Source organism: Lolium perenne, chromosome 4, assembly GCF_019359855.2.
Source record: "Lolium perenne isolate Kyuss_39 chromosome 4, Kyuss_2.0, whole genome shotgun sequence".
Taxonomy (NCBI): domain Eukaryota; kingdom Viridiplantae; phylum Streptophyta; class Magnoliopsida; order Poales; family Poaceae; genus Lolium; species Lolium perenne.
In genome coordinates this window covers 188,109,382-188,181,470 of record NC_067247.2, presented here as the reverse complement: position 1 = coordinate 188,181,470, position 72,089 = coordinate 188,109,382, and the positions used below count along the sequence as shown (strand labels likewise).

Here is a 72,089-nt window from a genome sequence, read left to right as displayed (position 1 = left end):
AGTGGGTTTTACTTATGTGATCTCCGGAGACTCCTTGTCCCACGTGTGTAAAGGTGACAGTGTGTGCACCGTGTGGGTCTCTTAGGCTATATTTCACAGAATACTTATTCACTGTTATGAATGGCATAGTGAAGTGCTTATTTATATCTCTTTATGATTGCAATGTGTTTTGTATCACAATTTATCTGTGTGTGATGCGTGTAGTTGACACGTCCGTTGGGAACCCCAAGAGGAAGGTGTGATGCGCACAGCGGCAAGTTTCCCTCAGTAAGAAACCAAGGTTTAATCGAACCAGTAGGAGTCAAGAAGCACGTTGAAGGTTGATGGCGGCGGGATGTAGTGCGGCGCAACACCAGAGATTCCGGCGCCAACGTGGAACCTGCACAACACAACCAAAGTACTTTGCCCCAACGAAACAGTGAGGTTGTTAATCTCACCGGCTTGCTGTAACAAAAGATTAACCGTATTGTGTGGAAGATGATTGTTTGCAGAAAACAGTAGAACAGTATTGCAGTAGATTGTATTTCAGTATAGAGAATTGGACCGGGGTCCACAGTTCACTAGAGGTGTCTCTCCCATAAGATAAACAGCATGTTGGGTGAACAAATTACAGTTGGGCAATTGACAAATAAAGAGGGCATGACCATGCACATACATATTATGATGAGTATAGTGAGATTTAATTGGGCATTACGACAAAGTACATAGACCGCCATCCAGCATGCATCTATGCCTAAAAAGTCCACCTTCAGGTTATCATCCGAACCCCCTCCAGTATTAAGTTGCTAACAACAGACAATTGCATTAAGTATTGCGCGTAATGTAATCAGTGACTACATCCTCGAACATAGCACCAATGTTTTATCCCTAGTGGCAACAGCACATCCATAACCTTAGAGGTTCTTGTCACCCCTCCAGATTCACGGAGACATGAACCCACTATCGAGCATAAATGCTCCCTCTTGGAGTTACTAGCATCAACTTGGCCAGAGCATCTACTAATAACGGAGAGCATGCAAGATCATAAACAACACATAGACATAACTTTGATAATCAACATAACAAGTATTCTCTATTCATCGGATCCCAACAAACGCAACATATAGACTTACAGATAGATGATCTTGATCATGTTAGGCAGCTCACAAGATCCGACAATGAAGCACAATGGGGAGAAGACAACCATCTAGCTACTGCTATGGACCCATAGTCCAGGGGTAGACTACTCACACATCACTCCGGAGGCGACCATGGCGGCGTAGAGTCCTCAGGAGATGATTCCCCTCTCCGGCAGGGTGCCGGAGGCGATCTCTGGATCCCCGAGATGGGATCGGCGGCGGCGGCGTCTCTGGAAGGTTTTCCGTATCGTGGCTCTCGTGCGGGGGTTTCGCAATGGAGGCTTTAAGTAGGCGGAAGGGCAGGTCAAGAGGCGGCACGAGGGCCCCACACCACAGGGCCGCGCGGCCAAGGGGGGCCGCGCCGCCCTAGGGTGTGGCCACCTCGTGGCCCCACTTCATCTCCTCTTCGGACTTCTGGAAGCTTCGTGGCAAAATAGGACCCTGGGCGTTGATTTCGTCCAATTCCGAGAATATTTCGTTACTAGGATTTCTGAAACCAAAAACAAGCAGAAAACAAGAATCGGCACTTCGGCATCTTGTTAATAGGTTAGTTCCAGAAAATGCACAAATATGACATAAAGTGTGCATAAAACATGTAGATAACATCAATAATGTGGCATGGAACATAAGAAATTATCGATACGTCGGAGACGTATCAGCATCCCCAAGCTTAGTTCTGCTCGTCCCGAGCAGGTAAAACGATAACACGGATAATTTCTGAGTGACATCCCATCATAACCTTGATCATACTATTTGTAAAGCATATGTAGTGAATGCAGCGATCAAAACAATGTATATGACATGAGTAAACAAGTGAATCATAAAGCAAAGACTTTTCATGAATAGCACTTCAAGACAAGCATCAATAAGTCTTGCATAAGAGTTAACTCATAAAGCAATAATTCATAGTAAAAGCATTGAAGCAACACAAAGGAAGATTAAGTTTCAGCGGTTGCTTTCAACTTGTAACATGTATATCTCATGGATATTGTCAACATAGAGTAATATAATAAGTGCAATAAGCAAATATGTAGGAATCAATGCACAGTTCACACAAGTGTTTGCTTCTTGAGGTGGAGAGAAATAGGTGAACTGACTCAACATTGAAAGTAAAAGAATTGTCCTCCATAGAGGAAAAGCATCGATTGCTATATTTGTGCTAGAGCTTTGATTTTGAAAACATGAAACAATTTTGTCAACGGTAGTAATAAAGCATATGTATCATGTAAATTACATCTTACAAGTTGCAAGCCTCATGCATAGTGTACTAATAGTGCCCGCACCTTGTCCTAATTAGCTTAGACTACCGGATCATCACAATGCACATGTTTTAACCAAGTGTCACAAAGGGGTACCTCTATGCCGCCTGTACAAAGGTCTAAGGAGAAAGCTCGCATTGGATTTCTCGCTATTGATTATTCTCAACTTAGACATCCATACCGGGACAACATAGACAACAGATAATGGACTCCTCTTTTATGCATAAGCATGTAACAACAATTAATAATTTTCTCATATGAGATTGAGGATATATTTCCAAAACTGAAACTTCCACCATGGATCATGGCTTTAGTTAGCGGCCCAATGTTCTTCTCTAACAATATGCATGCTTAACCATAAGGTGGTAGATCGCTCTTACTTCAGACAAGACGAACATGCATAGCAACTCACATGAAATTCAACAAAGAGTAGTTGATGGCGTCCCCAGTGAACATGGTTATCGCACAACAAGCAACTTAATAAGAGATAAAGTGCATAATTACATATTCAATACCACAATAGTTTTTAAGCTATTTGTCCCATGAGCTATATATTGCAAAGGTGAATGATGGAATTTTAAAGGTAGCACTCAAGCAATTTACTTTGGAATGGCGGGAAATACCATGTAGTAGGTAGGTATGGTGGACACAAATGGCATAGTGGTTGGCTCAAGTATTTTGGATGCATGAGAAGTATTCCCTCTCGATACAAGATTTAGGCTAGCAAGGCTTATTTGAAACAAACACAAGGATGAACCGGTGCAGCAAAACTCACATAAAAGACATATTGTAAACATTATAAGACTCTACACCGTCTTCCTTGTTGTTCAAACTCAATACTAGAAATTATCTAGACCTTAGAGAAACCAAATATGCAAACCAAATTTTAGCATGCTCTATGTATTTCTTCATTAATGGGTGCAAAGCATATGATGCAAGAGCTTAAACATGAGCACAACAATTGCCAAGTATCACATTACCCAAGACATTAATAGCAATTACTACATGTATCATTTTCCAATTCCAACCATATAACAATTTAACGAAGAAGAAACTTCGCCATGAATACTATGAGTAGAAACTAAGGACATACTTGTCCATATGCTACAGCGGAGCGTGTCTCTCTCCCATAAAGTGAATGCTAGGATCCATTTTATTCAAACAAAACAAAAAACAAAAACAAACCGATGCTCCAAGCAAAGCACATAAGATGTGATGAAATAAAAATATAGTTTCAGGGGAGGAACCTGATAATGTTGTCGATGAAGAAGGGGATGCCTTGGGCATCCCCAAGCTTAGACGCTTGAGTCTTCTTAATATATGCAGGGGTGAACCACCGGGGCATCCCCAAGCTTAGAGCTTTCACTCTCCTTGATCATGTTGCATCATACTCCTCTCTTGATCCTTGAAAACTTCCTCCACACCAAACTTAGAACAACTCATTAGAGGGTTAGCGACAATAAAAATTAACATGTTCAGAGGTGACACAATCATTCTTAACACTTCTGGACATTGCATAAAGCTACTGGACATTAATGGATCAAAAAAATTCATCCAACATAGCAAAAGAGGCAATGCGAAATAAAAGGCAGAATCTGTCAAAACAGAATAGTTCGTATTGACGAATTTTATCGAGGCACCAGACTTGCTCAAATGAAAATGCTCAAATTGAATGAAAGTTGCGTACATATCTGAGGATCACTCACGTAAATTGGCATAATTTTCTGAGTTACCTACAGAGAAAACAGCCCAGATTCGTGACAGCAAAGAAATCTGTTTCTGCGCAGTAATCCAAATCTAGTATGAACTTTTCTATCAACGACTTTACTTGGCACAATAAAACACTAAACTAAGATAAGGAGAGATTGCTACAGTAGTAAACAACTTCCAAGACACAAAATAAAAACAAAGTACTGTAGCAAAATAACACATGGGTTATCTCCCAAGAAGTTCTTTCTTTATAGCCATTAAGATGGGCTCAGCAGTTTTAATGATGCACTCGCAAGAAATAGTATTTGGAGCAAAAGAGAGCATCAAGAGGCAAATTCAAAACACATTTAAGTCTAAAATGCTTCCTATGCATAGGAATCTTGTAAATAAACAAGTTCATGAAGAGCAAAGTACCAAGCATAGGAAGATAAAACAAGTGTAGCTTCAAAAAATTTAGCACATAGAGAGGTGTTTTAGTAACATGAAAATTTCTACAACCATATTTTCCTCTCTCATAATAATTTTCAGTAGCATCATGAGCAAACTCAACAATGTAACTATCACGTAAAGCATTCTTATCATGAGTCTCATGCATAAAATTATTACTCTCCACGTAAGCATAATCAATTTTATTAGTTGTAGTGGGAGCAAATTCAACAAAGTGGCTATCATCATATATAGGAGGCATATTGTAATCATAAAAGAAAATTTTCTCCTCAATGCTTGGGGGACTAAAAAGATCATGCTCATCAGAGCCAGCTTCCCCAAGCTTAGAATTTTCCATAGCATTAGCAACAATGGTGTTCAAAGCATCCATAGTAATAACATTCCCATTAGCATGCATATAAAGTTCCATGGGTTTTTTAATTCTCTCTTCAAACACATCATGTCCTAATGTAAGGGTATTTTACCCTTATCCATTATTTTGGTGACAATGACACCGTGCTAGTGTATTTGGACTAATACATGGCTACAAGATGATTCTCAGGTATTAGCCAAAGAGGTATAAAGGTGTATCAATGGAAGAAGAAGGCAATGGAGACCCCCCAATTCGACGAAAGAATCAACAGGATTTTCCTGTGTCTGGCCGGTCACTGGCCCGGTCGGACCGGCCCTGGCACCGGCTAGCCCGGTCAGGACCGGCTCCGGCGCTTGTGCCATCCGGGCAGGATCCAGTAAAGGGGGCAAGCCCTCCGGTCGCGGTCTCCAGCCCGGTTAGGACCGGCCCGTCCGGTCACCAGCCCGGTTGGACCGGGCTACCGACCGGCTGCCCCGGCGCCAACCGGATTTGGCGCTTGTGCCATCCGGGCGCATTCCAGTATGCCCAGAAGCCCCTCCGGTCAAGCTCCGGTCCATGCTCCGGTTGAAACCGGCCGGCCGATCGAGAGTCTTGGTCGACCGGCTTTGTGCGCGGCGGTCCGGCGCCAAACCCGGTCAACCGGATTCCTCGAAGAAAATCTGATGTGGCAAGTTGACCAACGGCCATTTTTCGAAGAACACTATAAATAGGCCTTCTCCTACCTCTGAACAGTTAGGCAACATACTACAAGCTGTTCTTGAGCTCTCTCTCTCTCTTACTCCATTGCTAGAAACACCAAAAGCCTCAGATCTCCCTCCTCCTCCACCCAAACTCAAATCCCTCCGGGGAATCATTAGAGGAGGACCCGATCTACCGTTCTACCAAGCCAAATCTCATTCCCCCTTGTATTCATTGAGAAGCTTGCTTCCTAGGGTTCCTTGGAAACCCTAGGTGGGCAAGAGGAGTCCGGAAGCATCCGGGCTGTGGATTTGCTCCGGGCAAGATTGTGAAGGTTTGGAGGCTACCTCAAAGTCTACCACAAGTGAGTGAGCTATTCCTTCGTGGGATAGGCTCCGGAGAATAGGGTGAGCCTTCGTGGCGCGGGGAATCCTTCGTGGGACCTCCACTCCTCCAAACGTGACGTACCTTGTTGCAAAGCAAGGGAACACGGGAATACATCCTCGTCTCCGCGTGCTATCGGTTATCTCTAACCGAACTCCTTACTTGTGATTTAATCGCTGTGAGAGCCTTCGTGCTCGAGTTAGTTGTATCCTCATATAGGTTGCTTCACCTAGTTTGCATTAGGCTCATCTTTATATTCCGCAAAGCCTAATATTGCAAAGAAAGAATTAAAATTTGTAGAAACCTATTCACCCCCCCCTCTAGGTTTACCATCTCTATACTTTCAATTGGTATCAGAGCCTGGACTCTTATTAAGGGCTTCACCGCCTTAAGAGTGAGATGGATAAACTCTTCGAGGGTCTAGATGACGACTCTAACCTTTCGGTTAAAGAGATGAAATCTAGATTCTTGGCATATGATGCCGAGAAGAAGAAAAAGGAGGATGAGCTACAAAACCAAATGACAGAAATGACTGCCATGCTTAAGAACCTAACTGCGGGTGGAACTTCTAGTGGGGCTTCGGCCTCTAAGGAAACCTACCATGATGTCAACCATGACTATCCCAGAAACACTTCACCCATGCCTCATATAAACCATAGTGGGACCGTTCCCCATTACGATGGAACTCACTTTCCACATTGGAAATCTTCTATGGAATCTCATATTCGCAGCTGCAGTGTGGAGCTATGGGAGCTCATTGTTCATGGACATCGGGAGCCACAAGATCCTACTCGGTTGACCTCCACCGAGTTCTACAACCGTCAACTCAATGCATCCGCACGTGACAAGATTAGAAATGGCATCAACCGCAAGCTTCTTGATCAAGTCGATGACATTGTCTCCGCTAAAGAGTTGTGGGATCGGATCGTAGTACTCCAAGAGGGAACCGATTTGATCCAATCAGCTCTTTATGAGACCGCAAAGCAAGAGGCCCACCAGTTCATGATTCGAGATGGAGAATCCGTATCCGATGCCTATGCTAGGCTTGGTGCTCTGAAAGTAAGGGTCAAGGGACTTGGTGCTGAGAAGTACAATGACGGCTTCGAGATGAACGAAGCCTTCATAAAATCTAAGGTTATTGCTATGATTGCCGTCAAACAAGAAGACACCAACCTTGCACTCAACTTGCAAATCATGACCAAGAGTGCCGATCTCAACTCCGATGATCTAGTCTCCTATGTGGCCGCCAATGAAAGCATGGCCAAAGCCGGAAAGAGGCTCAAGGCAATGAACCGTGTTGAAGAAGCCTCACACAACCATGAAGCGTCACACAACCTTGCTCTCAAAGCTAGAGCCGACCATGAAAGCAAAGAAGACTATGAAATTGAAGAAGATGAAGAGATGACTTCAACTAGTGACATTGCTACCGACTTTGCTTTCTTTGCCAAGAAGTACAAGGCAAAGTTCCCAATGCTCCTCAATGACAAGAAGAAGAAGAGAACTTGCTACAATTGTGATGAAGATAACCACTTTGCAAATGAGTGCCCTTATGAGAAAAGGGTAGACAAGCCAAAGTTCATCAAAGGGGTCAAGCCAAGATTGAAGCCGAACCCAATCAACGATCGGTACAAGAAGAACAAGGGAAAAGCTTTTGTTGGGGCCGAGTACTTGTCCGATGAAGAAGAGGAAGATGAGGAGAAGGAGGCCGGAGTGGCCGGTTTAGCTTACTCTAAGCCCGGGTCACTCTTCACATATGACTACTCCAAAGATTACTCCACGGAGAATGATGTTGGCTCTTCCTTCATGGCAAGAACAACTCAAGATGATGACTCCGATGACTCTCCCTCCTCTCCAATCATTGGCTCTTGTCTTATGGCAAGGGAAACCAAGGTAATGGAACCTCCACCTTCCCTATCTAGTGTTCTTGATGATGAAAACGAAGATCAAGAAGAATTAATTATGCTTAAGGAACTCTATGATGTTAGATGCACCCTTCGTGGTGAAGCTCTTGTCAAGTTTGATTTCTTGATGGACTCACTCAAAGAAAAGGATGAGTCCATTGAGGAATTAGAATATCAATTGAATGAGAAGGAACGGAGATTCAATCTCCTAAGACAAGAGCTAAAAACCGAAAGGTGCATATCTCAAGGCCTTAAGCAACAAATTGAAACTTATGAACTCGATAAAGTTAAGGATCTAGAAACTATTGATAGGGCTCAATTATTGACCCAAGAGCTCAATGCCTCAAAGGAGGAACTTGAAGTTGCTCATGCTTCTCTCACTAGGGATCTTGACCACCTTGAAAGAGCTAACAAGCTTGTCAAGGATGAGCTCAAGAAACTTGGAGAGAACCATGATCTACTTCAAGAATCCTACAAAAGGGCTCTTGGATCAATGAAGGATCCCATTGATGTTGAAAAGCTTGCTTGTTCCTCCATTTCCTTTACTAGTGAGCATGCTAAACTTGTTGAGGAACATATTCGTTTACAAGAGGAACTTTCTTTGCATGTTGAGACCAATGCATATCTTGAGTCCTTGGTGACCAAATATGGTCTTGACTATCATCCTAATGAATCTTCTTGTGAGCAAGCATCTATTCTTGAGGAAAATGTTAGGCTAACAAAGGAACTTGCAAAGTTCACCACCGCCAAGAACAAGATGGGATTGGATGACCTCTTGAGTAAGCAAAGGTCAAACAATCAAAAGTATGGACTTGGATATACTCCCAAGTCCCACAAGAAGAACAACTACAAGAAGGAGAAACCCGCTCAAGATAAGAACAAGAAGGTCACTAACAATGGCAAAGCCGCAAAGGGCAAAGCCACTAGTGGTGACCGCACGGGGCCAAACGATCACTATGCATTATTTGTTGATTATTATGGTGATGTCTATGCTAACTATGTTGGCCCTCCTAATGGCTATGCTTATAGAGAGTACTCAATTTGGGTACCAAAAGATATTGTTGCCATTGCAAAGGAACCCATTAATCGATGGGTTCCTAAATCCTCTACTTGATTTTGTAGGGGTATTCCTCCGGTGGTCCAAAATGGGTGTTTGATAGTGGATGCACCAATCATATGACCGGAGGAAAAGGTGTGCTTGATCAATTCATTGAAGATATCAACAAGAAGTCAAGCATTACCTTTGGTGACAACTCAAAGGGAAAGGTACTTGGGTATGGCAAGGTAGCAATCTCTAAGGACTTGTGCCTTGAGACGGTTATGCTTGTTGAACACCTTGGTTATAACTTACTTTCTATATATCATCTTGCCGATGCCGGTTACAATTCATATTTCACTAAATATTATGTGCAAGTCTTTAGGAGTGACAATCTCAAATTGGTCCTTGTTGGATATGTGGAGAACAACCTTTACGTGGTTGACCTCTCGAAAGAGAGCCCCTCCTTCCCCACATGTCTAATGGCGGCCAAGCATGACGAAGGATGGTTGTGGCATCGCCGCCTTGGTCATGTTAACATGAGGAATCTTAAACAACTCCTAAAGGGTGAGCATATTGTGGGACTAACCGGCGTTTCTTTTGAGAAAGATCGTGTTTGTAGTGCATGTGTAGCCGGAAAGCAACTCAAGAAGAAGCATCCTGATGCGTGTGGTTGGCACGTCCGTTGGGAACCCCAAGAGGAAGGTGTGATGCGCACAGCGGCAAGTTTCCCTCAGTAAGAAACCAAGGTTTAATCGGACCAGTAGGAGTCAAGAAACACGTTGAAGGTTGATGGCGGCGGGATGTAGTGCGGCGCAACACCAGGGATTCTGGCGCCAACGTGGAACCTGCACAACACAACCAAAGTACTTTGCCCCAACGAAACAGTGAGGTTGTCAATCTCACCGGCTTGCTGTAACAAAGAGTTAACCGTATTGTGTGGAAGATGATTGTTTGCAGAAAACAGTAGAACAAGTATTGCAGTAGATTGTATTTCAGTAAAGAGAATTGGACCGGGGTCCACAGTTCACTAGAGGTGTCTCTCCCATAAGACGAACAGCATGTTGGGTGAACAAATTACAGTTGGGCAATTGACAAATAAAGAGAGCATGACCATGCACATACATATCATGATGAGTATAGTGAGATTTAATTGGGCATTACGACAAAGTACATAGACCGTCATCCAACTGCATCTATGCCTAAAAAGTCCACCTTCAGGTTATCATCCGAACCCTCCGTATTAAGTTGCTAACAACAGACAATTGCATTAAGTATTGCGCGTAATGTAACTAGTGACTACATCCTTGAACATAGCACTAATGTTTTATCCCTAGTGGCAACAGCACATCCATAACCTTAGAGGTTCTTGTCACCCCTCCAGATTCACGGAGACATGAACCCACTATCGAGCATAAATACTCCCTCTTGGAGTTACTAGCATCAACTTGGCCAGAGCATCTACTAATAACGGAGAGCATGCAAGATCATAAACAACACATAGATATAACTTTGATAATCAACATAACAAGTATTCTCTATTCATCGGATCCCAACAAACGCAGCATATAGAATTACAGATAGATGATCTTGATCATGTTAGGCAGCTCACAAGATCCGACAATGATAGCACAATGGGGAGAAGACAACCATCTAGCTACTGCTATGGACCCATAGTCCAGGGGTAGACTACTCACACATCACACCGGAGGCGACCATGGCGGCGTAGAGTCCTCCGGGGAGATGATTCCCCTCTCCGGCAGGTGCTTGAGGCGATCTCCTGGATCCCCCGAGATGGGATCGGCGGCGGCGGCGTCTCTGGAAGGTTTTCCGTATCGTGGCTCTCGGTCCTGGGGGTTTCGTCACGGAGACTTTTTATAGGCGGAAGGGCAGGTCAAGAGGCGGCACGGGGGCCCCACACTACAGGCCGGCGCGGCCAAGGGGGGGGCCGCGCCGCCCTAGGGTGTGGCCCCCTCGTCGCCCCTCTTCGTCTCTCCTTCGGACTTCTGGAAGCTTCGTGGAAAAATAGGCCCCTGGGCTTTGATTTCGTCCAATTCCGAGAATATTTCCTTACTAGGATTTCTGAAACCAAAAACAGCAGAAAAACAGAATCGGCACTTCGGCATCTTGTTAATAGGTTAGTTCCGAGAAAATGCACGAATATGACATAAAGTGTGCATAAAACATGTAGATAACATCAATAATGTGGCATGGAACATAAGAAATTATCGATACGTCGGAGACGTATCAGCATCCCCAAGCTTAGTTCTGCTCGTCCCGAGCAGGTAAAACGATAACACGTATAATTTAGAGTGACATGCCATCATAATCTTGATCATACTATTTGTAAAGCATATGTAGTGAATGCAGCGATCAAAACAATGTATATGACATGAGTAAACAAGTGAATCATATAGCAAAGACTTTTCATGAATAGCACTTCAAGACAAGCATCAATAAGTCTTGCATAAGAGTTAACTCATAAAGCAATAATTCAAAGTAGAGATATTGAAGCAACACAAAAGAAGATTAAGTTTCAGCGGTTGCTTTCAACTTGTAACATGTATATCTCATGGATATTGTCAACATAGAGTAATATAATAAGTGCAATAAGCAAGTATGTAGGAATCAATGCACAGTTCACACAAGTGTTTGCTTCTTGAGGTGGAGAGAGATAGGTGAACTGACTCAACATTGAAAGTAAAAGAATGGTCCTCCATAGAGGAAAAGCATCGATTGCTATATTTGTGCTAGAGCTTTGATTTTGAAAACATGAAACAATTTTGTCAACGGTAGTAATAAAGCATATGCATCATGTAAATTATATCTTATAAGTTGCAAGCCTCATGCATAGTGTACTAATAGTGCCCGCACCTTGTCCTAATTAGCTTGGACTACCGGATCATCACAATGCATTGTTTTTACCAAGTGTCACAAAGGGGTACCTCTATGCACTTTGTACAAAGGTCTAAGGAGAAAGCTCGCATTGGATTTCTCGCTATTGATTATTCTTCAACTTAGACATCCATACCGGGACAACATAGACAACAGATAATGGACTCCTCTTTTATGCATAAGCATATACCAACAATTAATAATTTTCTCATTTGAGATTTGAGGATTGTTGTCCAAAACTGAAACTTCCACCATGGAGCATGGCTTTAGTTAGCGGCCCAATGTTCTTCTCTAACATATGCATGCTTAACCATATGGTGGTAGATCTCTCTTACTTCAGACAAGACGGACATGCATAGCAACTCACATGAAATTCAACAATGAATAGTTGATGGCGTCCCCGGTGAACATGGTTATCGCACAACAAGCAACTTAATAAGAGATAAAGTGCATAATTACATATTCAATACCACAATAGTTTTTAAGCTATTTGTCCCATGAGCTATATATTGCAAAGGTGAATGATGGAATTTTAAAGGTAGCACTCAAGCAATTTACTTTGGAATGGCGGAAAATACCATGTAGTATAGGTAGGTATGGTGGACACAAATGGCATAGTGGTTGGCTCAAGTATTTTGGATGCATGAGAAGTATTCCCTCTCGATACAAGGTTTAGGCTAGCAAGGCTTATTTGAAACAAACACAAGGATGAACCGTGCAGCAAAACTCACATAAAAGACATATTGAAAACATTATAAGACTCTACACCGTCTTCCTTGTTGTTCAAACTCAATACTAGAAATTATCTAGACCTTAGAGAAACCAAATATGCAAACCAAATTTTAGCATGCTCTATGTATTTCTTCATTAATGGGTGCAAAGCATATGATGCAAGAGCTTAAACATGAGCACAACAATTGCCAAGTATCACATTACCCAAGACATTTATAGCAATTACTACATGTATCATTTTCCAATTCCAACCATATAACAATTTAACGAAGGAGAAACTTCGCCATGAATACTATGAGTAGAAACCAAGGACATACTTGTCCATATGCTACAGCGGAGCGTGTCTCTCTCCCATAAAGTGAATGCTAGGATCCATTTTATTCAAACAAAACAAAAAACAAAAACAAACCGACGCTCCAAGAAAAAGCACATAAGATGTGATGGAATAAAAATATAGTTTCAGGGGAGGAACCTGATAATGTTGTCGATGAAGAAGGGGATGCCTTGGGCATCCCCAAGCTTAGACGCTTGAGTCTTCTTGATATATGCAGGGGTGAACCACCGGGTGCATCCCCAAGCTTAGAGCTTTCACTCTCCTTGATCATGTTGCATCATACTCCTCTCTTGATCCTTGAAAACTTCCTCCACACCAAACTCGAAACAACTCATTAGAGGGTTAGTGCACAATATAAATTGACATATTCAGAGGTGACACAATCATTCTTAACACTTCTGGACATTCTATAATGCTACTGGACATTAGTGGATCAAAGAAATTCATCCAACATAGCGAAAGAGGCAATGCGAAATAAAAGGCAGAATCTGTCAAAACAGAACAGTTCGTATTGACGAATTTTAAAATGGCACCAGACTTGCTCAAATGAAAATGCTCAAATTGAATGAAAGTTGCGTACATATCTGAGGATCATGCACGTAAATTGGCTTAATTTTCTGAGCTACCTACAGGGAGGTGGACCCAGATTCGTGACAGCAAAGAAATCTGGAACTGTGCAGTAATCCAAATCTAGTACTTACTTTTCTATCAACGGCTTAACTTGGCACAACAAAACACAAAACTAAGATAAGGAGAGGTTGCTACAGTAGTAAACAACTTCCAAGACACAAAATAAAAACAAAGTACTGTAGGTAAAAACATGGGTTATCTCCCAAGAAGTTCTTTCTTTATAGCCATTAAGATGGGCTCAGCAGTTTTGATGATGCACTCGCAAGAAATAGTATTTGAAGCAAAAGAGAGCTTCAAGAGGCAAATTCAAAACACATTTAAGTCTAACATGCTTCCTATGAAGAGGAATCTTGTAAATAAACAAGTTCAAGAAGCATAATGCAGCAAGCGTAGAAAGATAAAACGAGTGTAGCTTCAAAAATTTCAGCACATAGAGAGGTGTTTTAGTAACATGAAAATTTCTACAACCATATTTTCCTCTCTCATAATAACTTTCAGTAGCATCATGAGCAAACTCAACAATATAACTATCACATAAAGCATTCTTATCATGAGTCTCATGCATAAAATTATTGCTACTCCCATAAGCATAATCAATTTTATTAGTTGTAGTGGGAGCAAATTCAACAAAGTGGCTATCATCATATATAGGAGGCATATTGTAATCATAAAAGAAAATTTTCTCCTCAATGCTTGGGGGACTAAAAAGATCATGCTCATCAGAGCCAGCTTCCCCAAGCTTAGAATTTTCCATAGCATTAGCAACAATGGTGTTCAAAGCATCCATAGTAATAACATTCCCATTAGCATGCATATAAAATTCCATGGGTTTTTTAATTCTCTCTTCAAACACATCATGTCCAAATTCAAGATAAAGTTCATAAAGATCTCTCATATTTTTGTTGTTTTCCATTATGCTTAACTAGTGAAATAAAAACATGCATGATATTAAGTAAAGTAAAACAAGTAACTAATTTTTTTGTGTTTTTGATATAGCAAACAAGATAGCAAATAAAGTAAAACTAGCAACTAATTTTTTTGTATTTTGATTTAGTGCAGCAAACAAAGTAGTAAATAAAACTAAGCAAGACAAAAACAAAGTAAAGAGATTGAGAAGTGGAGACTCCCCTTGCAGCGTGTCTTGATCTCCCCGGCAACGGCGCCAGAAATTTGCTTGATGCGTGTGGTTGGCACGTCCGTTGGGAACCCCAAGAGGAAGGTGTGATGCGCACAGCGGCAAGTTTCCCTCAGTAAGAAACCAAGGTTTAATCGGACCAGTAGGAGTCAAGAAACACGTTGAAGGTTGATGGCGGCGGGATGTAGTGCGGCGCAACACCAGGGATTCTGGCGCCAACGTGGAACCTGCACAACACAACCAAAGTACTTTGCCCCAACGAAACAGTGAGGTTGTCAATCTCACCGGCTTGCTGTAACAAAGAGTTAACCGTATTGTGTGGAAGATGATTGTTTGCAGAAAACAGGAGAACAAGTATTGCAGTAGATTGTATTTCAGTAAAGAGAATTGGACCGGGGTCCACAGTTCACTAGAGGTGTCTCTCCCATAAGACGAACAGCATGTTGGGTGAACAAATTACAGTTGGGCAATTGACAAATAAAGAGAGCATGACCATGCACATACATATCATGATGAGTATAGTGAGATTTAATTGGGCATTACGACAAAGTACATAGACCGTCATCCAACTGCATCTATGCCTAAAAAGTCCACCTTCAGGTTATCATCCGAACCCCCTCCAGTATTAAGTTGCTAACAACAGACAATTGCATTAAGTATTGCGCGTAATGTAACTAGTGACTACATCCTTGAACATAGCACTAATGTTTTATCCCTAGTGGCAACATCACATCCATAACCTTAGAGGTTCTTGTCACCCCTCCAGTTCACTGAGACATGAACCCACTATCGAGCATAAATACTCCCTCTTGGAGTTACTAGCATCAACTTGGCCAGAGCATCTACTAATAACGGAGAGCATGCAAGATCATAAACAACACATAGATATAACTTTGATAATCAACATAACAAGTATTCTCTATTCATTGGATCCCAACAAACGCAACATATAGAATTACAGATAGATGATCTTGATCATGTTAGGCAGCTCACAAGATCCGACAATGATAGCACAATGGGGAGAAGACAACCATCTAGCTACTGCTATGGACCCATAGTCCAGGGGTAGACTACTCACACATCACACCGGAGGCGACCATGGCGGCGTAGAGTCCTCCGGGAGATGATTCCCCTCTCCGGCAGGGTGCCGGAGGCGATCTCCTGGATCCCCCGAGATGGGATCGGCGGCGGCGGCGTCTCTGGAAGGTTTTCCGTATCGTGGCTCTCGGTACTGGGGGTTTCGTCACGGAGACTTTTTATAGGCGGAAGGGCAGGTCAAGAGGCGGCACGGGGGCCCCACACTACAGGCCGGCGCGGCCAAGGGGGCCGCGCCGCCCAGGGTGTGGCCCCTCGTCGCCCCTCTTCGTCTCTCCTTCGGACTTGGAAGCTTCGTGGAAAAATAGGCCCTGGGCTTTGATTTCGTCCAATTCCGAGAATATTTCCTTACTAGGATTTCTGAAACCAAAAACAGCAATGACAGCAACTGGCACTTCGGCATCTTGTTAATAGGTTAGTTCCAGAAAATGCACGAATATGACATAAAGTGTGCATAAAACATGTAGATAACATCAATAATGTGGCATGGAACATAAGAAATTATCGATACGTCGGAGACGTATCACATCCCATCAAGAGTATTGTTACCACATCTAGGCCTTTGGAGCTCCTTCATTTGGACCTCTTTGGGCCATCACATTATGATACTCTTGGTGGGAGCAAGTATGGACTTGTCATTGTTGATGATTACTCAAGATACTCTTGGGTCTTTCTCCTTAAGTCTAAGGACGAGACCCATAGAGAGTTCATCACCTTCGCCAAGAAAGCTCAACGTATGTATGAATCTGAGATCAAGGCAATTAGGACCGACAATGGCACCGAGTTCAAGAACTACACTATGCAAGAGTTTGTTGATGATGAGGGCATCAAGCATGAGTTTTCGGCGCCATACACTCCTCAACAAAACGGTGTTGTTGAAAGGAAGAACCGGACTATCATTGAGATGGCAAGAACCATGTTGAGTGAATTCAACTCACCCCACAACTTTTGGGGAGAAGCCATCTCTACGGCCGTCCACTACTCCAACCGGCTCTTCCTCCGTCCCCTCCACAACAAAACCCCATACGAGCTCCTTACCGGTAACAAGTCTAATGTCATGTATATTCGTGTCTTTGGATGCAAATGCCTTGTTAAGAACAACAAAGGAAAGCTCGGTAAATTTGAAACTAGAACCATAGAGGGTATATTTGTTGGATATGCGGAGAACTCTCACGCCTATAGATACTACAACCGGTCCTCCGGGACTATTGAAGTATCTTGTGACGTGGTGTTCTTGGAGGATAATGGCTCCCAAGTGGAGCAAGTTGTTCCATGTGTTGCAGGTAATGATAATGATCCATCTAGTGCCATCAAGCATATGGGCATTGGACACATCCGGCCCATGGAGGTTCATAATGATGATCAAGATGATGGAGTAGATGTTTCAAGCACGCCACAAGTGGAGCCTAGATCAACTCAAGCCGAACCATCAAGTGCAACTCAAGAACCATCCTCTACTCAAGATGAGTCTCAATCCGAAGAACAAGAAGAAGACCCTCATTCCATGGAGCAAGATCATGATGATGATCAAGAAACATCCTCAACTCATGATCAAGCTCAAGTGGTCCCTCATGATCAAGTACTAGCAAGAGATGAATTCATTGATCATGAAGGAACCGTTCGGAAGATCAAGGCCGCTACAAGGGCAAGTGACATGAAAGTGGATCAAGTTCTTGGTAGCATCTCAAGAGGAGTGGTAACTCGTAGACACCATGCATTACTTATCACTTATTGTCAACATCATGCTTTTGTGTCTAGTTTTGAACCACTTAAGGTACATGAAGCCTTGGTCGATCCGGATTGGGTAATTGCCATGCAAGAAGAATTGGAATGTTTCACTCGTAATGAAGTATGGTCTCTAGTTGAGAGACCCAAGGATCATCGCATCAATGTCATTGGGACCAAATGGGTATTCAAGAACAAGCAAGATGAGAATGGCATTGTTATACGAAACAAAGCAAGGTTAGTGGCGCAAGGGTTTGCCCAAATAGAAGGTATGGATTTTGAGGATACCTTTGCGCCGGTAGCCCGTCTTGAAGCTATTCGTCTTTTGCTTGCATTTGCATCTTTCCACAATTTCAAATTATATCAAATGGATGTGAAAAGTGCATTTTTGAATGGTCCCCTAAAAGAAACCGCATATGTGGCTCAACTCCCGGGTTTCGAAGACCCATGCCGACCCAACCACGTGTATTTACTCCATAAGGCACTCTACGGTCTCAAGCAAGCTCCACGTGCTTGGTATGAGTTCCTTAGGGATTTCTTACTACATGATGGGTTTTGCATGGGTACGGTCGATTCCACCCTTTTCACCAAGCGGGTTAAAGGGGGTGGCCTCTTTATATGTCAAATATATGTTGATGATATTATCTTTGGTGGAACTAACCCCAATCATAACAAAGCTTTTGAGCTATTGATGACTAGGAAATTTGAGATGTCCATGATGGGAGAGTTGAAGTTCTTTCTAGGCTTCCAAGTGAGGCAACTTGCAAAAAGGCACCTTCATCTCTCAAGAAAAGTATGTGAAGGACATGCTCAAGAAATTCAACATGACCAATGCGAGTCCAATGAAGACACCCATGCCCGTAAAGGGGCAACTTGGTTCATGTGACGGTGAGAAGGATGTGGACATAAAGGTATACCGCTCCATGATAGGATCCTTGCTCTACCTTTGTGCCTCTAGGCCGGATATCATGCTAAGTGTAGGGATGTGTGCTCGTTTTCAATCCGCTCCCAAGGAGAGCCATTTAGTGGCGGTCAAACGGATACTAAGATACCTTGTTCTCACTCCTACTCTCGGGCTATGGTATCCAAAGGGGTCAACCTTGAACTCATTGGCTATTCGGATTCGATTGGGCCGGTGATAAGGTTGATCGGAAGTCTACCTCCGGGGCTTGCCAATTTATTGGCCGGTCATTGGTGAGTTGGTCATCCAAGAAACAAAACTCCACCGCCCTATCCACCGCCGGCCGAATACATATCCGCGGCATCTTGTTGCACTCAATTGTTATGGATGAAGCAAACCTTGAAAGACTATGGTGTGTCTCTTGGTACGGTGCCTCTTCTTTGTGACAATGAAAGTGCAATAAAGATCGCCAACAACCCGGTTCAACATTGTCGCACCAAACATATTGACATTCGCCATCACTTCCTACGTGATCATGTTGCCAATAAGGATATTGATCTCACTCATGTGGGAACAACCTACCAATTGGCGGATATTTTCACTAAGCCTTTGGATGAAGCCCGCTTTGTTAACTTGAGAGGAGAACTTGGTATTCTTGATCCTAAAAACTTGGATTGATTAACTTCTTGCACTATATTCTCGCATTTATCTTGCTATCTAGCTTAGAGGCATAGCACATATGGGGATAGTCATCTTACCATGTCTTGGTATGATGCATACCTATGTGTGCAACATAAATAGACCCAATGTCATTATATGGACCCAAGCATGTCTCTTCGCGGTTACATGACATTTGCGCTTTCACATAGGGGGAGTAATCCCCCGCCCCTCATTGAGCCTTCATTACAACTTGATTTGACTATATAAGGCCAAATGATCTTATTGCAAAAACTATTTCAAAATGCTCTTATGATTCTTGATATACTTCGAATCATGCCCATTGTAGCTATTTGTATCTTGTTTGCATTTTCACTCCAATGGGTATGCCTAGAGAACTTTGTGTTTTCCAACCCCATGTCTATGCTCATCTCATCATCGTCTATCTATCTATATGTACATGTCATCATCTGAGCATTCATACACATTTACACAAAGAATAGGGGCAAAAAGAGGCAAACTAGACAAAACTGGGCAAAAAATGCCCTGGCAGTCTCACAGCCCGGTTGGACCGCCTTTGCGCCGGCCAGCCTGGCCCGGCTCCGGTCGACCGGGCGCCCGACCGGCCGCGCGGCCTGATATGTGTTTGAGGGGGATACCCCTTGGGGTCATCTTCCTCATTCTTCCCCAACTCCCACACCTCCATGGCCGGCGCCCTCAGCACCTCCACCATGATCTAGGCACTTCCCACCACAAGAACCTCCCCAAACTCCACCACACCATAGATCGGGCCCCTTGGAACATCTCCACCGAAGGATTTGGTCCCTCTCCAACTAGTTTGGGAATTTTTGGAGTTCTTGGTTTTCAAGCCCTACCTCGTGTTCTTCTTGCTCCCTTGATCAAGGAGGACAATGTCTTCGGGTAATGTACTCTCCTTTCCTCCCTAATCTCTAGTCCTCCTCACACATTGCAAGTTCTTGCCAAAATTTGAGGAAATCTTAGGGTTAGGGTTAGGGTTTGCAAGTCCTCATGCCTTTAGAGTGTCTCTCAACACAAAGCACTTACTCCACTCTATTGCTATAGCATGTACTCAAGTTTTTCGAGTTTTTGCATGAATTTGTGGTAGAAAATCTGGGCAAACATCACAAATCATCACCACCCGGTTCACAGCCCGGTCAACCGGCCATTCAACCGGCCGGTCCGGCGCGCGGCCCGGTCAACCGGATTTTCGACCGGCTCGCCCGGTCTGCAGTCCGGTCGGACCGGCCTGTGCGCCGGCCTGCCCAGTTTTTCGCACAATCTCATCAATACACTTGGATATATGCTATGCTTTCTGGTTTCTCCCTCATTGATGACATGTACACTTACCTCTTTGCTATCCTCGCTCTATTTTGCTGATTCACAGGTGATGAATGGAGTGATGAGGACCGTGGCACTGTTGCCAAGCGAGGGAGGCACTCAGGGGCTCCACCACAGCGCTCTACTGGTCGTGCTCCTCAGACTACTGGTGGCGGCTCATCTGGAGGCCGCACCAAGCACACTGCCCAGAAGAGGAAAGATAAGCACGCTGTACAAGGAGATGATGAGGAATTGCCAGACTTCAATGTTGGCGATGTCCATATTGGTGCATGGAAAAGGCTTCGAGAAACCAATCACTATCGCTTTGAGGCTCCCACTTACACCGGGGGAGACAGGTTCTTCTGGACCCAGAGTCAGCAGAGGATGTGGAATGAGTACTATGACTCCCGAGAGCACATGAAGAATGGCTGCATTGTTATGCCCAAGGCTGTCAAGGATGTTATTGAGATGCATGCAGCCACCACACATCGGTTTGTGGTTGAGACTTTGAGGAGCATGGGGCTGTATGAGCTTGTATGTCTGACGCCTTCTGATGGATGCTATTGCCCACTCTTGGTAAGGCAATTCCACTGCACTGTGTACTTCCATGATGATCCAGCCCGTACCATGACATGGATGACAGGCAAAGAGAAGTACTCCTGCAACTATCTTGACTTGTGTGAAGCCCTTGGGTTTGGTGGAGGTCGTGCTCACGGTTTCAAGCTTTACTCTCAGCAGAAGTTCAACAAAGGAGACATTGCTTTCTGCTATCCTCGGGAGCCCACCGCTCGTCCTCCCACCATATCTGGCATGTTCTACTCCTATCTCCTGCTTGCCAAGTTATTCAGAGAGTCTCTCATCAGCAAGTCAGGCGATACAAGTGAATGCCGAGGATATCACTTGAACTTGATGTACTACTGCAACCCTGAGCACCGGCGACGCATTGATGGATGTGATCTCATCTACTCTGAGCTGAGGAGATGTGTTCGCGACAGGATGACCCCGAACTATGCTCAATACATCCAGCTCCTCATCAACAAGGTTGTGCCTGCTCCTCTCAATACGCAAGGTGAACGGGTCAAGATGGAAGCATTCAAGGTTCCTGTCCAAGGTGATAGACCGGATGTCCCCGACATGACACCTCCTGAGCGCCGGTCCAAGGAACGCCATGACCCTACTAGCTCCAACTTCACTCGGCGCCCGCAGCATGGTATCTCTAGGTTCTTCTCCTCCATGTGGCAGATGTGCAAGAATACTAATGATGTTGCACATCAAAGCCTTGCTATGACCCAAGAGATGAGAAGGCGCCAGAATGAGTACATGGCCACTCGGAATATCACTTTTCCTCCTCCTGGCCCTGAGTTGGAGCCTGTTCATGCACCTAACTGGGAGATGCCTCCTCTCACTGATCAGATGTTCCAGAACTTTGATCCTACATGGTACGGCTTTGGCGGTCCTCCTCCTCCTCCTCACTGCTCGTGTCCCTACTGATGATGATGATGAAGAAGATGAAGGTGCTACTGATACGCGTGATGATGGCGAGAGCTCATACTCCGCTGGGCATGAGATCTTCTGATGGGTGCGCTAGCATCTCTCCTCTTTTTCTTCGCCTTTTTGGTGTTCCGATGCCAAAGGGGGAGAAGAGAGTAGAGTCTAGGATTCACGGGGTGTTTCTTTGATTGCCACAAGCCATGGGAGTTGCTTTATTTGGATTTTATATGGCTTGTGCTTGTTTACTTTGAGTATTTCAAGAACCATTTGCTATTTCCAATAATTCGTGTATGGATGTGTATGGACGACTATTATGTGTGCTACTCTATGTTAGGATGATTATGTGTGCTATGCTTATATATCTTGATATGCACATCTCCATACCATGCTTGTTTCCTAAAGATATTGGGGGAGCTTCTCATATTTCACAAATGGTGCACTTTGCATTCAAACGCAAATTCTCCAAGTGCACACATTATGGGGGAGCTTTCGTAGTATCTTATATGGAATCAAGGTTTAGAGCTTATCATAATATCTATTTGTGACTCTAGCTCGGTTTGTCATCGTATACCAAAAAGGGGGAGATTGTAAGGGTATTTTACCCTTATCCATTATTTTGGTGACAATGACACCGTGCTAGTGTATTTGGACTAATACATGGCTACAAGATGATTCTCAGGTATTAGCCAAAGAGGTATAAAGGTGTATCAATGGAAGAAGAAGGCAATGGAGACCCCCCCAATTCGACGAAAGAATCAACAGGATTTTCTGTGTCACGGCGATCCATCGGCCGGTCGGACCGGCCCTGGCACCGGCCAGCCCGGTCAGGACCGGCTCCGGCGCTTGTGCCATCCGGGCAGGATCCAATAAAGGGGGCAAGCCCTCCGGTCGCCGCCCGGTCTCCAGCCCGGTTGGGACCGGCCCGTCCGGTCACCAGCCCGGTTGGACCGGGCTACCGACCGGCTGCCCCGGCGCCAACCGGATTTGGCGCTTGTGCCATCCGGGTGCATTCCAGTATGCCCAGAAGCCCCTCCGGTCAAGCTCCGGTCCATGCTCCGGTTGAAACCGGCCGGCCCGGTCGAGAGCCCGGTCTGACCGGCCTGTGCGCCGGCCGGTCCGGTGCCAAACCCGGTCAACCGGATTCCTCGAAGAAAATCTGATGTGGCAAGTTGACCAACGGCCATTTTTCGAAGAACACTATAAATAGGCCTTCTCCTACCTCTGAACAGTTAGGCAACATACTACAAGCTGTTCTTGAGCTCTCTCTCTCTTACTCCATTGCTAGAAACACCAAAAGCCTCAGATCTCCCTCCTCCTCCACCCAAACTCAAATCCCTCCGGGGAATCATTAGAGGAGGACCCGATCTACCGTTCTACCAAGCCAAATCTCATTCCCCCTTGTATTCATTGAGAAGCTTGCTTCCTAGGGTTCCTTGGAAACCCTAGGTGGGCAAGAGGAGTCCGGAAGCATCCGGGCTGTGGATTTGCTCCGGGCAAGATTGTGAAGGTTTGGAGGCTACCTCAAAGTCTACCACAAGTGAGTGAGCTATTCCTTCGTGGGATAGGCTCCGGAGAATAGGGTGAGCCTTCGTGGCGCGGGGAATCCTTCGTGGGACCTCCACTCCTCCAAACGTGACGTACCTTGTTGCAAAGCAAGGGAACACGGGAATACATCCTCGTCTCCGCGTGCTATTGGTTATCTCTAACCGAACTCCTTACTTGTGATTTAATCGCACTTTGTGAGAGCCTTCGTGCTCGAGTTAGTTGTATCCTCATATAGGTTGCTTCACCTAGTTTGCATTAGGCTCATCTTTATATTCCGCAAAGCCTAATATTGCAAAGAAAGAATTAAAATTTGTAGAAACCTATTCACCCCCCCCCCCCTCTAGGTTTACCATCTCTATACTTTCACCTAATTCAAGATAAAGTTCATAAAGATCTCTCATATTTTTGTTGTTTTCCATTATGCTTAACTAGTGAAATAAAAACATGCATGATATTAAGTAAAGTAAAACAAGTAACTAATTTTTTTGTGTTTTTGATATAGCAAACAAGATAGCAAATAAAGTAAAACTAGCAACTAATTTTTTTGTATTTTGATTTAGTGCAGCAAACAAAATAGTAAATAAAACTAAGCAAGACAAAAACAAAGTAAAGAGATTGAGAAGTGGAGACTCCCCTTGCGACGTGTCTTGATCTCCCGGCAACGGCGCCGAGAAATTTGCTTGATGCGTGTAGTTGACACGTCCGTTGGGAACCCCAAGAGGAAGGTGTGATGCGCACAGCGGCAAGTTTCCTCGATAAGAAACCAAGGTTTAATCGAACCAGTAGGAGTCAAGAAGCACGTTGAAGGTTGATGGCGGCGGGATGTAGTGCGGCGCAACACCAGAGATTCCGGCGCCAACGTGGAACCTGCACAACACAACCAAAGTACTTTGCCCCAACGAAACAGTGAGGTTGTCAATCTCACCGGCTTGCTGTAACAAAGGATTAACCGTATTGTGTGGAAGATGATTGTTTGCAGAAACAAGAGAACAAGATTGCAAGTAGATTGTATTTCAGTATAGAGAATTGGACCGGGGTCCACAGTTCACTAGAGGTGTCTCTCCCATAAGATAAACAGCATGTTGGGTGAACAAATTACAGTTGGGCAATTGACAAATAAAGAGGGCATGACCATGCACATACATATTATGATGAGTATAGTGAGATTTAATTGGGCATTACGACAAAGTACATAGACCGCCATCCAGCATGCATCTATGCCTAAAAAGTCCACCTTTAGGTTATCATCCGAACCCCCTCCAGTATTAAGTTGCTAACAACAGACAATTGCATTAAGTATTGCGCGTAATGTAATCAGTGACTACATCCTCGAACATAGCACCAATGTTTTTTCCCTAGTGGCAACAGCACATCCATAACCTTAGAGGTTCTTGTCACCCCTCTAGATTCACGGAGACATGAACCCACTATCGAGCATAAATACTCCCTCTTGGAGTTAATAGCATCAACTTGGCCAGAGCATCTACTAATAACGGAGAGCATGCAAGATCATAAACAACACATAGACATAACTTTGATAATCAACATAACAAGTATTCTCTATTCATCGGATCCCAACAAACGCAACATATAGAATTACAGATAGATGATCTTGATCATGTTAGGCAGCTCACAAGATCCGACAATGAAGCACAATGGGGAGAAGACAACCATCTAGCTACTGCTATGGACCCATAGTCCAGGGGTAGACTACTCGCACATCACTCCGGAGGCGACCATGGCGGCGTAGAGTCCTCCGGGAGATGATTCCCCCCTCCGGCAGGGTGCCGGAGGCGATCTCCTGGATCCCCCGAGATGGGATCGGCGGCGGCGGCGTCTCTGGAAGGTTTTCCGTATCGTGGCTCTCGGTACTGGGGGTTTCGCAACGGAGGCTTTAAGTAGGCGGAAGGGCAGGTCAAGAGGCGGCACGAGGGCCCCACACCACAGGGCCGCGCGGCCAAGGGGGGGGCCGCGCCGCCCTAGGGTGTGGCCACCTCGTGGCCCCACTTTGTCTCCTCTTCGGACTTCTGGAAGCTTCGTGGCAAAATAGGACCCTGGGCGTTGATTTCGTCCAATTCCGAGAATATTTCGTTACTAGGATTTCTGAAACCAAAAACAGCAGAAAACATCAACTAGCACTTCGGCATCTTGTTAATAGGTTAGTTCCAGAAAATGCACAAATATGACATAAAGTGTGCATAAAACATGTAGATAACATCAATAATGTGGCATGGAACATAAGAAATTATCGATACGTCGGAGACGTATCAGTGTGCCACTCTAGTGATGTTATTAAAGTAGTTTATTCCTCCTGCACGGTGTAATGGTGACAGTGTGTGCATCGTGTAGTACTTGGCGCAGGCTATGATTGTGATCTCTTGTAGATTATGAAGTTAACTATTGCTATGATAGTATTGATGTGATCTATTCCTCCTTTCGTAGTGTGAAGGTGACAGTGTGCATGCTATGTTAGTACTTGGTTTGGTTATGTTGATCCGTCATGCACTCTAAGGTTATTTAAACATGAACATCGAATATTGTGGAGCTTGTTAACTCCGGCATTGAGGGTTCGTGTAATCCTACACAGTTAGTGGTGTTCATGATCCAACAAGACGGTGTAGAGTCTAGCATCTATCTATTTATTCTGTTATGTGATCAATGTTGAGAGTGTCCACTAGTGAAAGTATGATCCCTAGGCCTTGTTCGTAAATACTGCTATCGCTGCTTGTTTACTGTTTTACTGCATCTTTACTGCCTGCAATATTACTACCATCAACTGCACGCCAGCAAGCACTTTTCTGGCACCGTACTACTGCTCATATTCATTCATACCACTTGTATTTCACTATCTCTTCGCCGAACTAGTGCACCTATTAGGTGTGTTGGGGACACAAGAGACTTCTTGCTTTGTGGTTGCAGGGTTGCATGAGAGGGATATCTTTGACCTCTTCCTCCCTGAGTTCGATAAACCTTGGGTGATCCACTTAAGGGAAACTTGCTGCTGTTCTACAAACCTCTGCTCTTGGAGGCCCAACACTGTCTACAAGAATAGAAGCACCCGTAGACATCAAGCTATTTTCTGGCGCCGTTGCCGGGGAGGAAAGGTAAAAGGCTCTCATACTCTGGTCCCAGGTAAAGTACTTTTCTGTTGCTGTTGTGTGTGCGCTCGAAGCTATTTCCTTTAGATCCTGCAATTGCATCTTTTTGTTTCTTGTTTACACTAGTTAGGCATAATGGACAACAATGAGCTTCTTATTCTATTTCCTGATTTAAGACATGGATGGTTTGATGCGAAAATTAAAAAACCTATGGAACATATTAGTACGAACGCTTTGAACACCATTGTTGCTAATGATATGGAAAATTCTAAGCTTGGGGAAGCTGGCTTTGATGAGCATGATATTTTTAGTCCCCTAAGCATTGAGGAGAAAATTTACTTTGATGATACTATGCCTCCTATATTTGATGATGAGAATAATAATGATAGCTACTTTGTTGAATTTGCTCCCACTACAACTAATAAAATTGATTATGCTTATGTGGAGAGTAATGATACTTTTATGCATGTGAATAAGAATGCTTTATGTGATACTTATATTGTTGAGTTTGTTCATGATGCCTCTGAAAATTATTATGAGAGAGGAAAATATGGTTGTAGAAATTTTCATGTTACTAAAACACCTCCCTATATGCTGAAATTTTTGAAGTTACACTGGTTTTATCTTCCTATGCTTGTTACTTTGCTCTTCATGAACTTGTTTATTTACAAGATTCCTTTTCATAGGAAGCATGTTAGACTTAAATTTGTTTTGAATTTGCCTCTTGATGCTCTCTTTTGCTTCGACTACTATTTCTTGCGAGTGCATCATTAAAACTGCTGAGCCCATCTTAATGGCTATAAAGAAAGCACTTCTTGGGAGATAACCCATGTGTTTATTTTACTACAGCAATTTTTGTTTTGTTGAGTCTTGGAAGTTGTTTACTACTGTAGCAACCTCTCCTTATCATGTTTTTGTGCCAAGTAAAGTCTCTATGGTAAAGTTGATGCTAGATTTGGATTGCTGCGCAGAAACAGCATTGCTGTCTGTCACGAATTCGCGCATAAGTCTCTGTAAAAAAATCAAAAAAATCTGCAAATTTACGTGTGTGATCCTCAGATATGTACGCAATTTTCATTAGTTTTGAGTTTTTCCGTTTGAGCAAGTTAAGTGCCCCTTCCAGGTTCATCTTTACGGACTGTTCTGTTTTTGACAGATTCTGCCTTTTATTTCACATTGCCGCTTTTGTTAAGTTGAATGGGTTTCTTTGTTCCATTAAATTTCAGAAGTTTTGTGCAATGTCCAGAAGTGTTAAGAATGATTGTGTTACCTCTGAACATGTGAATTTTTTATTGTGCACTAACCCTCTAATGAGTTTGCTTAAAGTTTGGTGTGGAGGAAGTTTTCAAGGGTCAAGAGAGGAGGATGATATACTATGATCAAGAAGAGTGAAAAGTCTAAGCTTGGGGATGCCCCCGTGGTTCATCCTTGCATATTTCAAGAAGACTCAAGCATCTAAGCTTGGGGATGCCCAAGGCATCCCCTTCTTCATCGACAATTTATCAGGTTTCTTCTCTTGAAACTATATTTTTATTCGGTCACATCTTATGTACTTTACTTGGAGCGTCTGTTTGTTTTTGTTTTTGTTTGAATAAATGCTTGTGTGGGAGAGAGACACGCTCCGCTGGTTCATATGAACACATGTGTTCTTAGCTTTTAATGTTCATGGCGAAGGTTGAAACTGCTTCGTTAATTGTTATATGGTTGGAAACGGGAAATGCTACATGTGGTAATTGGTAAAATGTCTTGGATAATGTGATACTTGGCAATTGTTGTGCTCATGTTTAAGCTCTTGCATCATATACTTTGCACCTATTAATGAAGAAATACATAGAGCTTGCTAAAATTTGGCTTGCATGTTTGGTCTATCTAAAGTCTAGATAATTTCTAGTATTGAGTTTTGAACAACAAGGAAGACGGTGTAGAGTCTTATAATGTTTACAATATGTCTTTTATGTGAGTTTTGCTGCACCGGTTCATACTTGTGTTTGTTTCAAATAACCTTGCTAGCCTAAACCTTGTATCGAGAGGGAATACTTCTCATGCATCCAAAATCCTTGAGCCAACCACTATGCCATTTGTGTCCACCATACCTACCTACTACATGGTATTTCTCCGCCATTCCAAAGTAAATTGCTCATGTGCTACCTTTAAACAATTCAAAAGCTATTATCTCTTATTTGTGTCAATGTTTTATAGCTCATGAGGAAGTATGTGGTGTTTATCTTTCAACCTTGTCATTTACTTTTGACAGACTTTCACCAATGGACTAGTGGCATATCCGCTTATCCAATAATTTTGCAAAAAGAGCTGGCAATGGGGTTCCCAGCCCCAATTAATTAACTTGCATTAATAATTCTCTTCACATGTTTTGCCCTGATTCATCAGTAAGCAACTTAATTTTGTAAATAGACACTCCTCCATGGTATGAGATTGTTGGAAGGCACCCGAGGATTCGGTTAGCCATGGCTTGAGAAAGAAAAGGTTGGGAGGAGTGTCGTCTTAAAAAAATAAAAAATAATAAAAACTAAACTAAAGTACATGTGTAAACAAAAGAGAAGAGGGATGATCTACCATGGTGGTAGAAATAACGTCCTTCATGGGAGCCGCTCTTGAAAGTCTGGTTGATAAGGTAGTTAGAGTACCCGCTACCATTCGTTGACAACAACAAACACCGCTCAAAACTTTACTTTTATGCTCTTTATATGATTTCAAAACTTGAAAAGCTCTAGCACATGATTTAATCCATGCTTCCCTCTGCGAAGGGCCTTTCTTTTACTTTTATGTTGAGTCAGTTCACCTATTTCTCTCCACCTCAAGAAGCAAACACTTGTGTGAACTGTGCATTGATTCCTACATACTTGCATATTGCACTTGTTATATTACTTTACATTGACACTATCCATGAGATATACATGTTATAAGTTGAAAGCAACCGCTGAAAATTAATCTTCCTTTGTGTTGCTTCAATACCTTTACTTTGATTTATTGCTTTATGAGTTAACTCTTATACAAGACTTATTGATGCTTGTCTTGAAGTACTATTCATGAAAAGTCTTTGCTTTATGATTCATTTGTTTACTCATGTCATTACCATTGTTTTGATCGCTGCATTCATTACATATGCTTACAATAGTACGATCAAGATTATGTTGGTAGCATGTCACTTATGAAATTATCATTGTTATCGTTTACCTACTCGAGGGCGAGTAGGAACTAAGCTTGGGGATGCTTGATACGTCTCAAACGTATCTATAATTTCTTATGTTCCATGCTACTTTATTGATGATACCTACATGTTTTATACACATTTTATTTCATTATTATGCGTTTTCCGGAACTAACCTATTGACGAGATGCCGAAGGGCCAGTTGCTGTTTTCTGCTGTTTTTGGTTTCAGAAATCCTAGTAAGGAAATATTCTCGGAATTGGACGAAATCAACGCCCAGGGTCCTATTTTTCCACGAAGCTTCCAGAAGTCCGAAGGGGAAACGAAGTGGGGCCACGAGGTGGGGACACAGTAGGGCGGCGCGGCCCAAGCCCTGGCCGCGCCGGCCTAGTGTGTGGCCCCACCAGGACTCCACCGACCTTGCCCTTCCGCCTACTTAAAGTCTCCGTCGCGAAAACCCTACCATGTTCGACAAAACCAGAGAAAACCTTCCAGAGCCGCCGCCATCGCGAAGCCAAGATCTGGGGGACAGGAGTCTCTGTTCCGGCACGCCGCCGGGACGGGGAAGTGCCCCCGGAAGGCTTCTCCATCAACATCACCGCCATCTTCATCAACGCTGCTGTCTCCCATGAGGAGGGAGAAGTTCTCCATCGAGGCTCGGGGCTGTACCGGTAGCTATGTGGTTAATCTCTCTCCTATGTGCTTCAATACAATAATCTCATGAGCTGCCTTACATGACTGAGATTCATATGATGATGCTTGTAATCTAGATGTCATTATGCTAGTCAAGTGGGTTTTACTTATGTGATCTCCGGAGACTCCTTGTCCCACGTGTGTAAAGGTGACAGTGTGTGCACCGTGTGGGTCTCTTAGGCTATATTTCACAGAATACTTATTCACTGTTATGAATGGCATAGTGAAGTGCTTATTTATATCTCTTTATGATTGCAATGTGTTTTGTATCACAATTTATCTGTGTGCTACTCTAGTGATGTTATTAAAGTAGTTTATTCCTCCTTGCGGTGTAATGGTGACAGTGTGTGCATCGTGTAGTACTTGGCGTAGGCTATGATTGTGATCTCTTGTAGATTATGAAGTTAACTATTGCTATGATAGTATTGATGTGATCTATTCCTCCTTTCGTAGTGTGAAGGTGACAGTGTGCATGCTATGTTAGTACTTGGTTTGGTTATGTTGATCTGTCATGCACTCTAAGGTTATTTAAACATGAACATCGAATATTGTGGAGCTTGTTAACTCCGGCATTGAGGGTTCGTGTAATCCTACACAGTTAGTGGTGTTCATCTTCCAACAAGAGGGTGTAGAGTCTAGCATCTATCTATTTATTCTGTTATGTGATCAATGTTGAGAGTGTCCACTAGTGAAAGTATGATCCCTAGGCCTTGTTCCTAAATACTGCTATCGCTGCTTGTTTCTTTGTTTCTTTGCATCTTTCTTTTGCAATATTACTACCATCAACCGCACGCCAAAGAAGCACTTTTCTGGCACCGTACTACTGCTCATATTCATTCATACCACTTGTATTTCACTATCTCTTCACCGAACTAGTGCACCTATTAGGTGTGTTGGGGACACAAGAGACTTCTTGCTTTGTGGTTGCAGGGTTGCATGAGAGGGATATCTTTGACCTCTTCCTCCCTGAGTTCGATAAACCTTGGGTGATCCACTTAAGGGAAACTTGCTGCTGTTCTACAAACCTCTGCTCTTGGAGGCCCAACACTGTCTACAAGAATAGAAGCACCCGTAGACATCAAGTACTTGTCAGGAGACGAGGTTGAACAAGTTATAGAGTGATACCGATGATCAAACCTCGGACAAGTAAAATATCGCGTGACAAAGGGAATTGGTATCGTATGTGAATGGTTCATTCGATCACTAAGTCATCGTTGAATATGTGGGAGCCATTATGGATGTCCAGATCCCGCTATTGGTTATTGGTCGGAGAGAGATCTCAACCATGTCTACATAGTTCGCGAACCGTAGGGTGACACACTTAAGGTTTGATGTTGTAATAGTAGAACTTGAAATATGGAATGGAGTTCGAAGTATTGTTCGAAGTCTCGGATGGGATCCCGGACATCACGAGGAGTTCCGGAATGGTCCGGAGAATAAGATTCATATATAGGAAGTCATTTTATATGTTGAAAATGATCCGGTGCATTTATGGAAGGTTCTAGAAGGTTCTAGAAAAGTTCGGAAGAAATCACTTTGGAAGGCGGAGTCCCGGAGGGACTCCACCACCATGGCCGGCCAACCCTAAGAGGGGTGGAGTCCCAAGTGGACTCCACCATAGGGGCCGGCCACCCCCCCACATGGAAGGGTGGGAATCCCACTTGGGTGGGAGTCCCACCTTGGGTAGGTTTCCCTACTACATGGAAGGTTTTGGGTTCGGGTCTTATTCGAAGACTTGTAGTCCAACACTTGGGGTTCCACCTATATAATGAGGGGCATAGGGGAGGGGTCCAGCCACCACAAAGCCACAAGCTGGCCGCACCCCATAGAGGCCGGCCACCCCCTCTCCCAAACCCTAGCCGCCCCACCTCCTCCACCTCTCCCGCAACGCTTAGCGAAGCTCCGCCGGAGTTCTCCATCGCCACCGCCACCACGCCGTCGTGCTGCCGGATTCAAGGAGGAGCTACTACTTCCGCTGCCCGCTGGAACGGGGAGAAGGACGTCGTCTTCATCAACACCGAACGTGTGACCGAGTACGGAGGTGCTGCCCGATCGTGGCACCGTGATCAAGATCTTCTACGCGCTTTTGCAAGCGGCAAGTGATCGTCTACCGCAACAACAAGAGCCTCATCTTGTAGGCTTTGGAAATCTTCAAGGGTGAGTCTCGATGATCTCCTCGTTGCTCCCGTCTTCGAGATTGCATCTTGGCTTGGATTGCGTTCTCGCGGTAGGAATTTTTTTGTTTTCTATGCTACGAATCCCTACAGTGGTATCAGAGCCGTGTCTATGCATAGATGGTTGCACGAGTAGAACACAATGGTTTTGTGGGCGTTGATGTTTTTGTTGTCTTTAGTTTGAGTACTTTGCATCTTTGTGGCATAGTGGGATGAAGCGGCTCGGGCTAACTTTACATGACCGCGTTTATGAGATTTGCTCCACGCTCGACATGCAACTTGTATTGCATAAGTGGCTTTGCGGGTGTCTGTCTCTCCTACTATAGTGAAGATTCAATTTACTCTTCTATTAACAACACTAGTATCACCGTTGTGGTTCATGTTCGTAGGTAGATTGGATCTTACTCGAAAACCCTAAACCACGTAAAATATGCAAACCAAATTAGAGAACGTCTAACTTGTTTTTGCAGGGTTTGGTGATGTGATATGGCCATAATGTGATGATGACTATGTATGAGATGATCATTATTGTATTGTGGCAACCGGTAGGAGCCTTATGGTTGTCTTTAAATTTCATGTTGAGTAGTATTTCAAAGAAGTTGTAATAGTTGCTACATGGGAGAACAATCATGAAGACGGCGCCATTGACCTTGACGCTACGCCGACGATGATGGAGATCATGCCCGTTGATGATGGAGATCATGTCCGTGCTTTGGAGATGAAGATCAAAGGCGCAAAGACAAAAGGGCCATATAATATCACATATGAACTGCATGTGATGTTAATCCTTTTATGCATCTTATTTTGCTTAGATCGCGACGGTAGCATTATAAGATGATCCCTCTCACTAAAATATCAAGATAATAAAGTGTTCATCCTTAGTAGCACCGTTGCCAAGACTTGTCGTTTCGAAGCATCTCGTGATGATCGGGTGTGATAGACTCAACAAGTGCATACAACGGGTGCAAGCCAGTTTTGCACATGCGGATACTAAGGTGGCCTTGACGAGCCTAGCATGTACAGACATGGTCTCGGAACACATGATACCGAAAGGTAGAGCATGAATCATATGATTGATATGATGAACACTTTGAGTGTTCGCCATTGAAGTTACATCTTGTCTCGTGATGATCGGACTTGGTGTGGTGGATTTGGTTCGTGTGATCACTAAGACAATGCGAGGGATATTGTTTTGAGTGGGAGTTCACCTAGTTTTTAATTTTGTTAAATTAAAATTTGAACTCATTTTGTCATAAACATTAGTCTAAACTATTGCAAATATATGTTGTAGATATGGCGTCCCCAATCAATTTTAACCAGTTCCTAGAGAAAGAAAAGCTTAAGAGCAACGGTAGCAACTTCACCGACTGGTTCCGTCATGTGAGGATCTTCCTCAATGGCGGAAATCTGCGATATGTGCTTGATGCACCGCTAGGTGACCCTCCTGCAGAAACTGAAACCGATGAAGTAAAGAATGTTTACGCGACTCGGAAAATTCGGTACTCTCAAGTTCAGTGTGCCATCCTATGCAGTCTGGAAGCCGATCTTCAAAAACATTTTGAGCACCACGATCCACATGAGTTAGTCAATGAGTTGAAAACTATCTTTGAGACTCATGCGGCCGTGGAATGCTATGAAGCATCGAAACACTTCTTCAGTTGCATGATGGAAGAAGGCAGCTCCGTTAGTAAGCACATGCTCGCCATGACCGGGCATGCGAAGAAACTCAGTGACTTGGGAATAGTGATTCCTAACAGACTGGGGATTAATCGTGTCCTTCAATCACTGCCACCTAGTTACAAGAACTTTGTGATGAATTACAATATGCAGAACATGAACAAAGAGTTACCTGAACTCTTCGCCATGCTAAAATCTGCTGAGATTGAGATTAAGAAAGAGCACCAAGTGTTGATGGTCAACAATACCACCAGTTTCAAGAAACAGGGCAAGTCTAAAGGCAGAAACAAGAAGGGTGGCAAGAAAGCTGCCACGCCTCCTGTGAAACCTAAGACTGGCCCTAAGCACGATCTTTGAGTGCTATTCTTTGCAAGGAAAAGGGACAGAAGCGTAATTGCTCCAAATATTTGGCGGATCTGAAGAGCGGCCTTGTCAAGAAGAAGAAAGAAGGTATATCTGATATACATGTTATAGATGTTTATCTTCTTGGTTCTCGTACTAGTACACGGGTATTTGATCTTTGGTTCGGTTGCTCATATTTGTAACTCGAAACAGGAACGAAAGAATAAACGAAGACTACTAAAGGATGAAGTGACGATGCGCGTTGGAAATGGATCCAAAGTCGATGTGATCGCTGTCGGCACACTTCCTCTACATCTACCTTCGGGATTAGTTTTAAGTCTCAATAATTGTTATTTTGTACCCGTGTTGAGCATGAACATTATATCTGGATCTTGTTTAATGCAGGACGGTTATTCATTCAAGTCTGAGAATAATGGTTGTTCTATTTTTATGAATAATATCTTTTATGGTCGAGCACCTGAAAAGAATGGCTTATTTCTGTTAGATCTCGATAGTAGTGATACACCTATACATAACATTGATGCTAAGCGAATTAAATTAAATGATAATTCTACTTATATGTGGCACTGTCATCTTGGTCATATTGGAGTGAAACGCATGAAGAAACTCCATACTGATGGATTACTTGAATCACTTGACTTTGAGTCACTTGATAGATGTGAAGCATGTCTGATGGGAAAAATGACTAAGACTCCATTCTCTGGTATTATGGAGCGAGCTACAGACTTATTGGAAATCATACATACCGATGTGTGCGGACCAATGAGTGTAGCATCGCGCGGTGGTTATCGTTATGTTCTAACATTCACAGATGATTTGAGTAGATATGGGTATATCTATTTAATGAAACATAAATCCGAAACTTTCGAGAAGTTTAAGGAATTCCAAAGTGAAGTAGAAAATCAACGTAACAAGAAGATTAAATTTCTACGATCTGATCGCGGAGGTGAATATTTGAGTTATGAGTTTGGCATGCATTTAAAGAAATGCGGAATACTTTCACAATTGACACCGCCGGGAACACCACAACGAAACGGTGTGTCCGAACGTCGTAATCGAACTCTCTTAGATATGGTTCGTTCTATGATGTCTCTTACTGATTTACCATTATCATTTTAGAGTTATGCATTAGAGACAGCCGCATTCACTTTAAATAGAGCACCATCAAAATCCGTTGAAACGACGTCGTATGAATTATGGTTTAATAAGAAACCTAAGCTGTCGTTCCTAAAAGTTTGGGGTTGCGAAGCCTATGTAAAAAAGTTACAACCGGACAAGCTAGAACCCAAAGCGGAGAAATGCGTCTTCATAGGATACCCTAAGGAAACTATAGGGTATACTTTCTATCACAGATCCGAAGGCAAGATCTTTGTTGCTAAGAACGGAACCTTTCTTGAGAAAGAATTTCTCACTAAAGAAGTGACTGGAAGAAAAGTAGAACTCGATGAGATTGAAGAATCTTTGCTCGTTGATCAGAGTAGCGCAGTACCGGAAGAAGTTCCTATGCCGCCTACACCGACAACAGAGGAAGCTAATGATAATGATCATGAAACTTCAAATGAGATAGCTACTGAACCTCGCAGATCGACAAGGGAACGTGCCACTCCAGATTGGTATGATCCTTGTCTAAATGTCATGATTGTGGACAACAATGATGAAGACCCTGCGACGTATGAAGAAGCGATGATGAGCCCAGATTCCAACAAATGGCAAGAAGCCATGAAATCCGAAATGGGATCCATGTATGATAACAAAGTATGGACTTTGGTAGACTTACCTGATAGCCGCAAGGCTGTCGAGAATAAATGGATCTTCAAGAGAAAAACAGATGCTGATGGAATATTACTGTCTATAAAGCTCGACTTGTCGCAAAGGGTTTCCGACAAATTCAAGGTGTTGACTACGATGAGACATTCTCACCTGTAGCGAAGCTAAAATCTATGAGGATTTTGTTAGCAATAGCTGCATTTTTCGATTATGAGATTTGGCAGATGGATGTCAAAACGGCGTTCCTTAATGGAGACATTGAGGAAGAGTTGTATATGGTACAACCCAAAGGTTTTGTCGATCCTAAAAATGCTGACAAAGTATGCAAACTTCAGCGTTCACTTTATGGTGAAGCAAGCATCGAGAAGTTGGAACCGACGTTTTGATAAGGTGATCAAAGACTTCGGGTTTATACGGTGTCATGGAGAGGCTGTATTTACAAGAAAGTGAGTGGGAGCTCTGTAGCGTTCTGATATTATATGTAGATGACATATTATTGATTGGGAATGATATAGAACTATTAAGCAGTGTAAAAGGTTATTTGAATAATAGTTTTTCAATGAAAGACCTTGGTGAAGCATCGTATATATTAGGCATCAAGATTTATAGAGATAGATCAAGACGTCTAATAGGGCTATCACAGAGTACATACCTGGACAAGATTCTAAAGAAGTTTAGAATGGACGAAAGTAAGAAGGGATTCTTACCTATGTTACCAGGCAAGGTCTTGAGTAAGACTCAAGGTCCGGCTACGGCAGAAGAAAGAGAAAGGATGAGTCAGATCCCCTATGCCTCGGCGATGGGCTCTATCATGTATGCCATGCTATGTACAAGACCGGATATAGCACATGTTGTTAGTTTGACTAGCGAGATATCAAAGTGATCCAGAATGGAACACTTGGCAGGTCAAGAATATCCTGAAGTACTTGAAAAGAACTAAGGATATGTTTCTTTGTTATGGAGGTGACCAAGAGCTCGTTGTAACAAGTTACACCGATGCAAGTTGGAACAACGATCTGATGACTCTAAGTCACGGTCTGGGTATGTGTTTATATTGAATGGTGCTTTGCGATGGTGGGCAAGCTCGAAGCAGTGCACGGTGGAGAAATCCTCAACAGAATCGGAGTACATAGCGGCTTCAGAGGCTTCATCAGAAGCAGTATGGATGAAGAGGTTCATTGTAGAGCTCGGTGTGGTTCCTAGTGCATTGGACCCACTAGTCATCTATTGTGACAACATGGGTGCCGTCGCCAATGCACAAGAACCAAGGTCACACAAGAGGCTGAAGCATATCGAGCTGCGTTATCATTCGATTCGCGAGTACATCGAAGATGGAGAAGTAAAGATTTGCAAAGTACACACTGATTTGAATGTAGCAGATCCGTTGACTAAAGCTCTCCCTAGGGCAAAGCATGACCAACACCAGAATGCCATGGGTGTTAGGTACCTTACTATGTAATCTAGATTATTGACTCTAGTGCAAGTGGGAGACTGTTGGAGATATGCCCAAGAGGCAATAATAAAAGTGGTTATTATATATCTTTATGTTTATGATAAATGTTTATATACCATGCTATAATTGTATTAACCGAAACATTGATACATGTGTGTTATGTAAACAACAATGAGTCCCTAGTAAGCCTCTTAACTAGCTTGTTGATTAATAGATGATTAGTTTCATAATCATGAACATTGGATGTTATTAATAACAAGGTTATATCATTATATGAATGATGTAATGGACACACCCAATTAAGCGTAGCATAAGATCATGTCATTAAGTTATTTGCTATAAGCTTTCGATACATAGTTACCTAGTCCTTATGACCATGAGATCATGTAAATCACTTATGCTGGAAAGGTACTTTGATTACATCAAACGCCACTGCGTAAATGGGTGGTTATAAAGGTGGGATTAAGTATCCGGAAAGTATGAGTTGAGGCATATGGATCAACAGTGGGATTTGTCCATCCCGATAACGGATAGATATACTCTGGGCCCTCTCAGTGGAATGTCGTCTAATGTCTTGCAAGCATATGAATAAGTTCATAAGAGACCACATACCACAGTACGAGTAAAGAGTACTTGTCAGGAGACGAGGTTGAACAAGGTATAGAGTGATACCGATGATCAAACCTCGGACAAGTAAAATATCGCGTGACAAAGGGAATTGGTATCGTATGTGAATGGTTCATTCGATCACTAAGTCATCATTGAATATGTGGGAGCCATTATGGATCTCCAGATCCCGCTACTGGTTATTGGTCGGAGAGAGATCTCAACCATGTCTACATAGTTCGCGAACCGTAGGGTGACACACTTAAGGTTTGATGTTGTAATAGTAGAACTTGAAATATGGAATGGAGTTCGAAGTATTGTTCGAAGTCTCGGATGGGATCCCGGACATCACGAGGAGTTCCAGAATGGTCCGGAGAATAAGATTCATATATAGGAAGTCATTTTATATGTTTGAAAATGATCCGGTGCATTTATGGAAGGTTCTAGAAGGTTCTAGAAAAGTCCGGAAGAAATCACTTTGGAAGGCGGAGTCCCGGAGGGACTCCACCACCATGGCCGGCCAACCCTAAGAGGGGTGGAGTCCCAAGTGGACTCCACCATAGGGGCCGGCCACCCCCCCACATGGAAGGGTGGGAATCCCACTTGGGTGGGAGTCCCACCTTGGGTAGGTTTCCCTACTGCATGGAAGGTTTTGGGTTCGGGTCTTATTCGAAGACTTGTAGTCCAACACTTGGGGTTCCACCTATATAATGAGGGGCATAGGGGAGGGGGCCGGCCACCACAAAGCCACAAGCTGGCCGCACCCCATAGAGGCCGGCCACCCCCTCTCCCAAACCCTAGCCGCCCCACCTCCTCCACCTCTCCCGCAACGCTTAGCGAAGCTCCGCCGGAGTTCTCCATCGCCACCGCCACCACGCCGTCGTGCTGCCGGATTCAAGGAGGAGCTACTACTTCCGCTGCCCGCTGGAACAGGGAGAAGGACGTCATCTTCATCAACACCGAACGTGTGACCGAGTACGGAGGTGCTGCCCGATCGTGGCACCGTGATCAAGATCTTCTACACGCTTTTGCAAGCGGCAAGTGATCGTCTACCGCAGCAACAAGAGCCTCATCTTGTAGGCTTTGGAAATCTTCAAGGGTGAGTCTCGATGATCTCCTCGTTGCTCCCGTCTTCTAGATTGCATCTTGGCTTGGATTGCGTTCTCGCGGTAGGAATTTTTTTGTTTTCTATGCTACGAATCCCTACACCCTCGCCCCCACCACTACTAGGAAAAGGCTTACCGCCGGCACACTGAAAAGGCTTACCGCCGGCACTTTCGTATTCGCCGGCGATAACCTCGCCGGTGGTAATGGCCTACCGCCGGCGCTTCCGAAACCGCCAGGGGTAACCCAGAATACCGCCGGCACATTGGCCAACTTGCCGGGGGTAATTTTTACCTTGACACATTACAATTTGCCAGGGTAATCGGGTCTACCACCGCAAGTACGTGTTTGCTGGGTAGCACTGCTGATTCGCCGGCGGTAATATCAAATAAGAGCAAAAAAAAATATGCTTGAATTACACAGAATATGCATAATACACGGTATATACACAGAATGCAGTTCATTTGGAACAGCGAAACAACTTTACAAAAAAATGAGTTCTGGCATCCAGTGCAGTTTACCATGACCAAGTGAGATGATGTTAATCCTCTAGTAGTGCAACATCCACAAAATTCCACCAAACTTCAGTAGCAGATCACAAGACATGTTCAAGAATAGCACAGAAAAAAACTAGGATCCAAGTCTTAGCACATGACCTCTAATAACAAGGACCACTGTGGTCTCAGCCACTTCAAAACATAAAAACCGCCAAACATGAACAACTAGGCTAGATCTCTCTGACAATGGTGATACAGCCGTGTAACTTCACCACATGTTTCTCGCCAAATCAGGAAACCGTGAAGCCATGGCACCCCACTTGGACCTGAACAAAACGAGACCATGCCCAGGTCAGTACATTAACCAAGGACCTGAATCAACAAACACAACACAAAAATCACTACGGCATGCACATCATAACTAATTGGTTGATTTAGTATCTGCTAAAGAAATACAATAAAAATGAGAGCTGCCACCCTATTCCTCTTGCCCATCAAAATACACATGTAGCAGAAATATAACAGAACTAGGACAATGTCCATTGATCACAACAAGCTTTTATCTACTGAGAATCATTAAATTTAATATATATACACTCAGACTCCGGACAACCCGGATTTTATCTGGGCCGTGGCAATTTCACGTCAATCAATTAAACATCAAAGAATTGGCAATTTCACGACAATCAATTCAACATCAGAAGACAATCAACTACAACTTATTCTGATGGCAGTTCATGTTCTAATCAGATATTCAGAAGACAATCAACTATACACAAAAACAAATATGACATCTGAACTGAAAAATCTCAGTCCATTGCAAATATATCAGTCGATGCATGCCACCACACATAGTTTCACCTCCATGTTTAGCCCCTTATCCATCGTGATTTCATAGTTTTAGTTTCACTTTTACCCCATAAACTTAAAATTACCTCACAAGGGGTATACCTAGTAGTGTGAGGTGTCTTGATTCTGAAACATGCAGAATTTTCAAGTTAAGAAAAATATACTACAACAAAACCCTAGAAGACATACGGGGAAGAGGTACACGAAGAACTCGAGCCATTCCAATTTCCATGACACCCAAGAAGCCCCATACACGAACAACTCCCACCCAGAACCAATCTACAAATCACTACTCGACCACAAGCGGGCATCTACAATTTGCATCACGGGCAAGCATCACACCCAGTCCCCAATTCACGCTGCACGTTTAATCACTTGCCGCCCGGCTCAATCTCCTAGATGCAGAGCAAGAACCCTAAACCTAGAGAGGGGAATAGGGGAGGTGGGAGGAAGAGCAGCTTACCGGCGAGAGGATTACGTAATGGGCGAGGGACGATGGAGTTGCGGGGCGCCGTCACTTTGCTGCCACCGGTGACGCCAAGGTCGCCTCCTGGTCGCGCCGCTAAGTTCTCTCGGGGTAGACCTGCAAGGGAACGGAGATGAGACCACCGCGAGATCCACCGGGTGGGCTGAGCGGAGCAACCAGGAGATCGGGAGGTACGGGTAGGTATGAGGACTAGTCACCTTGTCCTTGATCCCCTCGAAGCGGTTGAAGACGATGGCCCGGTGGCCTCCCTCGACGTTGTAGAGCGTCTTCGAGGCGCTCGAACCAGAGCGTGCCGCCCGCCAGCGCCAGCTTGACCATGGAGCCAGCCGCCGCCGCCGCCTTGATTTTGTTCATCTCGAAGACGCGCGCGCTCAGGGAAGTAGACGAGGAAGTATGGCTAAGGACCAGCAATCCATCACGTTGAGGTAGTATGCAGCCTAAGAGAGCAAGCAAAAAGAATCATAGGGTATCATGAGAGGAATTGAAAGACATGAATAAATCATCATTACAAACAACTAAAAAATGCCATAAACATGTACGAGATCAGTAGAGATCCTCATGAAGTCGGCAAAACAACTGCAATAAAAGTTAGTTCTGGACGCAAAAGGATGTTCTCTACTCCAAACAACCTTAGTCGGCCCAGTAGGAAATGTACCATCGAAATGGGGAGCCTAGGTTGTCCCGCTGAATCACACTTCAGACCATATAAGCTCCGAGATAAATCACCTCGGTAACAACAATTAAACATGACACCACACGAGATACAACTAGAAAGAATAAAGCAACTCATATGTTGTTCGGAACTACTTAGTGATGCTTTATAATCATATAAAAGGAACTAAATCTACTAAGTATGCCGATCTGTTACGGGCGGACGAGCAACTATCGTGAAGGAGGAATAGTTCGCCCAAAATTGGTGGGACAGCGAAGCGTTTATTGTCACTCTAGCAGGTAGAACGGTCTCATCCAAGCTAACATGAAATAAATCAACCACCCACATTTACGGGACCAGCTCCGGGACAAGCACAATTGCTCCCAAATTTACGCAGCGATAACAAGGAGCAAGCAGTAGTTGGCTTCTAGTTTCATTCCACCAGCTCTTGTCCACCACACAAGAGATATTTTCCCAATTGAGCCGCAAATCCAGGACAAGAATAAAATTCTCTACCCAAAACAGTTTTGTGCGCCCCGAAACCGAGTAGGCATGCAAGGGATGAGGGAAACAAGCAACAAACTAGTGAACGGGAGCAGAAAGAGGCTACCTTGTCGTCGGCGTGGGCGAGGAGCCGCGTGAGGTGCCCCACCGCGCCGGCAAGAAGCACGGCGCGCGCGCTATCGTCCACGCCGCACGCGAAGCTCCTCTGCAGCGGCCGCCGCCTGCACGAGCGCGGCCGGCGACGCGGCGGGCTGGGCCAGCGCGGCGACGACCGTGGCACGGCGCCGAGGCGGAGGTAGAGGAGCTTCTTGGTCCGGTTCCCGATGATCTGGTTCTAGATCTCGCGCAGCGCGAGCACCCGCCCCTGCTCCCCTCCAATCCCTCGCCGGCTGCGACGACGCCGGGGCCCCCGCCCCCGGCCGCCGGCCTCGCGGCGAGCTCCTCCGGCCTGGTCCCCATGCAGGGGAGGGCGCGAGGGAGGACCCCGAGGCGCGGCTGCTGCTGCTGCTGCTGCCTCCTCCGCCCGCGCGCCGCCGGTCGCCGTGGCCGGCATCTGGGGGTGGCCATGGCCCGAGATCGCCATGGCCCGAGATCGCCGGAGACGCACCGCTGCGCGAGGTGGCGGCGGCACCGCTTGGTGGGGAGGGGGAGAGGAGGGGATAGCGTGAGGAGGAATGGGGATGTGGGGAGGGTTGGGCCGGCACCGTGTTGGTCGCTCGCTCGCGGGGGCCTCTCGACGGCCGGCGAAAATGAAACGAGGACGCCAGCGGTAATTTTGGCCCAAATTGACCCACAATAGAGTAAGTTACCCCCGGCACTTGCAAATCCATCTCGCCAGCAGTAATTATATTATCCCCGGCATTTACGAGTCCAAATCGCCGGCGGTAATTGGAGACCCGTCCAGGTGGTCTCGGCCCACCTTACCGCCGGCATTTTCGATTCCATTTCGCCGGCGGTAAGTGTCCTACCCCCGGCAACCCTGTTTAAACTCGCCGGCGGTAATGCGAGGCGGTCCTAAAAGGCCTTACCGCCGGCATCTTTAAATCATACTCGCCGGCGGTAAGAAGTGCGGCTATAAGCCTTTTCCTAGTAGTGCACCATGGCGATAGTATACACACTTGTCAGCTTCGTTTACAACAAAGCCTTCAGCGGTTAAAGTTCTTTCAAACTTCTCATGCCACTGCTTAGGCGCTTGCTTAAGCCCATACAAAGACTTCAGTAATTTACACACCTTTCCTTCTTGACCATCTACTACAAATCCATCAGGCTGCTCCATATAAATTTCCTCTTCAAGCTCTCCATTTAGTAAAGCAGTCTTAACATCCATTTGATGAACGAGAAGACCATGTGAAGCAGCCAAGGATAGTAGCACTCGAATGGTGGTCAATCTGGCAACAGGTGAGTATGTATCAAAGAAATCTTCACCTTCTTTCTGGGTATAACCCTTGGCCACAAGACGTGCCTTGTACTTTTCAATAGTACCATCGGGCCTAAGCTTTTTCTTGAACACCCACTTGCATCCTACAGGTTTGCACCCATAAGGACGATCAGTAACCTCCCAAGTTCCATTAGCTAAGATGGAATCCATCTCGCTACGGACAGCTTCCTTCCAGTAGTCAGCATCCTGAGATGCATAGGCTTCTGTAATAGAAGTGGGAGTATCGTCCACGAGGTACACAATGAAATCATGTCCAAAGGACTTTGCAGTCCTCTGTCTCTTGCTCCTTTTGGGAGCTTCATTGTCATCCTCCACAGGATTATCAAAGTGTTCTATAGCCATGGTAGGTTCAGGAAATGATTCCTGAGTAGATGAACTGGGCATCTCCTGAATTGATGAGCTAGATGTTTCTTTCATAGGAAAGATGTCCTCAAAGAAAGTCGCATCATTCGACTCCATAATAGTACCAACATGCATGTCGGATACCTCAGATTTTACTATCAAAAATCTGTAGCCAATGCTATGAAATGCATATCCCAGAAGAACACAGTCCACGGTTTTTGGTCCAAGCTTGCGCTTCTTGGGTATTGACACATTTACTTTCGCCATACAACCCCAAGTTCGTAGGTAAGAGAGTTTCAATCTTTTCCTTTCCCATTCCTCAAACGGGGTAATGGTTTTGTTCTTTGTGGGGACACGGTTTAGGACATGACATGCAGTCAATATCGCCTCCCCCACCATGCCTTGGATAGACCCGATGTATCTAACATGGCGTTAACCAAATCAGTTAGAGTACGATTCTTTCTTTCGGCCACCCCATTTGACTGAGGTGAGTAGGGAGGCGTCCTCTCATGGATAATACCATGTTCCGCACAAAAAGAATCAAACTCGTTGGAAAAATACTCTCCACCACGATCAGACCTTAGCCGCTTGATCTTTCGATCAAGTTGGTTTTCTGCTTCAGCTTTAAAGACTTTGAAGTCATTAAGAGCTTCATCTTTAGATTTCAGGAGGTACACATAACAATATCGAGTAGAGTCATCAATTAAAGTCATGAAGTATCTTTTCCCTCCTTTTGTCAATTCACCATTCATTTCACAAAGATCCGAATGTATAAGCTCCAGCGGTGCCAAGTCTCTTGCCTCCCCAGTCTTGTGAGACTTACGTGGTTGCTTAGCTTGCACACATACTTGGCACTTGGATTTCTTGACAATAGTAAATTTCGGAATTATATTCATATTCGCTAGCCGCGTCATGCACCCAAAATTAATATGACAAAGTCGTGAATGCCAAATATCGGACTCACTATCATTGCAAACATGATTAACAATTTGAGTACATATGTCTGACAAAGATAAGCGGAACAAGCCTCCGCACACATAACCCTTTCCAACAAATTGTCCACACTTGGAAACTACAACTTTATTGGACTCAAAAACCAACTTAAAGCCATCTCGACATAAAAGCGATCCGCTAACGAGATTCTTATTAATTGATGGAACATGCTGCACATTCTTCAGCTGGATGGTCTTTCCTGAAGTAAACTTCAGATCCACCGTACCAACACCACGAACAGAAGCACGTGAGCCGTTTCCCATCAGCACGGAGCAAGTCCTTGCGACCTGATAAGAAGAAAACATAGAGACATTAGAACATACATGTGTATTGGCTCCGGTGTCTATCCACCAATCAGGAGAATTACATACTGAAAGGACAGTAGGAGAAGTACCGTACCCAACGTCCTTCATCTCAGTATCAACACCAATAACAACATTTGCGGACTTGCCGCTGTTCCCACGCCGATCATGGCGTTCTGGGCAATCAGGAGCCCAATGTCCAGGAGCGCCACAAACATGGCAGTTCCCTTTCTTCTTATAAGGAGTCTTCCTCTTGAAGTTGGTTGAGTTAGAGGCTTTGTTCTTCTCGTCAAACTTGCCTTTTCCATTGTTCTTATTCTTAGACTTGTGAGATTGGAAGTTTTTCTTCTGTACCACATTGGCACTGGAACCTCCCTCAAAACTACGAGCGTGTGTGTCCTTTGCTCTCGCCTTCTCTTCCACATGAAGCGAGCCAGTGAGATCCGAAACGGAAAACTCTTGTCTCTTATGTTTCAGAGAAGTAGCAAAGTTCCTCCACGAGGGAGGAAGCTTGGCAATAATGCCACCGGTCACAAATTTGTCCGGTAAGGTACACTTAAACTGCTCGAGTTCTTTGGCAAGGGACTGAATCTCATGAGCCTGCTCAACCACGGAGCGCTCATCAGTCATCCTGTAGTCATAGTATTGCTCCATGACATACAATTCAGTGCCAGCGTCCGAGACCCCAAATTTGGCCTCGAGCGCATCCCATGCATCTTTACCATGGTCGAAAGCCATGTACGGGTCAACAATGTTGTCCCCAAGAATGCTGAACAAGGCCGCCTTAAACATGGCGTCGACCTTCTCAACCTTTTCCTACTCCTCTGCAGAGAGAGACCCCTCAGGTCTAGCATCTGTGGCGCTAAAACAGCCTAGGTTTGTAAACCATAGGACTGCCTTTGTGCGCCACCTCTTGTAATGCATACCATCAAAGAGGGGAGGTCGAGTAGCGGCAGCAACGCTGCTTGAATTGATTTGCCTATAATCAGGTTTTTGGATTGTTGAATATATAAGCAAATATCCATATGAAATAATCCGTATGAGTAATTGATAAATCATGACTACGAAAACAACAAATAAACTAATCGTGCAGACTAGCAAGATAGATGAACAGATCACATCTAAACAAGATAAACCAATCGCATCTACCACAAAAACTAGAAGAAGAAACTCTAACAGAAACTGAAAGAGAAACGACAAGATCACATACTTCACAGCAGCGTCGTTGTCGCCCATGTTGAGGTTGTCGAAGAAGTCGTTGAGGTCCGGGAAGAAGTTGTCGGTGTGGAGGAACTCGTCGTCCGATGACGACGTCGTGATGCCGATGATCGCGCCTGAGCGCTCCCCAAAAACCTGATTGCCCCTCACCCGTACAGGTTCACGAGAGGCAGGGTTCCGGAGGCCTACTGTCCCGGCAGTCGGTGCACGCCGACGGACGGGATGAGGAAGACGAAGGCGGCGGCGCAATGAACTGGAAACAGGTAGTCGCATATGTGTCTGATGCAGACTAGGGTTGACGTCCGCGCTTATATAGTGTGGTTCGGGAAGGTCGTGGGGCGCAGCCCACGTCCGAGTCAGCACAGCCACGATCCAGCAAAAAGATAAGCTCGGCTCGGCGTCGTGACGAGGCGAGGCGGGCGGCGGAGGAGGAGGAGTGCGCGAGGGCTCTCTCTCTTCTCACTTACTTACTAGGAGTAGAACAGCCCACCTTATATACCACTCCAACTCTCTCCCAACTAGCAATGTGGGACTAAACTTTAGCCCCCACTAGTGCTTCCACTGATTATTGGAATGGGCCATGTAAGTTTCAGAATTTGATAATGGGGCATGGGCCAAAGACCAAATGCCCAAAATTCCAGCAGCATGATCATTTTCTGACATTTATCACATACCGAGATAGTTAGCTTTCGGTGAAGCAAGTGATGTGTAGCGTATGCAAGTCGCGATTGAACCGCTGACGAGAAAGTTCTAAACTGTCTGTCCGTGCATAGCGTATGCAAGTCGATCTCAAATACATCCACCGTAGTCCGAACGACAACATATTTGTCTCAAGGAAGGTTTTTTTTATCTTGGCTAAAATTCCAGAAATCTCGCCAATAATTGGAATTCTCGATACCTACCTACTAGTATAAGAGAATACCGGTTGGTATTGACCAAAATTTGTGTAATCTACTCGAATTTGACAATTTTGATAGATTCAGGGTAATTTTTTTTAAAAAAAATCAAAAATCTAGGCTGAAATTACCTGTGTTGACCGGTATTTTTTAGAGAACAAGAAAAAAAAGGACAACTATTGTGCTTAGGTTGGGTACAGTAGAAGAGGAAGTGGACAAAAGTTTAAAATAGCTTGTCTAGCGCCGTATCAATCAGTTTGGAATTATAATAGTATAAAAAATAGGAAAATAGCTGAAGCTAGTAGCCCGAAGTATGGCGAGCTCTGCTGCTGTACGGCGTGCCTGTGCCAGTGGACCAGTATTGGTCCCAGGGAGTCACGCACCCTGACTCCGTGCGTTTAGGCGATTTGCACAAAAATAACCCAAAAGTGAAAGAAAAGCACAGACTGACCCTCTGGCGAAACTATTTCACCAATCTAACCCTTTTGTGTGGCGTCCCTCCCACGGGCGCCACACATGCCTATGTGGCGCCCCTCCTGCCGGCGCCACTGGCCCAGCCGACGTGGCCCCCTCGCCGCTGAGTTGGTCTGCCGATCCGACGTGGCAGCATGTGTGGCGCCCCTCCCAACGGCGCCACACATGCACTTGTAATTGCCCCAAACATACTGTGAGACAATTCGTCTGAGACTTAGCCGTTTTGCGAGGCTCGATGTGTGGCGCCGACGCCACGGGCGCCACACTAGCATGTGTGGCGCCGATGCCACGGGCGCCACACATAGAGGCTCACGAAAACGGCTAAGGACTTATCGTCCGGAGCCCCTGGATGTTTTCGACCCAGAAGTTTATATAAGTTGACATGTGTGACGCCGATGCCGCGGCCACACAGTGCAGTGTGGCGCCAGTGTGAAGGGCGCCACACTTTGACTTGTGTTAAAAACATGAAAAATCCTACCAAACTCCAACAATTATGAGTACAACATTGGACACAACAAGTAGCAATTTCATGACGTACACATATAACACTTCATAGGTCACATTGTAGCACGTAGATTGAAACAACAAGTAGCATTACAGACCATGGTTCGAAATGACATAGGGTTCACAAATCGATACTTATGAAAATAGAGTTCAGAACAACACGTAGCACATCCTAGTATCGTCCTCGACGTGCCGTCCTCGCGGGCTGCTTCCGGATGGCCATCCTCTTCGTCCGCTGTCGTGGCTGCTCCTGCTGCTGCTCCTGCTGCTCCTCCTGCTCCTCCTCCTCTGAAGAGAACGGCTCGTCGTTCCTCATCCTCGACAAAGCTGATCTCCGCGGCGGCCCCTCATCCTCCTCAGTGACAACCTTCTTTCCTCGGTTAACATAATCTTCCGGAGTGTACCGGTTTGGACCCTTGCCCCTTGGCTTCAACTGGTAAGCTGACCGTGGGGCTTGCTTGGAGGTACGCTTTTGAAGTATGCCTTGACTCAGAATTAGCTCGTCCTCAGGAATCTTCACAAACATGAACACATGAGATTACAAAAGTTGAAATTAGTAAGAACATATTTGATAGCAACAAAATAGTCCATACCTCCCGCTCTTCTGAAGAGGAAGATGTAGCGATTTCGCCTTCGCGGCAACCTAGCAAGCTGGCTAACCGCCGCATCTTTCTTGCAGTGTTCTGCGTCATGGAACTCATGGTTACAAATCCAGCACAACATAATAGCATACATTCAAAGTTGGTGATCATACCTTAATAAAATGCCGCAACGGTCCGACAGGCTTTTCATCTCTATGGCTCTGCTCCCACATAATCTCGCACTCGTGAGCTGTTTTTTGGATCTCCTCCCGCTGTGACAAACATAGCATACACAATTGAAGCGAGCACATGGCAATCTAGATGATGTACTAGTTAGTGAGAGAATCCATTACCACGAAGTTCAGCTCGGAAGCAATAGAAGTCGATCTCCCTCTGCGAGCAAAGGTGTCGTGCTGGCTTTGCCCAACCTCATCGAACTGGATGGGGTCGTCCAAGATGTCCTCAGCATACGCGTGCTTCACTAACTCGATACGCGTGTTCTCATGGAACCACTCGAGGTAGTTGTTGAAAGCGGCGAAGTCGTGAGGCACAATCTGCTCAGGGCCAGCATTCCGTGTCGCTTCCAAACAGTGTAGGAACGCTGCGACGTGGCCGCTATGATGAACTGGCCGCTATGATCGGTTACCTGCTCAGCGGTAAGAGTGTCCAACTCCGCAATGTACTGCCTGTACATGACCATTGGATCGCTCGTCATCTCCGAGACATTGTCCCAAAGGTATGCCCAAGTGGGCTCCCGATCAGGGTTGTGAGGGTGATGAGGCCATTGCCTCTCGGTGAGTGTCCTAGGCCGCCCAACTGATAGGCGGTCCCAGCTCCATACGGAAAGTAGGTGTTCCTACACATACACATTCAACACTTACATAGCCATTTCAACACATACATAGCCATTTCAACACATACATGTAAAATTTCATATCTAGGGTTCCACCAAATCTAGGGTTCATATCCAAATCCACCAACATATCCAAATCTTGCACTAACATATCAATGGTTCATATCTAAATCCACCAACATCAATTTCCATGTCTAGGGTTCATACCCAAATCTACCAAATCCACCAGCAATAGTGGACGAATCAGAGGGAATCGAAGGGGAATACCTTGAGGAATGGAGGAGGAAGGACTTGGCCGGCCGGATCTGACGATTCCTTGGTCGATTTGGTGGGGGGGGGCCGAAGGGGAGGCGGGCGGCGGCGGCGGTTGGGGGAGAAGCAGAGAGAAGAGAAAGAAGAAAGAGAGGGTCGGGCTGGGCGCGGGCGCCACACTTAAGTGGATGTGTGGCGCCCGTGGCATCGGCGCCACATAGGCTAGTGTGGCGCCCGTGGCATCGGCGCCACACATCGAGCCTCGCAAAACGGCTAAGTCCCAGAGAAATTGTCTCACAGTATGTTTTGGGGGATTACAAGTGCATGTGTGGCGCCGTTGGGACGGGCGCCACACATGCTGCCACGTCGGACGGGCGCACCAGCTCAGCGGCGGGGGGCCACGTCGGCTGGGTCAGTGGCGCCGGCAGGAGGGGAGCCACATGGGCATGTGTGGCGCCCGTGTGGGGGCGCCACACAAAAGGGTTAGATTGCTGAAATAGTTTCGCCGGAGGGTCATTCTATGCTTTTCTTTCACTTTTGGGTTATTTTTGTGTAAATCGCCGTGCGCTTAACCTTTTCTCGACCAAAGAACAATTGCAGATGGTTCGACATGCCCGTTGCATGGGTCTGGATTTGATGTCACGTCAAGTTTCGTTGTTGGAGAGGACAGACGAGCTTGGGAGTTTGCGACGGTCTTCCAATTCTCGCGTGGCTCTCAAGGTCTAGTGCCACCAGCCAGCCTAGGGGAAAATAAATAGTACACTAGAATTGAACAAGTGTGACCGGCTGGCCGGCGCTAGAAATTAAGAGCTTCTCCACCGGCGCCTTTTAAATAGTCGTCGGTAAAGGTGTCGCCAACTCCGTTTAGGGACTAGAAACGATCCGCCTACAGCGGCACCACGTACACATATATTTATATAGTGGATTGCTAGTAGGACGTTACGATCTTTCACCGCGGGAACGTGAACCTGGGTACGTCGTGCATACTCCCACCCCCTAAATCTTCATCGTCGCCTTCCGTCAACCTAAGCCCTCATGGTGAGCATTGCCGAGGAACCACCACGTCACCCATACTGACCTGGCCAGGCTCACACATACGTGCTAAGGGCATCTCCAACGGGGCGATCCAAACCGCGCCCGCGCGTCCGGATGGGTCCAACCGGACAAAAACGCGGCCCAGCGTGCGGACCCATCCCTAAAACGGATGGCCGCGGCGTCTGGGACGACCCAAACCCGGCCCAAATCTGGGACGAGTTTGCGTGGCCGCGGACGACGGATGCTGGTCGCTCGTGTCCTCCCCTTGTCCGCCCCTGGCCCGCCTGTCTGTCTCCCAAAACACAAACCCCTCGCACACATCTCCCGCCGCTCTGCCGCCAGCCAAGGACCGGCGATTTGGGAGAGGCGTCGACGCCGGCTACCGTCGTCGAGATGCCGGCAAGCGGGGCGGAAGCATAGGTCGCGGCCCCGCGCTGCTTTCGCCGCGTCGTAGCAGAGTCGGAGGACGCCGTCGCCGTCGCCGCTGTCCTCCCACTGTCGCGAGACCTCCCGCCGTTAGCAGCTGCGCCGTTGCCGCCGGAGGTGAGCTCTCGTGCACCATGTTTGCAGACCCCAAGTCAGCCAAGACGGCCATGGCCTGCAGGTCCCTACGGACGCATTGGATGGCCTCCGCGTGCGAGGTGTTCGATGAAATGGGCATACTAAAATTTGTCCCTTTTCATCTGTAGATCATGGTGGACAGTGACGACGACTACTTCTTCAAGAACTTCATCGACACGTCGTCAGACGAGGACTCGGACGACGAATTTTTCACGGATGCTGTGCTGATCATCCACGATCACATTGTCTCGCAGATCCCCGTGCACCGGGGGTCCTTGCCGGGGCGCGCCGCCGCCTTGGACCGCAAAAGAGAACGCGGCCACGACCAGCTCTTCACCGATTACTTCCAACCCAAGGCATTGTACACGCCGGCGTTGTTCCGCCGTCGTTTTCGGATGTCCAGACCGTTGTTCCGCCGGATAATGGATGGCGTCAAGCTCTACGACGACTACTTCCACGCGAAAGTGGATGCAATTGGCAAGGTAGGCCTCTCTTCGTACCAGAAATGCACGGCAGCGATTAGGATGCTTGCATATGGCGCTGCCGGTGATTTCGTAGATGAGTACACGCGCATGAGTGAGTCTACCGGCTTGGAAGCGATGTACAGGTTCTGCAGAGCTGTGATCGGTTCGTTCGGAGAACAGTACCTCCGGCAACCTAATGCAGAGGACACAGCTCGTCTGTTGTCAATCAACGCTTCCAGGGGGTTTCCTGGGATGCTTGGCAGCATAGACTGCACGCACTGGGAGTGGAAGAACTGCCCTTTGCTTGGCAGGGGGCATGATTGTTGAGGTAGAGCGGGATGATTCACTGTATGATAATGACTGGGAGGGTCAGGGAGAGTTGGTTACTCCTCAAGGTGGCCCGACATCATTCCAGGAAATTCTTCATGCACACCATGAAATTCGAGATCTAGCTGTACACAACCAGCTGCAGGCAGATTTGATCGAGCACGTCTAGCAGCATGTAGGCAACAATGCTGCAAACAACAATGATGAAGGAAATCCGGAAGCCTAGATCATTTGTATCGTTTTTTTATTTTTTTTGAATAATACTTTATCCTTAATTACGTGGACAATGTAATGTGTAATAAATTTTAAGCATTTGAACTATTTTATATATTTTTTACAATTTATTTTGTGTTTTTATAGTGAATTTACAAGAAAAAGTACTGTACGGGAGCGCGACCCAAACCTGCCGCGTTGGGCGCAGGGCGCGACCCAAACGGACGCGCGGACACAGGGCTCGTCCGCGCGTCCGCTCGGCCGCCCAAACGGCCCAAAACGAACGGCCCAGCGCGTCCGTTTTGATCGTCCGGTTGAAGATGCCCTAAAGTCCCCGCCATCACGCTGCAGCAGGCTGACCGTAGCGCCACCACCACCCTGCCAGGCTGCCACCACCGTCTCACCATCTCCGCTTCCAGGGAACACCATCGTCGACCAAGGGGGTTGTGGCCCGCCCTAGCCCAGATAGGGCCCAAAAACGTTGGACTGCTGGGCTACCCTGTACCAAACGAACATAGCAGCCAACGCGGACCATTTCTTGTCTGCAACCCGATTCAAACAAATGCTGACAATCTTTACTATTATATATGAGTTGGTACGTCATCAAAAATGTTTGATGTCAAAGATTGAAAACATCTGAACCGTCAAGTCGCTCTAAGTAAACGTCCACCATTGGATGGTTTTTTTTGGTACGCCCGTTCTGGCACCCCTCGTTAGCAAGATATCAAATCAAATCTTTTGTTTCCCATCGCTTTCCACATACCCGCAGAGAGAAGAAACAGAGGCGATCATCTGCGATAGGGTTTGCCGCCGCCGCCACCCTTGTCGTCCTCCTTCCGTCGATCCCTCGATTCGCCACCAACTCTCCATTACATTGCCAGGCGAGGATATCCCGCAGCGCACCCCAAGGCTACCTACGACACCCCACTCGAGACAAGGCCGGAGAACGATGGCGACCTTCAGGTCATCCGCATCTCACACGCAGCCGCCGAAATCGACGCGTCACCGCCGAAAATCGGGCATGTCGTTTTTCAAATCAAGGTCTCCGCCGTACGAATCGATTCATCGGCGGCGCTGGAATCGACCCCGACTTCAGACGCTGCCGACGCTGCCACAGGCTCCCCGTGGCTGGTCTCGTGCTCACCGCCGTCTCAAGGTCCACAACCCTCCGCCACGAAAGGGAGCTGTGACGGGAGCTCCTCCCGCACGTTTCCCTGTTGCCGGGCTCGTGCTCACAACCGCCCGAGGTCGCGCCGTACCTTTCTGGCAGAAAAAGGACCTAGGACAGGAGCTCCTCCGGCACGATTGCACGAAGTAGCTCAGGCTGAGCTTTATTGCTCACAGCAAGGTATGTTTCCATTATGTACATTGCCATCTCTTTACCATACTCTTTAATATTGCTCAATGTCAATAACTTCAGTATTCTGCACTAATTTTCTGCGTACTGCTACATTTCCAATCTCATGGTTGAACCATACTCTTGAAATAATTTAGTACTTCATTTTGAGCTTTGTTATCTGACAAATTCCTGTGCAACTTTGTCCAAGGTTGAAGCTATCAAGAAGGTCTATGAGTATGTGATGCAACTGACGAGAATTGGCAAAGGGCATGGTTAGTTGTACTACTTATTGTATTTTGCTGTGTCATCTTTGGTGTCTGTGTTTTCTCTCAGGATGTTTTACAAACATGGTTATGCAGGGATTCGGCACTTTGATGGATGCTCCTTCAGTCCTGAAGACCGGAGTACATTGAAGTGTATGGACTTTATTTTTTGGTGTGATCAGCTACAAGCATGCTGAGCTTGATTGCTCACAGGGAGGGATTGGCAAGCTTCCATTCTTTGTGGTGTCTGCATACATCAATATCACTATTTGACTACATGATTTTTTTTTAAAATTCCATTATTTCTGATCTCCATGTGCATCAATATCATTCTTTTGCAGCGTGCGTGTCAGTGAACATGCTTTGAAACCGGTGCTTTTGGTGTTTTCGTGACGATGCCACTTTTTTCTCTCCCAGCAACCTGAGTATGTCGCCACCTTGCAATGAAAGATCGTTTTAAACAAGTTGAACGCGTGTTTTTTACTTTTGTGCCGTTGTGGAATGTTGTTTTGCAGTCTGTAGTACAGTGCCGCCGTACGTGCACCACTTCATCTACGCCTACTTTGACCGCGACAATGTTGCAACCAAGGGATTTCCCAAGTACAGTGTTATGTCTGTCCTGGTGCAGCGGTAGAGCCTCACCGCCTGTGACCGAGAGGTCCCAGGTTCGAGTCGCGGTCTCCTCACATTGCACTTTGTGAGGGTAAGGCTTGCCACTAACACCTTCCCCAGACCCCGCACGGTGCGGGAGCTCTCAGCACTGGGTACGTCCTTTAGTGTTATGTCTATCCTCAATTACCAAAGCTATCAAAACAATGTTCTGAAGGCAATATTTTCTGAAATGCGTTTATTTCGTCCCCCCAGGTTTCTTTAAGAAATCAAGCGAAGAGGAAAGGGAGCACGCCGAGAAGATCACAGAGTACCAGGTATCATTGAATTCCTTGGGCTCTTAGTTGATGTACCATTGGTACACGAATGCTAGCTAGAAACAGACCAACGATGCTTGGTGTAAGCTTGTGTGTGTCCATCAGAACACATGTGGAGGAAGGGCAAGACTCCAGTCTATTGTGAACCCACTGACAGAGTTCGACCACTATGAGAAACGTGATGCTCTGCATGGTGAGTTTCTTTATGGTTTGCATTGTGGGTCTTCTTCTTAGGCATGCGTCATCTGTTTATTGATACTCAGTGGGCTGTCAATTTTTTCTAGATTAATTAGCTAGGGGGAGTAACAATAGTTCAATCGAAGACCAGAGTAAAGTAGGTGTATGCAAAGCTAACTGATTAGGAACTGAACATGGCCTCACTAACATGTGTCCAGTTTTTTTTTTAACTGCTAGCTATTTGGTTAAAAGTATTGGTTATAAGTTACGTAGCTTGTTACCAGCGACCTTTTACTCATGTCTGGTTGGTGTTGTGTCTCTTTAAATATATTTAGACCAGAAGAAAATGAAACAATCGTTCATGATTTAGTAATAAGTTGTTAAATAACCGAACCTAGCTTGTGATGTAGAAAAAAAAGGATGGCTACATGTAGAAAAAGGATTTGAATACTTTCTCACATCACTCGTCGCCTAGCGTACTAAGTGGCAGAGGAATGGTCTGTGTGTCATTATGAAGTAGAGTAATAGAAAAGTTCCACTTCCAGTTGAGCATCTCACATGCATGCAGATTACAGTAGTGTGTATAAACATCGAATGAGGTTTGTAAATATATTGCATTTTGCTAGGCCATCCACGCTCCAATCCACTTGGATGATTTCTGATCAAAGCTAGAATTTCGTTGCGATTGTGATTAAGTGGCGTCTGATTTCTCAGGTATTCTATTTTCTCAATGCTCTTTGTAGCATATGGTTTACAAAATTATATATCCTGAGATTTTCTTTGGCTAAGAGGAGAAGATGGTTATTTGATTTACCCCATTAGAGTTTTTAGCATCCTAATAGAGTTTCACATCAGATGTCTCCAATGTAAATCCCGTTTCCAGTATTGTAACTGTTTGTCAATTTTTTTCATCCGTATATATTTAATTTCATCATACACATTTTTTCCTATATGCAGGAAGGTGCTACTAAAGTAATATGTATTGTGGTTTTTCTCTTTACCTGAAAGTAGGGGCAATGCCAGCTCCCCACACAAGGTAATATTACCTCCTCTCAGAAATTGGAGGAGATTTGTTCTTCACAACTACATGTTGAGCGGTTGAATGCATTCCTACTCACACGTCTGATGGGAATTTTATGTGAGTAAGAGAGAAAAGAGAGAGGGGTGGAAAGTTCATGTGTGTTCAGAAAACAAATGTAACACCGAGTATAGATCTGGTCCATGATCTCTTGAACCGGGTGGCTTTGTCCCAACTCACCGATGTCGTGTTCTCTCTATCAATTATAGCTCCATGTATGAACTGGCATCAATGAGCAAATGAATGTGAAATAAGGGTGTTGTGAACAGATCCAGAGTATGTCCTGCCATTTTCAGCACAAATTGTGTACAGTAAAAGTAAAAAATCTTCTTACAGTATCGATGCATTCTTTGCAGCATCGCCGATTGCTTGTATGTTTATTGAGTTCTGTTTATTTGGCTATGGTTTTGTTTTATTCATATGGTGGCAGATGGACTAATGTGTTTCAAAGATCTCCTTGATAAGGAGTGTTTTCAGTAAATTTGGGAATATTAGAGAAATTAAGGTATGCTTATCATATTACACTTCTTTACTATTATATTGGAGTCCGTACGTCGTAAAAAATGTTTGATATCAAAGATCAGAGAAATCCAGACCGTGCAAACATATTCTCTCAACGTTGAATCCGCTGACATCATCCGATCGTTTTTTTTTGGTAAACCCCTATATCCCTATCAAATCAAATCTTAATTACCAAAATCCTCATAATTATCATATCAAATCTTACTTGCCAAAACCAATACATCACGCTACCAAATCAGACTTTCAGTTGCCAAAATAATCCCTGCATGTGGATCTCAATCTCCTCCTTCTGATATCTCCTCCGAGCCTCAAACCCCGGGTAACTTTCAGCCGCCATGACCACCGTGGACTATACCTCCATGAGTACAACGTGGTGTTGCCAATGAAAAGTAATTGCTCAATCTAGGTTCCCAATTTCAAGGGGCTTCACAAAGTTCTTGTGTTTTGATTTGATTATCTGTGTAAAGTATTGACATAGAATCTTCTTGCGCTTTATTCCTATGTTGATATTATGAAACATTATTGTTGCAGTAGGTTGTACCAGAAAACTGTGAAAAGCCCCTAAGTGTTCTACTCACATGAGTAGACATTTTTTGGATTGTACTATTTTACATCAGTACACAAATATAAATAAATTTTTAGTGTTGTACTTCCTTCGTTCCAGACTAATTGACTTGGATTCGTCTAGATTCACATGTAAATGAAGACAAATTCGAGCCAATTAATTTAGGACGGAGGAAGTACTATTTTAGATTTTGTGAACTCCAATCGATTGATCTAGATCATTGTGTAGACGTAGTTACATTAATTGGAATATCGATTCGCTCCAATACATGTAGTAATCAGTCATTGAAGTTATGAAACATGTTTTCTGATGGAAGAGGAAGCAAACTGCAGGTGCATATTATTCGCTTGATTCCTTGTTTTTTCATTCGCAAAAAAGCTTGACTCCTTGTTCAAATTTTTTTTGTGTATACAACAATTAGTTCAAAGTTGGATACCTTTAATTGGACGGATGTTGCATTATGTTTTAAGCGGTTACAGCTTACAAGAAGACAATCTGCTTTCCTCAAAAAATATGTACCTTAAGATGGACAATTGATCGTCTTTATATGACTTTGTGCGTACTCTAACAGTTGATATATGTTGAATGGTTAATTACTCGTTTAAATTTCTCCTTATATTCAGGTTATAGTAGAAAGATAACACATACTTTTCTTGAAAGGTCAGGGCTAAATAAGGCGAGGGTAAAAAAGGTTGTGACAACAACCGTATATTTATATTTATATGTCCGTAGCAATGCACGGGCATTCAACTAGTTACTTTTAGGCAATTTTTACGGTACCCTGGTACTCTAAAACTACACGGTGGAGTACCAGGCGGATCTGACCGTCCGTGTTGAGGACTAATTTAAATTTATTTTTTCTAAGAGTGTCGAAAGGAAAAATTGCATCAATTTTCACTTTAACCCCTCACGGTGACTTCCGATAGAGCTAGATCACCCGATAGAGCTAGATCACCCGAGATTGCCGATTCTGCGTCCCCGCGCCCCACACTGCGCCGCCGCCTGACTCGATTCCGGCCCAGCGTGCGCACTGCGCCGCCGCCTCGGCCAATTCTGCATCCTCGCCCCCACTGCACCGCCGCCGATTTGCCTCGCGCCGCCGACTCCGACATTTCAACAGCGTCTCACTCGATTCCGCGGCCCTGCTCCCCACTGCGCGCCGCCGCCCGGTTCTGAACTTGGTGGCCGTCTGGAGCCGCCGCCTCCTGCGTCCTGGGTCGAAGGCTCGTTCTCCCCAAAAGCGGCTGACCCTATCAGTCATCGTTGATGTAGCGAGTAGCGGCGTGAGCTGGTTAGTTTTTGTCTTTCTTTGTGCAGTAAAACTACAGTAGTAGTGGCCATACAGTAGTACTACTTTCTTTCCCAGATTTTAATTCTTGAACGCATAGCCTGTGTGTTCCAAGTGGTGGAAAATTTGAAAAGAAACAAACATAGTAGTGTCTCTGCTATCATATTTAGTTTTGAAAAAACTGATGTTAGAAATTATATTAAGTATCTCATTCTATTTGGAGCCAATCAGTTGATGTTTCCTTATGTTTTAATGGCCACACAGTAGTACTTTCTGTGCCCAGATTTTAATTCTTGAATGTATATCCTGTGTGTTCCAAGTAGTGTAAATTTTAAAAGAAACAAACATAGGAGTGTCTCTGCTATCATATCTAGTTTTGAATAAAACTAATTTACAAATTATATTAAGTTTCGCATTCTATTTGGAGTCAATCAGTTGATGTTTCCTGATGTTTTAATATATGAGTTCAGTTATTTGTTATGCCAGAAGTTCTTGTTGAGCATCTCTGCTATCATGTACATATATATAGTTCTGAACCAAATGAATTTTGTAGGATACAAAGTCTATGGAATTAACTCATGGGTAGTTGCTTTGCTTATAATAATTTGGGCAGATATGACATACAGATGTACCTAAGCATGATGATTTGATAATGGCAGGTTTGGATGATGGATGGTACCGATGATGAAACAGAGGCGAGAGAAGAATATTTCATGATGGCTAGTCAGATATTTGATACCGTATGCACAAGTACTTTGAAGCTACTGAGCAAAAGAGGGAGCCACGGGCGCTGACTCGTTGTAGATGTACGGCTATGCTTGAGATCTAGCGTATTGCTGGTACGGATAAGTGGTTTGTGAAAGGAAAAAATGTCGATGGCCATAAACATCCACTTACCAACCCTGGACAAGTTATTTTTATGCGGTCTCATCGTCGGATGACCGACGCTCAAAAAGCTGATGCGGTTGAATATGGAATCGGTGGCCTTTGTACGACGTGATGGTAACTCAGAGTGGTGGTTTTGACAAGTTCGGGTTTGCTTCCCTAGATATGTACAATTTCTTCGCCAGGTACAAGAATAAGAAAAAAAATTAAGCAGGGATGCTGAGTTTGTGCTCAACCACATGAATAAATGCTACCCGTTAGAGAAGAGTGATTCACATATATTTATACAACAGAGATGTTCAAGAGGGTAAGAGACTATATGAAGATCAGTTTGAAATAGTTAAACATTCATTCTGCGTGTGTAACCTTGATATTTGTGTGATAGAGATTCTGTAACCTTTTCATTCAGCCAGATTTTAATATAACCCGCCAAATTTGGTGCATGCATTTCTTTTGGTTTAGGCATTATGGACGTTTTTGGTTCAGCTTTCGTGGGAAAATCCCACTTTTGTTTGTTTCGGGTGTTGTAATGGAAACTACTTCCTTACCACTGTTTGGTTGAGCAAACGCGTCAGGTTATATACAACGTGAAAACAAGCTTTAAAAATGTCATCTTTAACCAGAATAGATAAAGAGAGGGCCACGTGCAGGGACCTCGGCACACCGCTGCCTTGATCTCCCAAGCAGGGCCGTTTCTGACATTTTAGGAGCCAGGTGCAAGACAAAAAGAAAGGGGCCCTATACACAAATAATTGAGTGTTTTTTTTCATATTTCAGTTGCAACTTATTGAAAAAATTCTCCCTAAATTCTCACTAGTTACATTATACAACATGAACTACTAATGAAGGTGCCATAGCCCCCCTTGGGCAAGTTGTCTGATCCCGTGTCAATGGTGCTTCACGTGCAGGCTGCCTCCATCGCCGCAACGGCCATGGCTGCCCTGGCCTCGCCCGCAAGGCAAGGCGACATGTCCATCCAGGAAGCACCAAGCTGTTGCAGGGTCGCCGGGGATGGCGACGTGGATGTGCGGTCTCCGCAGCTGCTCCACTCCGGTGGGATCCGGCTCCGGTGCGTTGATCCGGTGACTTGGTCATGGCCTCATGGGCCTCGCTCATTGGCGATGATGATGATGACACCGGCTACCAATATTCCCTCATTGCTCAGCAGGCTCAAGCGAGTGTGGGCGAGGTCCGATGTCACCAGCCCCGGCTTTGCCCCCTCGCCCCATCCCAGCCTCGTCCGAGCATCATCAAGCTGCAGCTTTATGAAAATTGAAATGCAAAAGGTAAGCATTGTGAATGCTAGAACTTAAATATAGATAGATGTGAGGAAAGTGAATATATACCAACACTAGATGTCAACTGTGCCAAGTTGCTAGTTACGTGTTTCTTGAACACAATACTACAAGGCCAGCAATATTTATTTCCAGACAATACAAAAGAAGAATACAAGGCCGGCAAGTTACAACTAGCATACAAACATTGCTGAACTAGTAAAATTACATAACCAAGGTATGAAAAGAGACTGAGCTTAACTAGTAAAATGAAGAGACAAAGTGAGAATGGTCAACCTTTGAAGTGAGGTGAATGAACCTTGCAGTGGCTCAACAGATGGAGCAGTACTTCACAGTAACAAATCTCATTAAAGATGTGTATAGAGCCATACTCAAAAAGTGTTCACGTGAAATTGAATTCAATATTGCAGAACTAATTAATGAATCTTTGAAGTCAGGTCATTCTAGCAACATTAGGTAAAATACAAACTAATATCCAGATTCTGAACTCAATTCCATCTATGGGTCCAGGTGATGAACTCCAAAACACGGTCACATTCTCTGCTATCTGTTACAGATACTACAGCTTTTACGTTATATTAATTACTTGCATAAACAAACAATTTCAGCTTGAAGGTATTGCTGCATATTTAGGGATGACAGAAGAACTCTGAAGGAAATTTCAAAGCAGAAAGATCAGTATGCACATTCATCAGCAGAGTATAATCTCATTTCAATACATCAACTAATGGAATCCTAATAGTTTGTGCTTAGGTTCATAGAGTACTGGACAGGAAAAAAAATTCGAAAAGATTTACAGAGGTGCACAATAATTACTACATGTGCTTCAAAATATCGTCCATGCATTCAATTTAACTTTCCACCATTCATTCATATGCAGAAAGATGTAGACATTGACAGGAAGCAACTACCATTCAACATACTCTACGTTGTGAAGAAAAAGGTCGAAGTATGAAAGATGTCAAAACAAATTGACGCGGTTCCTGCTCGAAGATCTTCTCGCAGAAAAAGAAAAAGTCCAGAAGAGCATTATTGCGGGAGTTCTAGTCCTGAAGAGTAGATCAGCCTTATGGCACATCAAAGCAGTTTACTTCAAACATTTTTCCTGCTAGGACATAAATATTAGTTCGTGAGCAACTATCATAGCTTTGTGAGACTCAAGGTTCATTGCTTTATGACATTACCATTCAGGTCAAGACGTGGTTTAAGAGTGAGATTTTAATTTTTTCCAGCTCTTTTACGAATCCATGTACTATATGTATTTACTTTCAAGGTTGCCCATGATAAATGGTCAGGCTTCGATTTGGTTGTCCAAATGCCAAGGTTCAGGGGATTCTAGTGGTAACACATGCTAAGAATTCCCACACTAAACCTTCAAATTTATAGAAGATCTAACTAATTGGTGATTGACAAAATTTTAGGAGTGGTTACCATTACTAATGCATAGCTAATTTTTAATAGTGTACCAAAATTCTGAGGGAAGTAGATAACATCAAAACTCAAGATTGTGCACATGTTTAAATAATTTCTAAAACTGAAACTAGCGACACCAAAACAGAGATTAGTCCTAAAAGCAATTCTAAATCATGCATGGAAAAAACAGAGGGATTGGGATTAGGATGTTCCTCACATGGAGTGTTAATCCGTGGAGGGAGCCAAACACCTAGCTGCCACGGTCGCTCCTCCATTTCACCCACCTCGCCGACGTAGCGACGAACCGCTACTGCCACCGACCTGGCCGCCACAGCCGCTCTCCACCTCGCCGCCGAGGGAGCCGGCCACCACTGGGGACCATCCGCCCGCGCGCATCCGTCGGGGGACTGGACGCCACGGATGCACTCGGCGCGTCGTCCCAATCGCCGGACGGTTCCTCCTGCGCCGGCTGGACGCCACGGCCGCACCGCGTCGCGCCTCATCCCCCGGCCGGCTCCTGATAAGCGCATCCGTGAAGGGCCTGGATGCCACGGCCGCGCCGTGCCGCGCCTCATCCCCCGGCTGGCTCCTCCATTTCCCCCGACGCCACCAGGAACATCTCTTCTAGGGTTCGTCCACGAAATGGATCGATTTGGGACGCACTGGGTTGCTTTTGCTAAAACACCCTCGCACAAACAACAAATCACGTAAACATCCCTACCCGGGTACACATAGTTAGAGAAATTATTTTCTGCCCCTCCAGTCCAGGTACTCCACCGCTATTCCGAGCGATTTCTAGTTAGTACTCCTTAGCCTGGCCGGGGAGTACGAGGACTCACGAGCCACTCGATCGGTCAGATTGGACCGCCCATGTGAAGGAGATATGCCCTAGAGGCAATAATAAAGTGGTTATTATTTATATCTTTATGTTTATGATAAATGTGTATATATCATGCTAGAATTGTATTAACCGAAACATTAGTACATGTGTGATATGTAGACAAACAAGAAGTCCCTAGTATGCCTCTTAAACTAGCTTGTTGATTAATGGATGATTAGTTTCATAATCATGAACATTGGATGTTATTAATAACAAGGTTATGTCATTGTGTGAATGATGTAATGGACACACCCAATTAAGCGTAGCATAAGATCTCGTCATTAAGTTATTTGCTATAAGCTTTCGATACATAGTTACCTAGTCCTTATGACCATGAGATCATGTAAATCACTTATACCGGAAAGGTACTTTGATTACACCAAACACCACTGCGTAAATGGGTGGCTATAAAGGTGGGATTAAGTATCCGGAAAGTATGAGTTGAGGCATATGGATCAACAGTGGGATTTGTCCATCCCGATGACGGATAGATATACTCTGGGCCCTCTCGGTGGAATGTCGTCTAATGTCTTGCAAGCATATGAATGAGTTCATAAGAGACCACATACCACGGTACGAGTAAAGAGTACTTGTCAGGAGACGAGGTTGAACAAGGTATAGAGTGATACCGAAGATCAAACCTCGGACAAGTAAAATATCGCGAGACAAAGGGAATTGGTAATGTATGTGAATGGTTCATTCGATCACTAAAGTCATCGTTGAATATGTGGGAGCCATTATGGATCTCCAGATCCCGCTATTGGTTATTGGTCAGGAGTGAGTACTCAACCATGTCCACATAGTTCTCGAACCGTAGGGTGACACACTTAAAGTTGGATATTGAAATGGTAGTACTTGAATTATGGAATGGAGTTCGAATATTTGTTCGGAGTCCCGGATAAGATCCCGGACATCACGAGGAGTTCCGGAATGGTCCGGAGAATAAGATTCATATATAGGATGTCATTTTATGTGAAATAAAATGTCGCGGAAGGTTCTATGGAAGGTTCTAGAAGGTTCTAGAAAAGTCCGGAAGAAACCACCAAGGAAGGTGGAGTCCACAAGGGACTCCACCTCCATGGCCGGCCAGCCCTAGTGGGGGTGGAGTCCCAAGTGGACTCCACCATAGGGGGCCGGCCACCCCCCACATGGGAGGTGGGAATCCCACCTTTGGGTGGGAGTCCTAGTTGGGCTAGGTTTCCCCCCTCCTATGGAAGGTTTTGGTTTCGGGTCTTATTCGAAGACTTGGACACCAACACTTGGGATCCACCTATATAATGAGGGGCCAAGGGAGGGGGCCGGCCACCCCAAGACCATAAGCTGGCCGCCCCCTTGAGTGGCCGGCCACCCCTCCCAAACCCTAGCTTTGCTCCTCCACTTCATATTGCCCGCGTAGCTTAGCGAAGCTCCGCCGGACTTCTACACCGCCACCGACACCACGCCGTCGTGCTGTCGGATTCAAGAGGAGCTACTACTTCCGCTGCCCGCTGGAACGGGGAGGTGGACGTCGTCTTCATCAACAACCGAACGTGTGACCGAGTACGGAGGTGCTGCCCGTTCGTGGCGCCGGAACCGATCGTGATCAAGATCTTCTACGCGCTTTTGCAAGCGGCAAGTGATCGTCTACCGCAGCAACAAGAGCCTCCTCTTGTAGGCTTTGGAATCTCTTCAAGGGTGAGACTCGATACCCCCTCGTTGCTACCGTCTTCTAGATTGCATCTTGGCTTGGATTGCGTGTTCGCGGTAGGAAATTTTTTGTTTTCTATGCAACGTTATCCTACAGTGGTATCAGAGCCGTGTCTATGCATAGATGGTTGCACGAGTAGAACACAATGGTTTGTGGGCGTTGATGCTCTTGTTATCTTTAGTTTGAGTACTTTGCATCTTTATGGCATAGTGGGATGAAGCGGCTCGGACTAACTTTACATGACCGCGTTCATGAGACTTGTTCCTCGTTCGACATGCAACTTGTATTGCATAAGAGGCTTTGCGGGTGTCTGTCTCTCCTACTATAGTAAAGATTCAATTTACTCTTCTATTGAAAACATTAGTATCAACGTTGTGGTTCATGTTCGTAGGTAGATTAGATCTCTCTCGAAAACCCTAAACCACGTAAAATATGCAAACCAAATTAGAGACGTCTAACTTGTTTTTGCAGGGTTTGGTGATGTGATATGGCCATAATGTGATGATGAATATGTATGAGATGATCATTATTGTATTGTGGCAACCGGCAGGAGCCTTATGGTTGTCTTTAAATTTCATGTTGAGTAGTATTTCAAAGTAGTTGTAATAGTTGCTACATGGAGGACAATCATGAAGACGGTGCCATTGACCTTGACGCTACGCCGACGATGATGGAGATCATGCCCGAAGATGATGGAGATCATATCCGTGCTTTGGAGATGAAGATCAAAGGCGCAAGAACAAAAGGGCCATATCATATCACATATGAACTGCATGTGATGTTAATCCTTTTTATGCATCTTATTTTGCTTAGATCGCGACGGTAGCATTATAAGATGATCCCTCACTAAAATCTCAAGATAATAAAGTGTTCATCCTTAGTAGCACCGTTGCCAAGTCTTGTCGTTTCGAAGCACCTCGTGATGATCGGGTGTGATAGATTCAATAAGTACATATGACGGGTGCAAGACAGTTTTGCACATGCGGATACTAAGGTGGCCTTGACGAGCCTAGCATGTACAGACATGGTCTCGGAACACGTGATACCGAAAGGTAGAGCATGAATCATATGGTTGATATGATGAACACTTTGAGTGTTCGCCATTGAAATCACACCTTTTCTCGTGATGATCGGGTTTAGGTGCGGTGGATTTGGTTCGTGTGATCACTAAGACAATGCGAGGGATATTGTTTTGAGTGGGAGTTCACTTAGGTTTTTAATTATGTTGAATTAAAATTTGAACTCAATTTGTCATAAACTTAGTCTAAACTATTGCAAATATATGTTGTAGAGATGGCGTCCCCAATCAATTTTAATCGGTTCCTAGAGAAAGAGAAACTTAAGAGCAACGGTAGCAACTTCACCGACCGGTTCCGTCATGTGAGGATCTTCCTCTCTCGGCGGAAATCTGCAATTTGTGCTTGATGCACCGCTAGGTGACCCTCCTGAGAAGATGAATCCGATGAAGTAAAAGCTGTTTACGCGACTTGAAAACTCGGTACTCTCAAGTTCAGTGTGCCATCATGTGCGATCTGAATCCGATCTTCAAAAACGTTTTGAGCACCATGATCCTCATGAGTTGATGAATGAGCTGAAAGCTATATTCGAGACTCATGCGGCGATGGAATGCTATGAAGCATCGAAACATTTCTTCAGCTGTATGATGGAAGAAGGCAGCTCCGTTAGTGAGCACATGCTCGCCATGACCGGGCATGCGAAGAAACTCGATGACTTGGGAATAGTGATTCCTAACAGATCGGGGATTAATCGTGTCCTTCAATCACCGCCACCAAGTTACAAGAACTTTGTGATGAACTACAATATGCAGAACATGAACAAGGAGTTACTCGAACTTTTTGGCATGCTAAAAGCTGCTGAGATTGAGATCAAGAAAGAGCACCAAGTGTTGATGGTCAACAAGACCACCGAGTTTCAAGAAACAGGGCAAGTCTAAGGGAAAATTCAAGAAGGGTGGCAAGAAAGCTGCCACGCCTCCTATGAAACCTAAGAACGGCCCTAAGCCCGATGTCGAGTGCTATTATCGCAAGGAGAAGGGACACCTGGAAGCGAAATTGCTCCAAGTATCTGGCTGATCTGAAGATTGGCCTTGTCAAGAAGAAGAAAGAAGGTATATTTGATATACATGTTATAGAGGTTCATTTCACTGGTTCTCGTTCTAGTACCTGGGTATTTGATACTGGTTCGGTTGCTCATATTTGTAACTCAAACAGGAACTAAAGAATAAACGACAATCGCTGAAAGATGAAGTGACGATGCGCGTTGGAAACGGATCCAAGGTCAATGTGATCGCAATGGCACACTTCCTCTACATCTACCTTCGGGATTAGTTTTAAGCCTAAATAATTGCTATTATGTACTGCGTTGAGCATGAACATTATATCTGGATCTTGTTTAATGCAAGACGGTTATTCATTCAAGTCTGAGAATAATGGTTGTTCTATTTTTATGAATAATATCTTTTATGGTCGAGCACCACAAAAGAATGGCTTATTTCTCGTTAGATCTCGATAGTAGTGATACGCATATACATAACATTGATGCTAAGCGAATTAAACTTAATGATAATTCTACTTATATGTGGCACCTGCTGCCTTGGTCATATTGGAGTGAAACGCATGAAGAAACTCCATCTTGATGGATTACTTGAATCACTTGACTTTGAGTCACTTGATAGATGCGAAGCATGTCTAATGGGTAAAATGACAAAGACTCCATTTTCTGGTATGATGGAGCGAGCTATCGACTTATTGGAAATCATACATACGGATGTATGTGGACCAATGAGCGTAGCATCGCGCAGTGGTTATCGTTATGTTCTACCCTTCACAGCTGAGCTGAGTAGACAGGGGTAGAGCTATTTCATGAAACATAAATCCGAAACTTTCGAGAAGATTAAGGAATTTCAAAGTGAAGTAGAAAATCAACGTAACAAGAAGATCAAATTTCTACGATCTGATCGTGGAGGTGAATATCTGAGTTATGAGTTTGGCATGCATTTAAAGAAATGCGGAATACTTTCACAATTGACACCGCCGGGAACACCTCAACGAAACGGTGTGTCCGAACGTCGTAATCGAACTCTCTTAGATATGGTTCGTAGTATGATGTCTCTTACTGATTTGCCGTTATCATTTTGGAGTTATGCATTAGAGACAGCCGCATTCACTTTAAATAGAGCACCATCAAAATCCGTAGAAACGACACCGTATGAATTATGGTTTAATAAGAAACCTAAGCTGTCGTTCTGAAAGTTTGGGGTTGCGAAGCCTATGTAAAGAAGTTACAACCGGACAAGCTAGAACCCAAAGCGGAGAAATGCGTCTTCATAGGTTACCCTAAGGAAACTATAGGGTACACTTTCTATCACAGATCCGAAGGCAAAATCTTTGTTGCTAAGAACGGAACCTTTCTTGAGAAAGAATTTCTCACTAAAGAAGTGACTGGAAGAAAAGTAGAACTTCGATGAGATTGATGAATCTATACTCATTGATCGAGTAGCGCGATCGAAGTTGTACCTGCATCGCCTACACCGCAACAGAGGAAGCTAATGATAATGATCATGAAACTTCGAACGAGGAAACTACTGAACCTCGCAGATCGACAAGGGAACGTGCCACTCCCGATTGGTATGATCCTTGTGTAAATGTCATGATTGTAGATAACAATGATGAGGACGCTGCGACGTATGAAGAAGCGATGATGAGCCCAGATTCCAACAAATGGCAAGAAGCCATGAAATCCGAAATGGGATCCATGTATGATAACAAAGTATGGACTTTGGTAGACTTACCTGATAGCCGAAAGGCTGTCGAGAATAAATGGATCTTCAAGAGAAAAACAGATGCTGATGGTAATATTATCGTCTATAAAGCTCGACTTGTCGCAAAGGGTTTCCGACAAATTCAAGGAGTTGACTACGATGAGACTTTCTCACCTGTAGCGAAGCTAAAATCTGTGAGGATTTTGTTAGCAATAGCTGCATTTTTCGATTATGAGATTTGGCGTATGGATGTCAAAACGGCGTTCCTTAATGGAGACATTGAGGAAGAGTTGTATATGGTACAACCCAAAGGTTTTGTCGATCCTAAAAATGCTGACAAAGTATGCAAACTTCAGCGTTCAATCTATGGACTGAAGCAAGCATCAAGAAGTTGGAACCGACGCTTTGATAAGGTGATCAAAGACTTCGGGTTTATACAAAGTGTCATGGAGAGGCCCGTATTTACAAGAAAGTGAGTGGGAGCTCGTAGCATTCCCGATATTATATGTAGATGACATATTATTGATCGGGAATGATATAGAACTATTAAGCAAAGTTGTTAAGGGTTATTTGAATAATAGTTTTTCAATGAAAGACCTTGGTGAAGCATCGTATATATTAGGCATCAAGATTTATAGAGATAGATCAAGACGCCTAATAGGGCTATCACAGAGTACATATCTGGACAAGATTCTAAAGAAGTTTAGAATGGACGAAAGTAAGAAAGGGTTCTTACCTATGTTACCAGGCAAGGTATTGAGTAAAACTCAAGGACCGGCTACGGCAGTAAGAAAGAGAAAGGATGAGTAACATCCCCTATGCTTCGACGAGTAGGCTCTATTATGTATGCCATGCTATGTACAAGACCGGATATAGCACATGCCGTTAGTTTGACTAGCAGATATCAAAGTGATCCAGGAATGGAACATCGGACAGCGGTCAAGAATATCCTGAAGTACTTGAAAAGAACTAAGGATATGTTTCTTTGTTATGGAGGTGACCAAAGAGCTCGTTGTAACAAGTTACACCGATGCAAGTTGGAACACTGATCCCGATGACTCTAAGTCACAACTGGGTACGTGTTTATATTGAATGGTGCTGCAGCAAGTCGGGCAAGCTCGAAGCGGTGCACGGTGGCGAAGTCTTCAACGTAATCGAGTACATAGCGGCTTCAGAGGCTTCATCGAAGCGGTATGGATGAAGAGGTTCATTGTAGAGCTCGGTGTGGTTCCTAGTGCATTGGACCCATTAATCATTTATCGTGATAACATGGGTGCCATCGCCAATGCACAAGAGCCAAGGTCACACAAGAGGTGAAGCATATCAAGCTGCGTTACCACTCGATTCGCGAGTACATCGAAGATGGAGAAGTAAAGATTTGCAAAGTACACACCGATCCGAATGTAGCAGATCCGTTGACTAAAGCTCTCCCTAGGGCAAAGCATGACCAACACCAAAATGCCATGGGTGTTAGGTATATTACAATGTAATCTAGATTATTGACTCTAGTGCAAGTGGGAGACTGAAGGAGATATGCCCTAGAGGCAATAATAAAGTGGTTATTATTTATGTCTTTATGTTTATGATAAATGTTTATATATCATGCTAGAATTGTATTAACCGAAACATTAGTACATGTGTGATATGTAGACAAACAAGAAGTCCCTAGTATGCCTCTTAAACTAGCTTGTTGATTAATGGATGATTAGTTTCATAATCATGAACATTGGATGTTATTAATAACAAGGTTATGTCATTGTGTGAATGATGTAATGGACACACCCAATTAAGCGTAGCATAAGATCTCGTCATTAAGTTATTTGCTATAAGCTTTCGATACATAGTTACCTAGTCCTTATGACCATGAGATCATGTAAATCAATTATACCGGAAAGGTACTTTGATTACACCAAACACCACTGCGTAAATGGGTGGCTATAAAGGTGGGATTAAGTATCCGGAAAGTATGAGTTGAGGCATATGGATCAACAGTGGGATTTGTCCATCCCGATGACGGATAGATATACTCTGGGCCCTCTCGGTGGAATGTCGTCTAATGTCTTGCAAGCATATGAATGAGTTCATAAGAGACCACATACCACGGTACGAGTAAAGAGTACTTGTCCGGAGACGAGGTTGAACAAGGTATAGAGTGATACCGAAGATCAAACCTCGGACAAGTAAAATATCGCGAGACAAAGGGAATTGGTAATGTATGTGAATGGTTCATTCGATCACTAAAGTCATCGTTGAATATGTGGGAGCCATTATGGATCTCCAGATCCCGCTATTGGTTATTGGTCAGGAGTGAGTACTCAACCATGTCCACATAGTTCTCGAACCGTAGGGTGACACACTTAAAGTTGGATGTTGAAATGGTAGTACTTGAATTATGGAATGGAGTTCGAATATTTGTTCGGAGTCCCGGATAAGATCCCGGACATCACGAGGAGTTCCGGAATGGTCCGGAGAATAAGATTCATATATAGGATGTCATTTTATGTGAAATAAAATGTCGCGGAAGGTTCTATGGAAGGTTCTAGAAGGTTCTAGAAAAGTCCGGAAGAAACCACCAAGGAAGGTGGAGTCCACAAGGGACTCCACCTCCATGGCCGGCCAGCCCTAGTGGGGGTGGAGTCCCAAGTGGACTCCACCATAGGGGGCCGGCCACCCCCCACCTGGGAGGTGGGAATCCCACCTTTGGGTGGGAGTCCTAGTTGGGCTAGGTTTCCCCCCTCCTATGGAAGGTTTTGGTTTCGGGTCTTATTCGAAGACTTGGACACCAACACTTGGGATCCACCTATATAATGAGGGGCCAAGGGAGGGGGCCGGCCACCCCAAGACCATAAGCTGGCCGCCCCCCTTGAGTGGCCGGCCACCCCCTCCCAAACCCTAGCTTTGCTCCTCCACTTCATATTGCCCGCGTAGCTTAGCGAAGCTCCGCCGGACTTCTACACCGCCACCGACACCACGCCGTCGTGCTGTCAGATTCAAGAGGAGCTACTACTTCCGCTGCCCGCTGGAACGGGGAGGTGGACGTCGTCTTCATCAACAACCGAACGTGTGACCGAGTACGGAGGT

General features: G+C 44.7%; 2 long non-coding RNA genes across 6 annotated transcripts; one reads left to right on the top strand and one right to left on the bottom strand.

Moving 5' to 3' along the window:
* Positions 1 to 41,340: 41,340 nt before the first annotated feature.
* On the bottom strand, positions 41,341 to 42,610 carry LOC139838787 (uncharacterized). Its single transcript, XR_011756642.1, has 3 exons — positions 42,563 to 42,610; positions 41,498 to 41,737; positions 41,341 to 41,396 (listed from the first exon to the last, which is right to left on the bottom strand). It is a non-coding gene; the product is annotated as an uncharacterized lncRNA (long non-coding RNA).
* An 11,404-nt stretch (positions 42,611 to 54,014) lies between these two features.
* LOC127348922 (uncharacterized) lies at positions 54,015 to 56,960 on the top strand. Of its 5 annotated transcripts, none has more exons than XR_007880028.2 (8): positions 54,015 to 54,257; positions 54,457 to 54,520; positions 54,608 to 54,754; positions 54,853 to 54,936; positions 55,027 to 55,111; positions 55,376 to 55,533; positions 55,595 to 56,328; positions 56,572 to 56,960. It is a non-coding gene; the product is annotated as an uncharacterized lncRNA (long non-coding RNA). The 5 variants fall into 5 exon arrangements; XR_007880025.2 differs by having other exon boundaries at positions 54,608 to 54,936; positions 55,595 to 55,630; positions 56,241 to 56,328; XR_007880026.2 differs by having other exon boundaries at positions 54,608 to 54,936; positions 55,376 to 55,437; positions 56,241 to 56,328.
* The last annotated feature ends 15,129 nt before the right edge of the window (positions 56,961 to 72,089 follow it).